We start from the raw sequence: 60,948 nt of genomic DNA, 5'->3' as shown, positions 1-60,948 counted from the left end.
AGAGCCTCAGTCACCGGAAAATGAAATCATTCTCACAAATGATTATAGACTGGATGATGATGATATGTTTTGTACACCTAACAACACGAAGATCACCAGCATCGGGGGTACTCAAGATTTTGAGGCACAGGTGTTAGAGACAGCTCCAGAACTAGTGGAGAATCGGAGGAAGAGAAAGCGGTCTAGGTTATTCAATGAGTACACTGAAATGAAGAAGAAGTCCAGGGCATCGAAGACACTTGTGAATATGGACCCACTTAGAGTCTTTGATCGAAAACTTCTCTTGACTTTTCACAGTTGGGTTCTCGGCCAAATTAGGAACAAGTCCCGAGAGAGTGTTTTTCTGATAGAAACGATTTAGCTTGGTTCCTCCAACTACATACTCAAAAGACATGGTTTGGAGACGATGTAAGTTTTTAAGACTTTTTTACATCTTTGGTTTTTAAAGAATTTATCTAATTTTTTTTATTTAATCTCTGACATATTTAATTTTCATGTTTTAGCATTTGGATGCGGCATTTCATTTGATGAGGAGGCGACAACACTTTTATCCGGAGGTGTACCCAAATAGATGTGTCATCATGCCTCATATTTTCCCATTAGGAGTTATTGGTCGGTGGCAAGCTGCAGGTGATGACCACACTAACTTTCAGTAGGATGATGGCATATTGGATTTTATTCGAGGGGATAATGCCCAATACTTGGACAGTTGGAAGAATAAGGAGAGAATATATATGGCCCTCTTCTTCGATAGTGCAAAGCATTGGGTGACATTAGAGGTAGACCTTGATCGTTGGATGTTGAGCATATTTGACTCGAGCCTTGGATCGATTTTCTCGGATGAATTGAAGAGTCACTTGACATTGTGGAAAGAGTTATTCCCAACATTGATGTTGCAGTCTGACCTATTTGAGAATCATGAAATGATTGTCATGCTTCAACTAACCGTCTTAGAGAGCCAGGTTAGAACTTTTAGTTCAAAAGTCATCAACGGGAGCATTGTATGACAGACGAAATCAATGTAACTTAATTACAATTGATTTTTTATTATTTAACTTGAATTTATGCATACTTTTATTTATTTACTTTTTATTGTCTCATACAGCGGTGATTGATGGATGTTTGTGATAGAACACATCGAGCATAGTATGCTAGATCTTACGTTTGATAATGTGAACGATGCAGTATGAAGAAATTTAGAGAGCGGTAGTGTGTATATTTTACCAGAATTTAGCATGAACAATTATGTTTTTTTTTAATTGGTATTTATTAAGATAACAATGTAACTAGTTTCTTTTATTGGTATGTTTATGTTCTTTTATTAGTTCATAACAATTTTAGGTCTTCCTTTCATGCCACAAATTATAATAATTATCTAAACATAAAATATCACAAATTTTAATGTTTAAAAAAGTCCAACATGAATTCAATAACAATACATAACAGTACAACACATAACAATACGACTAAATTAAAAATTCATTTTTAACCTCGGTAGGTGCAAGTGCTTCTGTTGTGCCCCTTGGCACTGCACTTGCCACAATTTCGTGGTATGATAATCTTTTCACCATTACAAGCAGTTCAGTTTGAGTTAATTCTTCCAACATTTTGCTTCTTGGGTTGCCCTACTGGTTGCTTCTCAACAGGCATTCCAATTGTCATGTTCTTTATGTCATCAGGCAATTCCCAATCATCCTCGTCACCAACTGGAATAATTGTAACTTCATATGCTCTCCTCCAATACTCTGTTGTGTAATATGGCGAGCATAGTGCGTACATTCTAATACTTCGTTGCTGAGCTACAACACATGCATGAGGACAAGGAAACTTCATGCACTAGAATAAGTCTCAAGTGCAAGTCTGTTCCTCGAAGTCCACTATGCCACCGGTCTCAACTGTTCTTCCAGGGTGAACCTGCAACGTGTAAGGTCCACATGTGTCAACGTTCAAATACTGAGATTTTTCAAATAGCAATGCCAAGTCCTCCTTCATTTCTGGTGCTAGGGTCTTCGTCCACTTGTCAGCTTTTTCTTTTCGTGTAGCAAATCACTGTTCGACTTTGGACCTCAAGAATGCTATAGCAGCAGTGATCGGGAAGCCTCTTGCGTCCTTAGTTATGTTGTTGAAGCTTAGCCCAGTTGCTCGACATTACATTGTAACGTACCCCTAGAAAGTACAACCAAACCCATTTTTCAAATCTAATTTCCTTAAGATATTGTGCAACCGCAACATTCATTGCCTTAATGCTCTTAAATTCTCTGTGAAACTGATTTTGAATACGTGTTGGCACACGTGTAAATTTGATTCGTGAAGACGTTAGTCTTAAACTTGTGGTTGACGTTTATAATAATATGGTGGTAGCATGCACCGTGGTGTGCATCATGGAACACGATCTCTAAAGCATGAACAATGTTTTGATGCCTATCCGACACAAAGGCTAAGTTCTCAACATCACCAATCGTTTCTTTCAATTTTCTCATAAAATAGGTCCAAGAATTGTGTTTCATTGTCAACTATAGCGAAAGCTATCGGAAAGATATGGCTCCCTGCATCCAGTGCCACTGCACACAACATTTGCCCACCATATTTAGTCTTCAAGAAAGACCCATCAACGCATACAACAGGTTGGCAAAACCTAAACCCCGGGATACAAGGACCCAGAGAGAAGAAACAATACTTGAAGCTACCATCCTCAACCACAAAATCCGTGATGGTACCTGGATTTCTGAACTTTAGCATGTGCAAGTAACTAGGTAATTTTGAGTATGAATCTTCAGGTGTACCCCGAGCTAGGTGTAGTGTCTTCTCTCTGCACCTCCATGCCTTTTCATAACTCATTTGGATCCCGTAATCCTTGTACATACTTTTCCTTATATCAGAGGCCAAATGATTCGAACCATTAGTTGTGAACTTATCCTTAATTAGATGGGCAACTATCAAAGGTGATGCTTGACGGTTATCTTTTCCTCTAAGATCAAGGGAACATGTATGTACATTATGAAATGTACTCACCTCAAACATGTTAGAAAGTACGTTATTCTTCGCTCTTAATCTCCACCCACAATCTGCATCCTTACATGTGACGTACCAAATAGAAGTACCGGACTTCCTAACGGAGTAGTCAAATCCTTCCTTCATTGCATACAAGCCAACAACAATCTTTAAATGCTCTTTGTCTCTAAAAAACATTCTTACACATAACTGTTGGAAATATTTTACCAGGATCTAGATTTACTACCATGTATGTTTCATTAACATCCTAATATGAATTCTAAAACAATGAAATAAACACATATAAAGTTTAGGAAACCTTACAATGGGTGCAGCGGAATATAATGACTCCTTCCATTCAGATCTCTAGCCCTTGATTCCTTTCTGTAGCAGAACATAATCAAGATCTGAACCTGGATCTCTTTCTCTCCTTCCTTTGATGTTGATTCTCCTTCTTGATTGGATTCTACACAATCTTCCACACTATGATTGAGATACCACTTGATGTGTTTGGGCACTACTCTATCACTAGGGTATTTCGAAATTGAAGAGAAGAAAAAAAAAAGAAGAGTGGCGGCTTGGAGGCTCAGGTTTTTCTATAAGAGAAAATAAGATGCATTGCCTTGTTTCCTGAAGCCATCACTTTCTATTTATAGAATGCCATCTAGGTTTAGGTTAGAATTGTATGGCATTAAAATAATGACAAATATAAATGGTAAACCCTATACAAAGTGGCCGGCCATATTAGTGGATAATGGGCCTCACTTTGCAATTTTGCCATTTTGTCATTTCTTAATCGCATTTTCTCAAAAATGCCAATTTTCCAATTCAACCATTTAAATGCCAATTCTAATTATTTAATAACTAAAAATTAATTATTAAATAATATTGTCATTTAATATATTTATTAATTAGACATATAAAGTCTCTTAATTAACAAATAAAACCTAGAATCTCTTTTCTTTACAATTTCGCCATTGCTTAGTGAAAATTCATAAAGTAGACATAGTCTAACTTTAGAATTATAATTGATTAATTAAAATCAATTAACTGAGTCTTACAAGCAATATGGTCTCAACTAGTATGGGGACTATGGGCCTATATAACCGAGCTTCCAATAAGTCGAACCGAATTTACGAAGTAAATTCCCTAACTTATTAATTCCTTATTGAATCCACACTTAGAACTTGGAATTGCACTCTCAGTCATATAGAACGCTCTATATGTTCCACGATATAGACACGCTATTAATTATCCATTGTTATAATCCTAATTTGATCAATGACCCTCTAATAGATGATCTACATTGAATAGGAACTAAATTACCGTTACACCTTCAATGTATTTTATCTTTAAAACACTTAGCTCCGTATAAATGATATTTCAGCGAAGTGAAATGAGATCTCAACCATTTATCTCTGTTTAGCCCAGCTCGAAGGATATCATCGTTTCACTTCTAAATTCCTATAGAAGTTATAGACTCCATTTTTATGTTAGCGCTCCCACTCAATTATACTATCATGTTCCCAAAATATACGTATCACCCTGACCCAAAAGTAGGCTTAACTAACAAATCAAAGAACATGTATAATACTCTTGAGATCGAACCTAACCATATCAGGATTAAGATTATTTGATCTAGGATCAACAGGTGATATTGAATTGAATAGAAATTATGGTAAATTTTAATATATTTAATCAAAGTTCAATATCGGTCCCTTCCAATGTATACTCCATACATCCGATACTGGTAAACTTTGCCAATGCCTTGGAAAGGACATAACACTTATCCAAGGTGTAAGAATACCTATCGCTGATTATCATGTCAGTACAAGTCCAGTGAACTGACAAATCAGGGAATAAACTTTCGAACATATAATCAAGATTATATTCCACTGTGCTTGTTGGAAATTATTTTACCAGGATCTTAGATCTACTCACAAGTATCTTGATTAACACCCTAAATATGAACTTTCTAAAACGATGAAATAAACACATATAAAGTTTAGTAAACCTTACATTGGGTGCAGCGGAATAATATGACTCCTTCCGTTCAGATATCTAGCCCTTGATTCCTTTCTGTAGCAGAGCATTATCAATATCTGAACCTGGATCTCTTTCTCTGATTCTTTAGTGCTGAAATTCCTTCTTGCTGAAAATCTTTCTTCACGATCTTCCTCACTATGATTGAGGTATCACTTGCTGTGTGTGGGCACTACTCTAACACTAAGAATTTCAAAATCTCAAGGAGGAAGAGAGAGAGGGAGTGGTCGGCCAAAGATAGGGAGAGAGAGAGGCTCAGTTTTTTTCTGAATGAAAAAGTAGAAAATTTAAGTGTGTAATTTTCCTGAAGCCTTCACTATCTATTTATAGCATTCCACTAGGGTTAGGTTTGAATTATTTGGCATTAAAATAATGAAAATATCATAGGAAAAACCCAACAAAAGTGGCCGGCCCTAGGAATATGGATTTGGGCCTCACTTTTTGTAATTTTGCAGTTTTATCTTTTCTGCATCTGATTTTCTCAAAAACGCCAATTTTCTAATTCAACCATTTAAATGTCAATTCTAACTATTTAATAACTATAAATAATTATTAAATAACATTGTCATTTATCATATATATTAATTGAACCATACAAAGTATCATAATTAACAAATATGCCCCTAAAACTCTTTCTTTACAATTTCGCCCTTACTTAGTGAAAAATTCACAAATAGAAATAGTCTAATTTGAGAATTATAATTGATTAATCAAAACAAATTATATGAGTTTTACAAGCAATATTATCTCAACTAGTGCGGGGACCATGGGTCTATATAGCCGAGCTTCCAATAAGCAGATCAAGAATTTATAACCTAAATTCACTGACTTATTAATTCTTCGTTGAATCCACGCATAGAACTTAGAATTGCACTCGCAGTATATAGAATGCTCTATATGTTCCACCATATAGACACATCATTAGTTATCCATTGTTATAATCCTAATTTGATCAAGGATCCTCTATATAAATGATCTACACTGTAAAGGGATTAGATTACCGTTACACCCTACAATGTATTTAATCCTTAAAACACTTAACCCCGTATAAATGATATTTCAGCTTATGTGAAATGAGATCTCCACCATTTATTTTCGTTTGGTCAAGCTCGAAGGAGATCATCCTTTACTTACTATTCGCCAGATAGAAGCTATAGATTCCATGTTTATGTTAGCGCTCCCACTCAATTGCACTACCGTGTTCCCAAAATGTACGTATTACCCTGACCCAAAAGTAGGCTTAACTAACAAATCAAAGAACACAAATAGCCTCTCGAGATCGAGCCTAATCATAACAGGATTAAGATCATTTGATCTAGGATCAACTAGGCGATATTGACTTGAATAGATATTACGGTAAGTTTAATAAATCTAAGTCAAAGTTCAATATCGGTCCCTTCCGATGCATACTCCATGCATCCAATCTGAGCTTTACTTTAACCAATGCTCTGGAAAGAACATAGCATTTCTCCAAATGCAAGTAAACTCTGTTGTAGATTATCATATCAGTAAAACCATGTGTCTGATAAATCTAGGAAACTTTATTCACATAGTCATGTTTACTTTCCAATGTGTTGACAGCATAATAAACAGGATCAAGTATGTGAAAAGGGTTTCAGGTGAATTCATACATTATGTACATATAATCATGAAATAAATCATGTGAGCCATGCAACATTAAATGTTATTTCTGATCTATATTAATAAGTAAATTTGATTATATTAAAATGAGTTTTATTTAGGGCATAAAACCCAACAGTGCTGACAACACTATAATAATTAACAAATTCATATGTTCTGGACTTAAATAGAATTCATACATTATATATATATAATCATGAAATAAATCATGTGAACCATGCAACATAAAATGTTATTTCTGATCTTTATTAATAAGTAAATCTGATTATATTGAAATGGGTTTTATTTAGGGCACAAAACCCAACAAACTCCCACTTGCACTAATATAAAACAAAATGTGCATTTCAAATAATCTCAACACCTTGATATACAAATCAAGTGTAGTAGTAGTATATTCCTTGTAATAGGATCTGACAGATTGTATTAAACACAACCTTTTCTCCACCATTACTCTTCCTTAATCACAAAATCCTTGATATTGTGAAATTCCTCTCTATATGTCTACTCTCTTGGGATACTGGATTCTATACTTTTGGCAACTACATTTTGGTTAATCAGGAAATAACACAAATGTATAGAACTTTCCTTAGACTGAATAAGTACCTTTCCTGCAACTTTAACATTCAGTCTCTCTCTGGTAGACCTAGAGACTTCAGATGGGTTTTTACCCTTCTCCAAAATCACTACTCCACCCCCAGAGTAATCACCATCTTATCAGCAGACTTTCTAGCACAAAGGCAAGTCTCGATATCTGATGTGGTGTAGTCTAAGAGTTTTAAACACACCCTTATCGACTAACATATAGTTCCTCTTCTTAATCTTAAGATTTACTTGATTGTCTTCCAATGTTCCTCTCCTGGATTAATCTGATACCTATGTTGGGTTTTATGCCCTAAATAAAAATCTTTACAATCTGATTAGTTATCAATATAAGAAATTTGAAGTGATTAATGTTTGCATGAATTTTACATGCTAATGGTTTAATATGTTTATTACATTCACACACACAAAATCAGTTAAATCCAGATCATATGTTTATTCACAATTACAGTATCGTCAACACAGTGGAATGTGATTGTGATCATATGAATCAAAAGAATAGGTCCCTGTTTCATCATTGTTTTGGATTTACACTAATGTTATAATCAGCGATGATGTGTACTTACACTTGGAGTAAGTGTTATGTTCTTTCCAGGACATTAGTAAAGTATACTAGTTTCGAATGTATGGAGTATACATTGGACTGGACCGATATTGCAACTAAGTTAAGATATTACAAACTTACCGTTATATATCTTTCCAAGTCAATATCAGTAGTTGATCTTAAGATTAAAAGAATCTAAATCCTGATATGCTTAGGCTCAACTCAGGAGTACTATTCATGTTCTTTGATTTATTAGTTAAGCCTACTTTTAGGTCAGGGTGATACGTATATATTGGGAACATGATAATATGATTGAGTGGGAGTGTTGAACATAAATATGGAATCTGTAGCTTCTACTGGTGTATAGAAGTCAAGTGATGATTCCCTTCGAGCTTAGCAAATAGAAGTAAATGGATGAGCTCTTGTTTAACTGACTAATTATTAGATCACTAAACACTATTTACAGGTAGCTAAGTATTTTAAGGGGCAAAATACATTGAGGGGTGAGAACGGTAAAGAAATCCCATCTCGATGTAGATCATCTATATAGAGGATCTTTAAATCACAATAAGATTATAACAATGGTTAAATGAGATAGCATATCTATATCGTGGAACATATAATATGCTCTATATAAGTCTGAGAGTGCAATTCTAAGTTCTAAGAGTGGATTCAACGAAGAATTAATAAGTAGGAATTTACTTGGTAAATTTGGTTCACTTATTGGAAGCTCAGCATATAGATCCATGGTCCCCATTCTAGTTGAGAACATTCTGCTTGTAAGACTCAATAATTGATTAGTGATTAGTCAATTATAATTCTAAAGTTAGACTATGTCTAATTTATGAATTTTTTCACTAAGCAGGGGTGAAATTGTAAAGAAAAGAGATTCTAGGTTTATTTATTTAGTAATGGACTTTATATGTCTGGTTAATAATTAAATTAAATGACAATATTATTTAATAATCTATTTTAGTTATTAAATAATTAGTTTTGGCATTTAAAAGGTTAGAATTAGAAAATTGGCATTTTTGAGAAAGTAGAAATAAAATTTGTGAAAACTGCAAAATCAAGTGGGGCCCATTATAACACCATGGCCGGCCACTATTTGTGGAAATTCAAATTGATATTTTCATTATTTTAATGCCAAATAATTCCTAACCTAAACCTAGTAGTTGCCTATAAATAGAAAGTGATGGCTCAGTCAAATCACAAGTTTTCAAACACATTCATTAGTTATCTGACAGAAATTTCTCTCTTCAGAAAAACTGAGCCTTCCCTATTTTCTATACCTTGGCCGAAATCCCTCTTCTCTTTTCCCTTCATAAAATTTCGACCCTAGTGAGAGAGTAAGTGCCCACACACAGCAAGCAGTAACTCAATCATAGATTGGAAGACTATGAAGGATCAAACTCAAAGAAGAAGGACATTCGGGCTCAGATCTTGATTATACTTTGCTACAGAAAGGATACAAGGGTTAGAGATCTGAGTGGAAGGAGACATTAATTCCGCTGCATCAATGTAAGGTTTTCTTAACTTTATATGTGTTTAATTTATCGTTTTAGAAAGTTCATATTTAGGGTGTTTAAACAACATACTTGTGAGTAGATCTAGGATCCTGGTAAAATAATTTCCAACAACCTACTCATTACTCCCACTCAACAGCAGGTGTCTGGTCTAAGGCATACTAAAGCATATTTGAGACCTCTCACTGTTGATTTAAGAAATTCTTTCATGGCTTTATCTTTTCTGGAATAGTTGAGACTTTTCCTTAGATAAATAAAATCTATGTCTAGAAGTTTTGAAGCTTCTGTAGATTGCCATTAAAAAGAAAATGCTTCAGCATCTTACTAAAGTAAGTTGCTTGCATTAGAGTAAGTAATTATCAGGTATACCACAAGCCATAGGTTTAGATAAACTCAAACCTATAATACTAGGAACATGAAGTCTTGTTAAGTCCATTGAATAGACTTATAAACTAAAATTTCCTTTCATGTCCTTGTAATAGAAAACTTTAGGTTACTCCATGTGAATGGATTAAACCATAGTTTTCTTGGCTTTTCTTCTTAGTTTCTTATTTTGACAATCCATTACTTGTTTAAACTCACAATGGATTTTAATCACTAGTGTCTTCCAAGTCATAAGAAGAGTGAGTTCCTTGAAACCTTCCCACTACGACAAGGTACCGTGAATTATGTCTAAGAAAACTAAATGGTATTAACCTCTTCAGTTGTGTCAAGACAACAGAGGCAGTGGGATCATCATGTAAAGAATAAGATGATAGAACACTTTTGGAATCAAAAAAATATCTCCTTTATTTGCTACTTTATTTTCAGACTTAGTCATTTTCTTAGAAAATTAGTATTTGTTTAAACAAACACTTTCTTATCTATTGACTATGGGACGTTCCACCCCTAATCACTTAGAATAGCTAACAAACATGCAAACCATGGTTAACAGTTCTAGCTTTTCTTAAGATTTCGATTAGGTCATCCATGAATCTAGTAATGGTTTACACTAAGTACCCAACCATTGCATCATTCTGAAATTGTATTACCATAGAAGGATTTAGGCAACGACTAGTAACTAATCATCAATATGCAAATCGAATTTTTGGGGAGGTAAGTTTGGATATAATTCAAAAATCAATTTAATGATCTTTGAACTGCATATCTACTAACTATTTCTCCACCCCTATCAGTTCGCAAGATCTTTAATCACTTACCTTAATGGTTTTCACCATTGCTAGAAATTCATGAAATTTTTCAAACATTTCAAATTTCTTTGCATAAGGTAAAATCTAGAGTGATCGTTTTAAGAATATAACGAAAAACTCATATCCACCCCTGAATGTACATCCATCTGCGAATGAGATGAACTTATTTTCAGTGGATATAGGCATATTAACTCTTTGCAAAGATTGATCTTGTCAAAACCACTATGAACAAGATACAAATGCCATAGATTTAAAAAATATGTGGTTGTATCTTTTGATGCCTTAGGTTCAGTTACATTAAAGAGTTCTTAGAATAGTGCAAGTGGATCCTGGTCACAGAATACTAAACTCATATTCCATACAGTTTGAATCCATTGATAGAAAATGGTTATTAAACACTTGTGAAAGTGAAACTGTATTGTATTAAAAAAATTATTTGGAATCTAAAATTTAAATTCAAAGACTTAAATTTACACCAAATATAATGAGTAATTCTTTCTTGGACCATCACTACTAATTTAACTCTAAGTCTGAATTTTCCCATATAAATAGGAGATTTTTAAGATTGAGGATTTATATCATTTTGGGATAGAATTTCAGGAATATAATCATATGCGTCATTTAATTTCTTAAGAGAAAATATAGAATGACATGAAATGATTTATAGACCATTCATCCAATGATATGTTATTGAGCTAAATCGAAATGAATAAGCTAAGAGGAATTAGGATAATTTCGTTTTTAAATAAGAATCCAACGATGCTTCGATTAGCGAGAGTCAAAGTAATCTTATTTATACAATCTTCTTGTTTCATATTGTAGATACTAGTCTAAGGTGTCATCAATTGATGAACAGCTAGATGTTGCATTTACAATATTTATCTTTCGAGATCTAACACTATTATGTTTTTCTAATGGTTGACAATCCATTAGGGATTTGTCCCATTAGAACAACAAACCGAGTTAAACCAACAATGAAGATATTAAACTACAATTTTATAACAGAAAATAACATGGTTTAATATAAATTCACACACAATTCAGAAATTATTAAACATATAGCAAGTAGGAATGACAAGTGAAAATACTAAAACATACAATCCTAAATAATTTCCAAGGTCTTCAACAAACTGATATCAGTGTCCCGTTTAGGCGAAAGTCAGTGATACCACCCATTGAATAGAGTTGTCAGTTCATCTAAAATGATAAACACTCTAGCAACTTTTTATTCGATCAAGATTGGAATCCAGCGTTGTCCCGTTTAGGCGAGAGTCAAGGCTATTCTATCTTATGAGCTTCCACCATTGTTTCATACTTTTGTAAGTCAAATACAGTCGCCACCATTAGGGTGATCAATACTAATATAAAACACTTCCAAATAATACTTATCTTTCGAGATTCTACAGCGTTAAATTGCTAATGAACGTTCCTCCATTAGGGAGGATTACTCACTAAAACAAGAACTATGTAGAACCAACAATGGAGATCGAATGTCCTAATAATAAAGCTCATTATTTAAAGTGTATTTTCTTCTAATATTTATTTTAATCAATTTATTTTAAATATATATTTATTTAATTGAAATTTCCAATTTAGAATAAAAAATTCTAAATATAAATTTTAATTTAATATTTATAAAATTATACTTAGATGGATATGAAAATAACATGAATTATTTCCATCTTAGTAATAATTTCTAATAAATATTTAGAAAATTATTCAATTTAAGTTCTTTCAAAATTAATTTAAATTAATTTACAACTCAAATTTAATTTTCTATAAATATATATTGCATTTCGAAAAATTGAAGTATATATAAGAATACAATTTTCGAAAATGCTTGTTAAAATAAAATAAAAATAAATCCTGGAAAAAATTATTCTAATTTTAAATTGGCCCAAAATTAATTAATAAAATTAATTTACAACAAAAAATATAATTTTCCTATTTAATTAAATAGTTAAGAAAAATTTCAAATATTTAAGTATCATGATGAATATCAACTTAAATATTCATTTTCTATTTAATTAAATATCACTAGAAAAATACTTCAAGCAAAAAAAATATCCATCTAGACTTTCATTGACTAATTAATTCATTTTCTAATTATAATATATTTTAGTTCATTTATTTTAATTAATCATTAAATGAAAAAATCATTGATTTAAGTTGGTCCAAAATTAAAATAAATAATTTTCAACTTTAATCTATTTTTCAAATAAAATTCAAAATTTCTGCATCAAAGTGATGCGATTTCGAAATTGTGGGAAAAAGATTAATAAAATAAAATAAAATATGTTTTGAAAATTATTCAAATTTAAGTTATTCTGAAATAAGATTTCAAACTTAAAATAATTTTTAATTTTTAATTAAATAACATGAAAATAAGAATATTTAAGTATCATGATAAAAATCAACTTAGATATTTAAATTTTCAATTTAATTAAATGTATTAAATTCAAGAAATAAATAATTAAGTATAGAGGAAACTTAATTATTAATTCTTGTTTAATACTAGAAAAATATACTTAACTTAGATTGTACCAAAATTAATTATTAAACAATTAATTTCACAATCAATGATATTTTCCTATTTTAATATCAGAAATAATAACTAGAACAGAAATAACTATCTAGAAAATATCTCAATTTAACTAAGTATCTTTTCAAAAATTGGAAAATATCTAATTTAAGTTGTTATAGAAAGAATCTAAACTAACCAATTTAAAAATTTCCAAATAAAATTTAATTAAATATCAAAATTAAGTTGTAACTACCTAATTTAAGAATATTCTATTTTAAGTTTAACAACTTAAAAAAAAATATCTCTAGAATCTTCAATAACCAACTCCTAGAATTCCTCAACTTAATTTTAAATTCAAAAGATATTCAAATTTAAGTTGATAAGAAAAATTAGTTAGAAATAACTAATTTACAACTTAAATAGGAATATTTAATGAAATAATTAAAAATAAGCTTCAGAAAGAATCTAGTTAGTTATAATTCTTTATTTAATTAAATACAAGAAAAATACATATAGTTTATCTAGAAAAAGATTCATTAAACTAAGTGTGTTTTTCTTAAATTAATTTCAAAAAAAAAATTGAAATTAATTATGTTGCTAATCAATTTTATTAGGTTAAACTAATTTAATTAATCTATCACAGTTATCCAAATCAGGCAAATGTGCCTTCACAATTGGGGTAGTTCCTGTGAGGGGGAGCTGGGTTTAGTATGTCGTACCCACTTCTATTGGCCCCCAACTCTCACACAAGGCCCAAAAGAGAGGAATTTAACCTTAAAATAAATAACTTTTATTAATTGAATAGGCCCAAAAACTGAATGGGCCTAAATAAAATTTATCATGGTGTGACATTTTATTTAGCAACAACCTATATGCATCTAAACATAAAGTAAACAGATAGGCTCACACAGGCACACAGATTTGGATGGATCCTATCATGTTACTAGGTCATACACAGATGAAAGAAGAATGTAAAATTTACCTGTTACAAATGATTTACTTGACCTATTGACAATTGAATCATGGGTTAAAATCATATCATTGGATCTGTCAACAAGTTAACCATGGCAATTTAGATCAAGCAATAATAGGTTTTAGAAAACTTACAAAAAAACTAAAACACATAATCCTGCAACAAGTTGACTTTGGATAGTTGGATGTAGGATTTATTTAATTTTAAATTAATTAATAAAAAAATAAAAAAAAAATCGGTTTTTTAAAAAAAAATTAAAATTAAACCTACAATTTTGAAAAATTAGGTTTCAACTAACCTAAATATCATTTCAAAAATTTTGCTAACCATCTTTTAAATTGTCATGTTATTTTATAAATTAAATATTCAATAAAATAGAATGATAATAAATATCTTTTCTGATTTTATAATTTAATTAAAAAAAATAACAAAATTTAAAAGTTAGCAAAAATTTCTTATTTCTATTTAAAATATCATGATTATAGTAATCTTATTTTAAATTTAAATAAGGCCAAATAATTTAAACATAGAATAATTTAAAAAATGTAATATCTGACCTTAAATTTAAAAATAAGATAAAATAATCAAATTTAAAAATAAGATAGATAATTAAGCAAAAAAAATAGATATTTACTATTTTCAAGTTCAAATTACACTAATATCATAAATTAATTTTAAAAAAATTCAATTAATTTAATTCTGATAATTAGAATTGAAATAGGAATAGTAAATATCTAAATACAAAACTACACTAAAAATCGGAAGTTAATTCCATGAAATAGCAGGAAAGATCGAAGAAAAACGAAAACATTGTGAGTTGTACGGATGGTCTGCAAAGCACACCATCCTGGTGCACATTCTTGGGCGCAAGGGGCTGCTTGCGCACACAAAGGGTGCTGCCAGCAGCCACCCGCGCGCACAAGGGTGTGTCATTACCCCCGATTTTTTCAAAACTTCAAAAAATCATAACTAATTCAAATAAAATCGAAATTGAGTTCTGTAAAAAAGGAAATCGCTTAATTTTTTCCAAACTATCCAATAAAAATAATTCGAGAAACGAAAATTTAATTATTTTTCATAAAATTTCACAAGCATAAATCAATCATCATATAACACAGATCAACATGAAACCATCCAAATCAATACATATCATCGTTTTAATTCATATTTCATGAAAGTAAATCATTACCATGGCTCTGGTGCCAGTTGTTGGAAATATTTTAGCAGGATCTAGATTTACTACCATGTATGTTTCATTGACATCCTAATATGAATTCTAAAACAATGAAATAAACACATATAAAGTTTAGGAAACCTTACATTGGGTGCAGCGGAATATAATGACTCCTTCCGTTCAGATCTCTAGCCCTTGATTCCTTACTGTAGCAGAACATAATCAAGATCTGAACCTGGATCTCTTTCTCTCCTTCCTTTTATGTTGATTCTCCTTCTTGATTGGATTCTACACAATCTTCCACACTATGATTGAGATACCACTTGATGTGTGTGGGCACTACTCTATCACTAGGGTATTTCGAAATTGAAGAGAAGAAAAGAGAAGAAGAGTGGCGGCTTGGAGGCTCAGGTTTTTCTCTAAGAGAAAATAAGATGCATTACATTGTTTCCTGAAGCCATCATTTTCTATTTATAGAATGCCATCCAGGTTTAGGTTAGAATTGTATGGCGTTAAAATAATGAAAAATATAAATGGTTACCCTATACAAAGTGGCCGGCCATATTAGTGGATAATGGGCCTCACTTTGCAATTTTGCCATTTTGTCATTTCTTAATCCCATTTTTTCAAAAATGCCTATTTTCCAATTCAACCATTTAAATGCCAATTCTAATTATTTAATAAATAAAAATTAATTATTAAATAATATTATCATTTAATATATTTATTAATTAGACATATAAAGTCTCTTAATTAACAAATAAAACCTAGAATCTCTTTTCTTTACAATTTTGCCATTGCTTAGTGAAAATTCATAAAGTAGACATAGTCTAACTTTAGAATTATAATTGATTAATTAAAATCAATTAACTGAGTCTTACAAGCAATATGGTCTCAACTAGTATGGGGACCATGGGCCTATATAACCGAGCTTCCAATAAGTCGAACCGAATTTTCGAAGTAAATTCCCTAACTTATTAATTCCTTATTGAATCCACACTTAGAACTTGGAATTACACTCTTAGTCATATAGAACGCTCTATATGTTCCACGATATTGATACGCTATTAATTATCCATTGTTATAATCCTAATTTGATCACTGACCCTCTAATAGATGATCTACATTGAATAGGAACTAAATTACCGTTACACCTTCAATGTATTTTATCCTTAAAACACTTAGCTCCGTATAAATGATATTTCAGCGAAGTGAAATGAGATCTCAACCATTTATCTCTGTTTAGCCAAGCTCGAAGGATATCATCGTTTCACTTCTAAATTCCTATAGAAGTTATAGACTCCATATTTATGTTAGCGCTCCCACTCAATTATACTATCATGTTCCCAAAATGTACGTATCACCCTGACCCAAAAGTAGGCTTAACTAACAAATAAAAGAACATGTATAATACTCTTGAGATCGAACCTAACCATATCAGGATTAAGATCATTTGATCTAGGATCAACAGGTGATATTGAATTGAATAGATATTACGGTAAATTTTAATATATCTAATCAAAATTCAATATCGGTCCCTTCCGATGTATACTCCATACATCCGATACTGGTAAACTTTGCCAATGCCTTGGAAAGGACATAACACTTATCCAAGATTTAAGAATACCTATCGCTGATTATCATGTCAGTCTAAATCCAATGAATTGACAAATCAGGGAATAAACTTTCGAACATATAATTGAGATTATATTCCACTGTGCTGACAACACTATAATCATTAACAAATTCATATGTTCTGGACTTAAATAGAATTCATACATTATATATATAATCATGAAATAAATCATGTGAACCATGCAACATAAAATTTTATTTCTGATCTTTATTAATAAGTAAATCTGATTATATTGAAATGGGTTTTATTTAGGGCACAAAACCCAACAGTAACTCCCCGCTTGGTGTGCCACCCATAGATATATAATGAGTATGATCCTCGATGTCTTCTCTTGTATACATTTTCTCCTTGAATTTACCGTAACTAATCGAAGAAAAAAAAAAGGATCGCTACATCCAGTCACATTGGTCTCTGTAGCATCACTAGGACCACTAGCACCATTGGTCTCTCTAGCATTATTAGGACCTAAACTGTCAGTGGTTCCTCTAGCATTACTGGTTTCGTCTAGACGACTACTACTAGTACCAAGTGTTTGGTGATTTTATCTACGGGGCATTCTTTTCTATGTCGGTGGCCTGGGTGGTATTTGGTACGATAGTGGAGTCAAGTTCAAAGCTACAGCAGTAGGGACCTATGTACCTTGGTCGTCTCTTATGTCATCATTGCCCTCAACATAACATTCAAGGTCTGGACCGTAAAAAAAAAAACCATCAATGAAGGGCATTTGTTCTACAATATCAGCACTCGGCATCTTAGTGTTTAATTCAGGTAATACGTCGGCAACCAACAGCTTTGGATTTGTTTCTAGAACAAAACTCCCAACCTCACTACGATTGTCCTTAATAGATTTTGGTGTGGGACTAGGATCGACACAAATATTCTTCTTTAACAAAGTCACAAACAAATGAGTAAATTCATTTGGCTTCTTCGCAAGTGTAGACAAAAAGTACCTTGCACGCTTTTCATTTCCAATAACTTCAGGGTGATACATTAAGCCTTTTAATGCACTTGTAAATTACTTTCAATTTCAAGTCATACTCCACTTTGTCAACATCGAGTTCTTCATACAAAAGATCAACCAAGCCTGAGTAGCTTACGTTTGGATCAATGTCAAATGTCAAATTTTCGGCCCGGTTATTAATCCAATCTATACCCTCAAGCTCCCAAACACCATTATACATAACAAACGCATTAACATTTGAACCTGTCACATACATTTAAAAAAATACAATTACAATTTAGAACAAAAATCTCACAGAAAAGTTATCCAAAATCTTGAAAATGTAATAAATATGTAAACCATCGGAGACCAATCAGACCCGATCCCACAAATTAAACAAAAATACCAATTTTTGGGCCCCTCATCGGGCTTTCATCCCTGTCAACCAACTTTGACAGGGAATCGGACCACCATCGGACCCTATTGGACCAAACGAAAAAAAATAAATTGCAAAAACCAGGAAAAATGCAGTATTCATAGACAGCAAGCATTTTAACACACAAAAACACCAAAATAACAGCAACAATCCACAGATCAAGCATCAAAACAACATTCTAAACTAAATATAACAACAACAAATAAGATTACACAAACAAATAAAATCACCCATTGCTTGCATATGTTGCTCCGTGTATGATGTTCTGTCCAAAAATGAGAGAAAATATGTAGTATAGTTTGTAGTGTAGTAGATTATAGTGTAGTGAAGTAAAGAGAAAAAAAAATATGTTGATTTTGTGGTAGGGGAGCTCGGGAGTAGTGAAGAAGAAAGAGAGAAGAAGAGAGAGGGGGTAATGTAAATGGGGGGTATTTTAGGGATATTATAAATGTGTCATATCCCACAAATATTAAACATTATGAGTTTAGGGGGAAAATTTTAAGTATATGTAAGCATAAAGAATCAAATTTCCCTTTTAGCTATTGTGCGGATTAGATTGGATCCAAAAAATAAAATCTGCACTTAGTGCGGATCGGATACACTATGAGCAAAATAGTACGAATTGGATTGGATAAACTCTCCTAGTTGTATAGTTACAAAATGTGTTTTCTTAAGACGATGAAGAATGAGTCTTCTATCTCTCCCAAAAATGGGTCTCTCCCCTTGTGTTTTTTTAGGAGTACTTATAGGCCAAATTCTTTGCATGTGCTGCCTTAGATGGATCACACAGTTGGGGCAAAATCCGACCGTTCGATTAATATGTGGCATTTTTCTCATATGGCATTTAAGGGCGTCAAGTCGTACAAGCTGGCCTTGGATGCATGTCATCCCAGGGCTTCTCCTTTTTGAATTTCCCTAATCCCTAGCTGCTGGATCATTTGGTCAGGTACACAAGGACACGCATGCATAGTACGATAACGTGTCGTGGAAGACAACCTCTGACGTCATACCTAAAAAATTCTGGTCAGTAGGTCCGTAGGCTGACACGTATAGGCACAGTTTCTGCATGCTAAAGGCATGGCCTGGATTAATGTGTCTCAAAATGCCATGGCCCTTCTGGGAAAATCCTTACTCTTCTTGGGAGTCGATGGCTTTGGTTCCAGGAACGGTGGGAAACTTTGGTTCACGGATACTCTCCGTGTTGCTAGTACTTAGGGAATTCCTTATCACGATAACTCTTCCTATGAAGTTATGGCATTTATCTTCCTAGAGCATCAAATGAGGAGGTTGGTCAGCTAATGACTTCTTAGCCTTTTTTTATTAAAACCCATGTGTCGTGTTCACGAAAACGCGGATAACAATTAATAATTAGAATTGTCTTTACAGACTTTTTAGGACATAAAATCCTAAATTAAACACCATATCCATTGTAATCGAAGGATGTGCATTTACACATTGAAGAGCAATAAAAGTCCAAGCAATTATTGGTTGATTTCCGCTGAAGAGTAGACTATGAACTAAACATATTCATGGATCAAACCTTGTAAAAGCTATGTGTATTTACTTGTTCTTTTTTGCATTTTATTTCTTGCTGCGTTATTGTTTCTACTATTTGGTGATTTGTGTGTTTTTGTTCTATTTATTGGTTTAGATAAATTATATTAGATTAGTTCTTGTTTTATAGTGCAACTATATTTAATATTAGTTGCCACACAAAAATAAGTAAAATAAGAATGCTGTAAAGTGTAGAAAGGATTGCTTATTGTTGTTGAAAAATATATATTTATTGTTTATAAATGGTTTTAAAAATTATTATTATTGTTAAAAAAATTATATTTAAAAAAAAATCGATCATCAAAAAAATATAAAAAAAAAAAGTTGAGAGCACCAATTTTATTTTTCGAAACATGACTTAGTGGATAATAGATATGTCATAGCAATTTTATATGATTAGGACACAGAATGGTACAGTATTAGATGTTTATTGAATCACATCCAATAAATCTTGATCAATCCAATTTAATCCAGTTATTTATTAAACGTTAGATTTTGTCAATCGATCCAATCAATTTGAATGAGTCAACTAATCCAATGAAAGCATTGGATTGAATTGGTTCCAACCTTAGATGCATTAACTAATTTTAATAAGACTAAATTAGATCTATCCAATTTTTTTAGCCATCATTTAGGCTTAATTTTATTATATAAATATAATAATTCAAAATTTAATTGTCCTAGTAATAAGACATATATATAAAATTAAAAAATATATTTTAGAAGCATATAAATATATAAAATTAATAAATATTTATATGTTTTTAAAATATATTTATAAATGCTATAAATATGTGATTTGTGAAATTTTATATTTAGTTTTATGTAATCTCATGGGCGCATAATACAATTAGTTAATATTTTTAAAATAAAATAAATAAACAAATTTTAAAGACATTTAAATATAATTGAATGAGAACTTGATGATAATTGGAATTATTGGATCAAATATCTCATTCAATAACCAATATCTAATTAGATATTTAAAATTTACATCCAATTTAATTATAATTTAATATCCAATTCTCTTGAATCGATTAGTTGTAACTGGATGAGATAGAGAATTTAGATCCGCTTGTTAGGAAAGAATCACCCTCACCTATTAGGTGGATCGAGTATATTTTAATATACTCCATCCCGCACAACATGAACTATGCCAAACAGCTGCAAACAAATCGATATTAGGAGCACTCAACATTACAAAATTGGACCACCTCTAATACTATATTAAGAAAGTTATTAAAACTAACTCAATCTACAAAACTGCTTGTTAGGGCAGGATTGCCCTTACCTTATTAGGTGGATCAAGTACATATTGTGTCTTTAATAACTGTTCTTCCAAAATTTACTGCCAACTGAAATTTTTGTAATATTTGTATGTCAAATTCAGTGTTTATTGAGTGCCGATTTGTGTTTTAACTAAACTACTTTTAACTTCTTGTATTGATGGAGGATTATGTACCGAGTCACTCGGTTAGGAAAATAAGCAGGTATCTCCATTTACAAGAAGCTAGAAACTTTAAAGAACTGTAATTGTAAATTTTTTAAAGCATAAAACATGTAGGAAGTGTTAAAAATGAACACAACTTCAGCTATTGGTTAAGTAAATCATCTCAAGAAAAGTGAGGAGCTTCTACTACTCAGAATCGGAATCCGAAAATGGCATTTGGTAAGCATTTTTAGGTTCTTCATCGGTGATGGAAGGAGAAGGACGTTCATTTGATGCTGTTCTCACTCGTTCTCTCCTTCTAGCTTTCCTTTTTTCCTGGAACTAAACAGATTCCAAAAATTAATCTACTAGTAGTGTCGACCCCACTGTGCACAAAGCCCCGAATATATGTGCAGACAAGTCTGCAACTAATAAGTTTTAAAATAATGCAATGTTGGTATTCCTGAAATTGGTTTGTTAGGTGACAGTTTAAAATTGCAAAAGATACTTCTTCATTAGGTGAGTGTATAAATAGATGCATCACATACCTTAGCATTAGGTTGACTTGGTTGGTTTGAATCTGGTTGATTAGGCTGTTGAGGTGGCTGACTTCTTTGCAGCCAGATGGTACCAAAAGATATTAAGGCTGCCAGAAGAAGGATGGGACCAATCCTTGGATCTTGAATAAGATCATAAATTTTGGTTATAAAGCCACGAATATGCTGCTTGATTCTGGATGTTGAAGGTAAGCTTTGAACACCTTTTGACCAGATAGGTTGCTCATCGTCGGGAACCAGTTCAGGAGTCTTTGTTCTCTGCATTTGAAGCACACAGAAAACTTGAGTATAAATCCCAGAACACATGAAGTAATGAAAGTTCTTATAGTCCCTAAATGGTTTGAGGTGATGGAAGTAGAAGAGAACATAGTTTCCATCTCAAAAATGTGAGGTTCTTTTCTTTTATTTACATCAATATATCACAAATTGGTAGCATACTTGCCCTAAATATAATCATAAATATTATTCCAGCAAATTAATAAAGGATATTCGTAGAAATATGGATGGATGGACCAAGAAGCTTTTACACAAATTACTCGAAGGAGTGAAAAGAAAAATAGTTGATAATTTTTACATAATGAGGCAGATCCCTGGAGTCGCCATCCTTGATTATTTGTGAAACCCATTTAATGATCTGCATGAGAAAGAAAAGAAGCATATTAAAAACGGAATATTAACAGACCAAAGCCTGTGACTGGGAGACTATAAACCACCTGCTTAGTGATGTACATTAATCCTCTTGATGACTACATGTATATTAAATGGTTCTCAGTTTTATAGGTCACACGATCTTTCTAGTTTCTTATCATAGAAATTTTTACGCCAATTGTATATCATCTATTGAAACTTATTATTAAACAACTTTACTGCTAACATCTAAAGCTGCAATTTTCATCTGTAAACCAACACCAACAAAAAAATTAAAGTTCTCTATGGAAGTGGCTTATATCATACTTCATACAATATGCGATGTCTCTCATAACCAACTTCTTATACAAAGCATTTAATTGCTTTTGAATGTCAAAAACCAACTTGAGGAAAATTACAAAATTGTTATAGAAGGCATCTAATAGTGTATTGAAACACAGTAAAATGCCTGAAATTTCAAATTCAAACCTCTGAAGTTTCATCTGAACCATTGTACTTTGCCACAAGTTGTGATGCAGGATCCAATTCCTGTTCTTGTAATGAGTCCCATATGCTTCCTTTCTTTCTCTTAGGCTTTGTGTCCTCCTCGCTAGCGTTTCTTTTGTAGCGCACTATAAATAACTGGGGTACATCTGCTAGATCTCTCCTTGGTCCACAAGTATCATAGCTATTTTCAGAATTGAGGTAAAAGAAACAATATCTCTGGACATAGAAATAAATGATCACCATTATAAATCCCGAATTCATAAATAATGTTAAAGAACTCAACCAGAAACCTACAATTAAAAAGAAAACACACTACCAATAGTACTTGGGGAAAGTTGGCTTTTTAACAAGAACAATTAGAACTGTCTCTGGCATTTTACCCTCTTCATCTGTTACTGAAAACAGACTCAAGCATAAACTAATACCAGGCCTTTCCCAAAATGGGTTCCTCATTGGCACGAAAAAAAATTAGGGATAAAGCATTAAGCAACAAACAATCAGAATTTAGAATTTATTCAGGATAATGAACGGAGCGTCTAAAACTCAAGCTAAGGAGCATACAATCGTTCTCCACAGGAATTCTTAATACTCAAAAGTAAAAGGAAATGAAAGTTATTTTACCTTTTGAGTTTCCCCTTCAAGCCAAGTAAAGGTCAATCGTTTGCTTCTAATCGCACCCAATGCTGGTGCCGTGGTTTGATCCTCGCTAGACTCAATATCACTGGATAGTAATTCTTGAACCCTGCGTATGGTCTATCACCTTAATGTGAATCATTCGCATAGCTCAAGATGTAAATGAGTCTATTACCAACCCAAAACAAACTATTTGCTTAACTCGTACTATATAAATATATAGTTGAATACAAATGAGAAAAATATCTAAAATAGTATATTTCATGTGACCCTTTAGAAACCTTTTGATAAATTTTGCGACCATATGGTTGCCAAAATTATGTCCGGCAAATACTTGCCTGAATTTATAAAAATACAAGCATAGGAAAGACACTTACTTCACGCATTTTATTGAGTTCTGGGCCATGCCTTCCTGCAAGAATGGCGCAATACCAAGTAGAGGTATCATATCCAGCACGAGAATGGCCTCTGGCATCACAGCCCAATTCAATTGATGTTTCACTTCTCAACTGAGGAAGCTCTGAAAACACAAGCTAGACAAATAAATAGGGTCTCTACACAAATACTTCGTGTAATCACGAAAACATGTTCAATTGTTTTTGTGTTTCCTTGGTCAAATAAAAGAATGATCTGTAGAACTCACTACAAGAAACCAAAATGGAAAGCAAAAAATCATCCAGATAAGCATTTTAGATGGACGACCAAGCATCAATAACACACCATCACTAGTTTATAAACTGGTTGAACTATCATATCAACATCCATGACACTCGGTCAACAAACCAAGTAATTCAATTGAAATCAATTCTTTTTATCTCCAATTTCTTACACAACATTCATTGACCATCATTATACCTAGAGTATAATGCATCCTTTGATTATTATATCAGAGAATAAAGCAAACATGCTACGGGATTTGCATACTAGAATCCAAAATCATCACTTTTACTACCTAAAATCTATATAAAGGCTCAAAAAGTACAAATTAACAGAAAAATGAAACTTGAATACATTCAAAAAAAATAGACACATTTATAACATATATTACACAATAAAACTTTTAGATTAGAAAAAAAAAATAAAAAAATAAAGGCACCAACCATGGGAGTGTTGATAATGTATAGTAGAGGCAAGAAAAAAGTAGAGGCGTAAATGGCATAAAAGGAAGCATCATAAGATGCTTGGACTAGGGTAGACGATCAACAACTAAGTAGACCTAAGTAATGATGATAAGCATAATGCACCCTTTGATTATTTGACATGACCACACAGACTTATAAAAATATATAAGAAGACCTAAGTAATGATGATAAGATCAATTCTTCACCTAGCATTTTGTTCTGTTCCATGATAGTTGAGAACCATGTGTTGTTAACAGCTCCTGCAACATAAATCATCAAATGTGATTATTCCACAAAGCAAAGAACTCAAATCAAATTCTTAGAGGCACTGAGTTATATCTATCTATATAATAGAAGCATGAATAACCTCGTCGATGATTTTTTGTCTTCTTGTAATTAGTTATATGCATATATATATATTATGTATGTTATTGTAGAAAACAGTTATTCGAATTGTGTATCGATTTCATAGAATAATACATATTTATATACAAAGTTAGGAGACTAAATATTTACTAAATATCTAATTCTTTTACAGCTAATATACATCTAATATCTAACACTCCCCCTCAAGCTGGAGCATAGATATTAATCATGCCCAGCTTGTTACAAAGATAATCAACCCGCACCCCATTCAAAGCCTTTGTAAAAATATCTCCTAGTTATTCTCCGGTCTTCACATATCCTGTGGAGATCAGACCTTGTTGAATTTTCTCACGAACAAAATGACAATCAATCTCAATGTGCTTAGTTCGCTCGTGGAATACGGGATTTGAGGCAATATGAAGAGCAGCTTGATTATCACACCATAATTTTGCTGGAATAGAAGTCTTAAACCCGAATTCAGTCAAAAGCTGATAAATCCATATTACCTCACACACAAACTGATCTGACTTACTTTTCAACAAACCAAACTTCTCAACAGCCTGACTAAATTTACCAAACCAAGCACGAGGACTTTGTTTCAATCCATATAAAGATTTGCGAAGATGACAAACTCGCCCTAACTCCCCCTGAGCAACAAACCCAGGAGGTTGCTCCATATATACTTCTTCCTCAAGATCTCCATGAAGAAAAGCATTTTTAATATCAAGCTGATGCAAAGGCCAATAATGAGTAGCTGCCATGGAAATGAACAGTCGAACAGATGTGAGTTTAGCAACAGGAGAAAAAGTATCACAATAGTCCACTCCATAGGTTTGAGCATAACCCTTGGCAACAAAGACGGGCCTTTAAGCGAGCAACTGTGCCGTCTGGATTGAATTTAACCGTGAACACCCATTTACACCCGATGGCCTGTTTTCCGGAAGGTAAATCAACCAAGACCCAAGTACCTTCGCAACCAAAGCATTCATCTCTTCTATCATTGCAGCAAGCCAACCAGGATGAGACATCGCTTCTCGAACAGTTTTAGGAATAGTGATAGAATCAAGAGAAGCAATAAAAGAACAAGAAGAAGAGGAGAGATGATTATAAGACACAAAAGAAGTAATAGGAAAAGTACATTGGCGTTTACCTTTACGTAGTGCAATGGGAAGATCATCTGAGATTTCCGGATCTGATGACGAAGATGCAGGTGCAGGACATGAAACAGGAGGTAGAGGAGGGGGGCACCTGGTGTACACTATAGGAGGCCGAGGGAGTGGTGGAGGTGGTAGAGGTGGTGGAGGTGGTGAAGGTGTAGACATTGTGGGGGTGACGACCGAGGCAGGTGAAGGAACAAGAGACCCACCAGAACATGTATCAGGCGCATAGGATGTGACAGAATAAACCAACAAATCATCATCCTCCCCCTGACTAGTAGAAGTAGTGGAAGATGAAAAATAATGTGTATTTTCTACAAAGGTAACATCAATAGAAACAAGATATTTGTTGAGATCAGGACAATAACACCTATACCCTTTCTGAAGACGAGAATAACCAAGAAAGACACACTTTAGTGCCTTAGGGTCTAATTTGGTGACAGATGGACGGACATCGCGAGCAAAACAAACACTGTCAAATACTCGCGGAGCAACTGGAAACAATGACTTATTAGGAAAAAGAATTTTAAATGGAATTTCACCATTAAGAACAGAGGATGGCATGCAATTAATAAGAAAGCATGTCGTGGAAACTGCATCGGCCCAAAAAGGTTTAGGAACTTTCATTTGAAACAAGAGAGCACGTGCAGTTTCAAGAAGATGTCTGTTTTTACGTTCTGCAACACCATTCTGAGGTGCCGTATCAACACAAGAAGTTTCATGAATCATGTCATTAGAGGTCATATAAGATTGAAATTGAGCAGACGTGTACTCTTTGGCATTATCACTTCTCAAAGTACTAATAGATACATTAAATTGAGTTTGAATCTCAACACAAAAAGCACAGAATATAGAAAACAACTCAGAACGGTTTTTCATTAAATATAACCAAGTTACACGAGAATAATCATCCACAAAAGTAACAAAATACCTGAATCCAGGTTGAGACAAAATAGGAGAAGGACTCCAAACATCAGAATGAACTAACTCAAAAGGAACACTAGCACGTTTATTGACACGAGGACTCAAACTAACACGATGATGTTTGGCAAACTGACATGACTCACAATCTAACGAAGATAAACTACTATATTGGGGACACAGTTTCTTGAGCAAAGGAAGGGATGGATGACCTAAACGACAATGAGCCTCAAAAGCGGAAGCAACACTCGAACAAGCAATAGAGGTTGGCGGAAGTGGGTCAAGAACATACAAGCCACCAGATTCATGTCCTTTACCAATAATCTTCTTCGTCATAAGATCCTAAAACAAACAATGATCAGGAAAGAATGAGATGCAACAATTTAAATTACGAGTGAGTTGACTAACAGAAAGCAAATTAAAGGACAAATCAGGTAAATGTAAGACTGATGACAAAGATAGCATAGGTGTAGGAACAATAGTGCCAGATCCAATAACGAAGTGTCGTTGACCCATCAGCTAAGGTGACAACAGAAGTGGGACTGTGAGACTGAAAAGTGGAAAAGAGACGGGAATTACCTGTCATATGATCTGTGGCACCAGAATCAATGACCCATTTTGAGGATTTGGAAAGAAAGCATGCATTAGAGTTACCTGAATCAGCAATCGACAGAAGAAGATGAAGACTTAAGTGTTTCCTGATACCTTGAGAACTTGGCAAATTCATCAGCAGAAATAAGGACCGATTTGTCAGATGCATCACTAGTGCTTGCAATATTGGCAGAGTGTTGTTGTCGATTCTTAAACTGTAACTTCCTACACTCAAACTTGGTGTGGCCTGGTTTCTTACAATAATTGCACATGATGCTCCCAGAATTTGGTGTGCGGTTATCAGGTCCTTGTGAATTACCTCCTTTAAATCCACTTGGAGTAGAGTTTCTTTCCGTTATTACGACTCACCAAGGCGCTATTAAGAGGAGTTGAAGAGGTAGTCTCTGTGCGAAGAACACGAGTAAACACATCTTGTAAAGAGGAGACATCAGAACCAGAGAGAACTTGTGACTTTGCAGAGTCAAATTCAGATGAGAGTCCTGCAAGAAAACTCATAATAGCCATATGTTCTCGTTGGCGCTGTTGAACTTTTACATCAGCACTAAAGGGTAATAGCACATTAAGTTCTTCATACGTTTTCTTGAAAGCCATAAAATAATTCATAAGAGACTTATCTTGTTTCTCCGCGCGATAAAAAGCTTTGCAAACATCATATATGCAAGATATGTTGTCTTTGCCAGAATACAAAAACTCCAAGTAACCCATTAGTTCTTTAACCAATTCACAATGATTAATCAAACTAATTACCTCAGTATCGATAGAATTTCGAATTTGAAGGAACAAGCGAGCATCCTCACGGAGCCATATTTTCCTTGAATCGTTTGTTTCTTCAGGAGGATCGTCAGTCAAGTGATCATCTTTGTCAATACTCCTCAAATACAGTCGAATCGTCTTACTCCATTCCAAATAATTCGAACCAATCAACTTATGGTCCGTGATTTTAGACATCACGGGAACAACATCAGAAACAACAACTGATTTTGAATCTGATCTTATCTCTGCCATAATCTCAAAAGCAAACACAAAGGACAGAGAGAAAGAACAAAAGAACACCAAAAAATGAACACCCAAACACGAAGAAGACAAACAAATACCGAATTACAACCTAGAACAGATGCGAGTGGGCTTAGGAGAACCCAGTAAAGAATCGGGAAAAGAATGCCGTCGAAGGCGCCGTCACACGCGCCTCCACGCGCCGGCGCGTGGGAAGACGTGCAGAAACTTTAGGCGGCGCGTGAGCCCCACGCGCGAGGAATCCAGCGACCGGACTTCGGGGTTTCGTAGATCGGCGGCTGGGCAACACGGCTGAGTGGGCGGTGAGAATAAATTCGCACTCCAAATCGGGTTTCCGAAAAACAACCCTAAACTCAAACCCTAATTTTTGCTTTTTTTTTTTTTAAGAACCCTAATTTCGATTTTCGAATTTTGAATCACAATGCTCTGATACCATATAGAAAATAGTGATTCGAATTGTGTATCGATTTCATAGAATAATACATATTTATATACAAAGCTAGGAGACTAAATATCTAATTCTTTTACAGCTAATATACATCTAATATCTAACAGTTATAATGAGGCCTAATTATCTCACACCTCGACCCAGCATAATAGTGTCACCCAGATTCTCTCCATCAATAAAGTTTGGCCCAATTCATTTCGTTACTTTTTTGAGCAATTTTTCCCACTATATATCTCATGCACAAAAATACCATATTAACTTAAAGAATGTGGTTAGCCCTAACATGTAAAGTTCATCGCCACGAGACGAGCTCGACTCTGTAAGTTTTAGTTAATACGTTCATGTTAATTTTACATATTTTATGTTGCGTTACATCTTGTGTGTACGAATTTAGTTTGACTAGAAATTTTCTTGTGCTTAGAAGAATATGTCTTAGAATTTTATGGGTAGGATTCGATCAATGGAATATTTTCGAAAAAAAAAAATTGAGGAAATATTTCAAGGTATTGCTATATTACGTAATTTAAGTTTGTTTTTGATAAGTTGTACTTACTTTTATAAAAAAAAAAAGAGTATAAGAAGAGTGTTTGTCAAAAGGAATTGTGTTATAAGCAGATTGGAATAAAGTATGTTATGACAAAAAAAAAAGTTTAGTTGTTATATTTGTATTTCTGACGAGAGTATATGTTTCAAGTTTAATAAATTAGGCATATATAGCTATTGGTACGTTCTTAAGTTTGATTTTTTTCATTGAAGTGTTAATGGATAGATAATTTTAAGCTCTACTCTTTTGTTAGAAATAATTAAGTTGAATTTTGGTTAAGAGTGAAATCTAATCATTAAGGTTATAAAAGAAGAACAAACTGTGACAGTCAGTAGTCTCGTGATCCTTAAAGGGATATACCGGGTAAGCTGTGCAATCCCACACCTCCTGGGAAAGGTCAAGTGAGATGATTCTGAGACTGTGTAAGTATGGGACTACACAGTTGAAGAGGGCTTAAATGGATTGATTGGTACTACCTATATCAACAAGGTGCATCTTGTTTTTCGGTAGTCCATTACGAAAGAACTCCACAGTTAAGCGTACTTGACCTGGGGTAATTTCAGTATGGGTGACTTCCTGGGAAGTTTTCCCAGGAAGCGTGCGAGTGAGGACAAAGCATGCTGGAAACACTTGTGTTGGTCTGTAGGATCAGTCGTCAGTCCAAGAAGCAGCCGTAGTGACGTACTCGTGTATAAGAGTCATCATTCCGTAGATGTAAGGGCCCAATAGAGTTTTGAAGTAGGGACGTTACAAATGGTATATGGATAATTGTTCTTTAAGTTAATATGGTATTTTTGTGCATGAGATATATTCACCATAAATATATAAAATTCACGTAATATAAAGACATTCGATTTTGATAATAGCAAGATAATAGTTCATTTATTTCTTGTTTAATTTTTAGTTAGTTTTACTGATTTTTATATGATAAAAATAAAATATTAAAAACATGAGCATTGCAGCCCAAGCCTAACCCATTAATATGGGGATTATTTAATAAATACAAAAAAAAAACAAAAAAAAAATTACAAAAATACAGTTTCACGAAATTTTTAATATTTTTACGATTTTTTTTAATTATATTTACTGAAAATACAGTCTTTTTATGTTGTACTCTTGTTAATTTGTTGTTAATTTTTTGTTATCTGTACATTATTTTTTGTTGTTGTTTTGATGTTATTTAGATGTTATTTTCATGTTACTTTTATATAGTTTTCTTGTTGTTTTTGTGTTGTTTTTATAAAAAATCGTGAAAATGTATAAAAAATTCTTTAAACATAAAAATGTAATTTTTTTACAAAAAATAATGCCTTATGTAATTATCCTTTTAATATGAGCATAAAACGATCGCAACTTAAAAGAAAATTCAAATCATTCACTTAAACCCTATTTCTTTCAGCGAAGCCTAACCCATTTAATGTTATTTCAGATACGGCCCACATGTGTAAAATCCTAGGGCAATTTTCATTTTTATGGGTTTTAAGGTATAAGTTTACAAAAATATGGTTTATTATCAAAAGTGTTAGTATGAGAGTATAAGATAACTGGTAACCTTTACTTGGATTTCTCATATTTTTCAGCGTTTTCTTGAATTTTTACCATAAAATAACTCCTTTTGAAAAGAGCAATATTATTGCACATGTAGTGTAAAATCCAATAAAATTTATAATTTCCTCAAACCCTAAACTTGGTATCTCCACTTAATGGGTTGGTCCATCGGACCCTGGTAAAGCCCAATTAACCTTCTCTTCTTCTGCATCGAGAGGACTGTCCTCTTGCATCGGGAACCAAAGACGGCAGGGGGACTGTCCTCTTGCATCGGGAACCAAAGACGGCAGGGGGAGCAGTGGTCGCCAGGCCAGTTTTACCTTCACCACCACACACTCGGGAAGGTGAGTTGGCTACGTCAGTACCATGGGATCTGGGTCGTACAACCTTGAAAGGATAACATATTTCCAACACTCTTCCTGCTCTTCTCAATCTTCACATCAACATAGGTTATTTTCTTGAGAATGGAGGTGAAACTTTCTCTTTCTTTGTAATTTCTATGATTTCAAAATGTGTTCTCACTCTCTGAATTACAGTTGTTCCTTCTTGGAAGACCCATGAGCTCTCATCATGGGGTCAGTCAAATCATATTGTCAGAATATATTAGCTAATTAGTTATTTTTCTATTTAGTCTCTAATTTAGGTAGTTTCCTATTTACTCCCTCTAATTTCTTATATAAATATATTCTATTGAATAGAACATATAAATCACTCACCATTTTCTACCTGGTATCAGAGCAAAATTCGGAATTTAAAATTAGAAATTAGGATTTATCCCAAAATTGAGGTTTGTAATTAGGATTTGTTCTTCATCTATTCTAAGGTTCATTTTTCGAAAAACACATTTAGAGAGCATGTGAGCTTTCACTGCCAGCACCAATGGACAGCCCAACTGCCGATTTGCAGAACAGATTCCCGAAATTTGGTGGTCGGAATCGTCACGCGTGAGCTAGACGTGCCCCTTGAAGCTTCGCCGATGTTAGAATATTAGTTGTAGAAAATTAGGGTAACTTGTATTTAATAGTTTCCTATTTGTATTTAGTAGTTTTCTATTTAGTCTCCTAACTTTGTATATAAATATAAACTATTCCATGGAATACAACATACAATTCTATTCACTGTTCTCTATAGGCGACAACACACACGCACTAGTGTGTGAGCACGTATGAAGTTTTTTTCGCAACCGTTTCTCTGCCGGTTGCCTTTTTCGATGTTTCTAACCTTTTGGTGCATCTATTTCGACCATTATTTTCTTCTTTTGTGATCGTTGAGGTTTGTTCATCATCCTTTGGTGTGATTCTTTATCTCCAGGGCTCTTCTCTGTTTGTGGTTTGGTTTAGGCTTTCCTAATTTGGTTGTGAGATTTTGATTGTCGATTTGTTCTCATTTTGTTTGCTCATTTATCGAATTTGTTAGTTGGTTTGTTGTTTGAGTTAGTTTGGTTGGACGAACATAATATTTGTAATGGCTTCTAGAAGACCAGTTCTTGTTCTGCAATTGAATATGCCGAATTCTTACATTATCTGAGTCTCTCTTAAGTATTCATATTCTTCTATCACTACTATAGTTGATTCAGGTAAATCAAATTCGTGTCTTTCTTTCCTCGTCTTCCAAATGATCATTAATTCTAGTGTTACAGACCATATGACAGGTAATTCTAGATTCTTTTTTAATCTTCAAGCTCATGCTTCCTCTTCTACTATTACCTTAGTCCATGGGTCACCTAATTTTCTTTTAATTTCATCTTTGTCGATAACTTACTCGTGATCTTAACTGTTGTATCTCTTTTTTTCCTAATCATTGCTTGTTTATGGATCTTATGAAGAAGCAAATAATTGGTAAAGGATATGAATCTGGAAGCATCTACATTCTTAATACACCAATACCTAAATCAGTTGCTTGTTCTAGTGTACAATCCCCCTTCGAGGCACATTGTAGGTTGGATCACCCATCTCTTCCTCTGCTTTAAACATTTTATCCACAATATAGTAAGTTGTCTTCGTTAGATTGTATTACACTATTGAGAATAATTAATAGGTTGGGCCAAGTTTTGAATTCACCCTTGGATTGCACTCATTTGAGACAAGAGATGAGTAAGACCATTGTCTTCGTTAGATTGTATTACACTATAATAAGTTGTCTACAATGTAGAAATAAAATACACTTGAGATGTATTATTACTATTGGAAAAAGCCTTTAAATAGGCTGAGTACAAACTTTAGACATTAATTACCCTTCAACTAACAACTACTAACAACTCAACTAATCTAATAAATATCGATTAGTTTTGGTTTTGTTTATGTCTCGTTGTTTTTGTTTTGTTTCAAATGTTTAAAATGTTTTTGATATAGCACTTGTAATCATGGTATTCCTCCGCCACAAGTGAGGCTATCTATATATAACGGGGGAGGGGTCAGTCTTAAACAAAGGCCTCTTTCAAAAAAAAATAATAAATATCAATTATTTCAATACCCTCCCTTAAGCTAGCGCACATACAAGTCTCACATGTTCAGCTTGCATACTTGATCATCAAAGCTTTCTTTTGATAGTCCTTTTGTCAACAAATCAGCAAGTTCTTGTTATTACTTGCTGAGTCCTTTTGTCATCGAAGCTTTCTGTTGATAGTCCTTTTGTCAACAAATCAGCAACTTATTGTTATTACTTTTCTTGCTGAGTCCTTGTGACTCACAGGTGCTATGTGGTGCAGGTAAAGGTAAAGAAAAGCTAGATCAACCATGAGATGACAATCTTCTCCACAATGTACATATTGATCCCACCAGTCTGTGTGCCGAGTTGCCAAGAATTGTTTTGGCCTAGCTGTATCTATTGTGTATTTTGATTTTGTGTTTTGAATTGTTGTCGTATATAGTCTTTTGTAAACCTTTTATAACAAGGATCTCTGGAACACGTTTTTAATGCTGTTATGATGCCCGTTTTTAGTGTTTCATTTTAGTAAAGTTTTTAATGTCATCACTGTTTTTAATAATTAATTAATCTATCAGTATTAAACTAGTTTATAAAATCACACACGCGACTGTAAATTATGGTGTTACATAAACCCCGAAAGCAGTGCAAATGGTTAGCTTAGGCAGAATATTGGTACAACACATCCTTCCACTCGGCTACCAAATGCACCCCCTTTAAGGCTTTGTATGATCGAGACTCTCCCCCTTTGCTCCGTTACACTTCCAATACAACAACTATGTCTTTCATGGACCAGTTACTAGAAGACCGAAAAGCTATTTTGGATGACTTGCAAATGCAACTGCTCCAAGCCAACAACAGATAAAAAGGTACGCTGATGCTAAGCGCCACCATGAAGAGTACAACATCGGAGACTCAATCAATCTCAAGTTATGACCTTATCTGCAGCAAACCCTTGCTAGAAAACGTTTTGAGAAGTTGGCCCGCATTGGCAAAGTGGCTTACAAGCTCCGATTGCCACCTACAACTGGCAGGCATACATTCAGTTTTTCATGTGTTACAACTCAAGCATGCTCATGGACCAAACTCGACTTCTCTATCCATTCCCAAGCAGCTATCGCACGACTTGGAGATGGCCATGGAACCAGCATTATGATTGGATGTGCGTCAAAAAGCCCCAGACAGCAACCAAGTTAAGGTTCATATCAAATGGACTACCTTACTAGATTTTGAAGCAACTTGGGAAGATTTTGACACAATTAGCAACCAATTTCCACAGTTTCACCTTGAGGACAAGGTGAATATTTGGCATTGGGGTAATGTTAGGCCTACAATTCAATTTACTTATGTTAGGAGACCAAGGATAACTTAGTCCTAAGATGTAACTGTATGGGCTGGGCTTAGTGTGTATTTTACATTTTAATGAGCTATCATTATCTTAGTCCTAGCTGTCATGTTGAGTCTTACACTAAACCTGTAACTACTAAATCTTATTCATTTGAAAAATATGAAATTTTTATGTGAAGATTGAGTCAAGTATTCTAGGGAGACCCCAAGCATCTCGAATAGCCATTATTCTTCTATCCACCTGTTCTATATCAATATAGAAACTATTTTTAGATTCATTCAAGAACTGAGTTTGGATTATTGGCTATGAGAGAGTTACCATGGTGCACTACAGGTTTGGCACCTGGATCTTTCAAAAATACTATTGCGGGTGCACTTTCCACTTCAAACCTGTCACGTTGTCATTGTCAAAACTTCCCAAAGTTAGACACTGAAGTTATTATCCATTCTAGAACAAGAAAAAAGTTTATAGCAATCCACTCTAACTAAAACAGAAAGTAGATCCACTCACGCATTGAACCAAACAGAAGATTCCTCTTCTCGCCATAGCACAAATGCAAAAGAGGCATGAGACCAATACTTTTTAGCAGCTTGACGTACAACAGGAACTGCTCGCTCCCCTGTTCTTGAGAAGATAATGACTTTTACCTACAAGTCAAGAGCATCAATACCATCAAGGGTTACAAAGTTTTATAAGAGTGTCTCCCTACGTACTGTAGGAGTGTTTCAGGTTTGTAAATGAGAAGTTTACCTTATGAGGACTAACTTTTGCCAGGAAATTTTGTCCCTGGGAAATGAAAAAAGAAAACAAAAATCCCACGGGATAATTTCAATTAATGATTACATGTTTCATAAAAGAACAAAAGAATAGGAAAGAATAGAGGCCAACATGAGTTGTGAGAGACGTAAACTATAGTAAGTGCTATTTTTTTTTTGAAAAAAGAGTGGAGGGACCAATCAATAAGATTGGCCCCCACCCTCGAGATAAATAAAAACCCTCGCTTATGGCGGAGGAAAACCGTAGTTACAAAGTGCACCATTTTCTAAGACTTAAACAAGGTCTCAAGGATGAGATTACAGCGAGCACTCCCCTAGGATACACCTAAAGAGCTGGAAACTTCACAAGGGAAGAGACTATAAGGCATAAGCGAAAATCTTACAACAACACTCTCCATTCTCTCATTAAATCTGAGAAAGAAACATTTTCAAATAGCTTAGTCTTGTACACCCAAGAAGCAGTCCAAAATTTAATTTTATCCCATAGGGCCTCTGCTGAGTTCTCCGAACCTTCAAAGATTCTATTATTACGTTCTAACCAAACTACCCATAGAACTGCCATGACTGCCGTTCTCCATAAACATGTGCTTCTTTTACTGCCCCCCGCCTTGCTCACTATCATTTGAGAGACCACACAGGGCATAACCCATTGGGTGTCAAATTCGTTAAATAGGTTTGTCCAAAGATTACACGCAAGGCGACACCTTAAAAACAAATGCGTCACGTCTTCCCCACTTGACTTACAACAAACACACCACCCCGGTGACAAGCACATAAATGGGCGCTTTTTTTGCAATCTGTCATGTACGTTCAATTTATCTAGGGACACCAACCACCCGAACACCTTAACTTTATAGTAAGTGCTATTTAACATAACAATCGATAAAAAGTTAGATCAGTTCATGATTTTAATTTGATACGACATAAGCATGCTTCAGATGAATCTTCCTTTAGAAAGTTGTAAATAAATGAAAATTAAATAAACTTAAAATATTACCAGCGTCTCTTTTGAGTAGTAAAAAATCCGAGGTAAACCGACTATATTTGTTGTGAACCACTCTGTAACTGCATCAACGGACAGCTCTCCATCATACCTGATAAAATGGACCCAGTGACAAAATCAATATCATATTTACTAAAGAAATGTGAATTGTCACGTCACTAAAAAATTCCACAACATAAAAGTAAATAAAAGGCTCACCTACTAAGACAATCAGCAGTTCTACACCCTTCGGGAAAAGCAACAAGAGAAGGAAAGCCTACACACATTACTGTCTAATTAGAGGAAGAAACAGCTAGAGTGCACTGAACTAACTAGATGAATGCATTTATAGACAAAATCAACTACTTGGTTCACTTGAAAATCTACTGATTCGCATATCTATTACATTATAAATATACATATTTTATATATAAAAGAAGTTACTCAGTAATACCGATAAGAACTATAACATATATGAAAACAGCACATTTTATATTATCAACAAAGAAACAAATCACAGGTTGGGTCTGAACCTCAAATTCCTTAGCAACACACACTTGCCCTACCACTTTAGCTAGACTCAAGTAGCAGTACTTCTGAAACCCCTCTGTGTCTTACAAGCAAGCAAGATGGCTGTAATGGTCACATGTGAAGTGGCTAATCATAAAATTGAACAAGTAAAATCATTTGAAAAGCATAGGCTAGAGAATGTATGATCCTCTTAGTTGCAAATTACATCAAATAAAATCTACAAAGCAACGAGAAAGAATAAAAAAAACTTACAATATAGTTGCACAAAAGAATTTTGCCTTCTCAGGTTTTGCTTTAGTTTAAAAAGTAGAATGTACGCAAGTGTTTATGATAGATAAGGTAAAGCAAAGGGCATGTATTTCAAAGAGAAGGGCAATCATAATCAGCAAGGATCTTGTCACGCATGAAGGAAACCATGATATTTTAATTATATTAAAACAGAATCTTTTATATAAATACAACAGACATTAGAACCCCTTCCCCCTCCCATACACACTCACACACTGAACTATCAAGTGGATATTATATAAAACATAATAACATTGTCAAATTATTACACTTTTAGGTGTGAAGCGTGAAAGCAATATCCCTATACTTACATCATTTGAACAATTTTTATACAGATGAATGTCCATGGTTATTATTTTCAGAGACGTTACTACTGAGAAGTAAAGAATGCAGCTTTGACTAATATCAGACTAAAAAGATGGTAACCGCGTACCATTTCTAAAAAAAGGCCATCCTGTTGCTTTCTTTTCAGAAAGATATGCCACAAGATGAAGGTTCCCAAGTTCCACAGAAGCAGTAGTAGCAACCCCATCCAGCAAAACAGCTTATACGAGAAAGTGAAAATAATGACAAAGTGAGCGAAGAAGCAATCATTATTCATACAAGAATTCTCTCATACTCAATTCAAACAATGTTCCACAAAGAAGACAGGGAAAAATAAAACAGATGCAGAAACCATTATAAAAAAGGCGGGATACTTCCAAAGGGGAAAAGAAAAATATACCAATTCTTTTCCAAGCATCAGAAAACTGAAAAGAGCTCTTGCTTCCAAATGAAAACAACTGAACAAAATTTCAGTCAACATATAGTCAATAGATATAAAATTGGATCAAATAAAAACTCTACAATAGCAAATTCAACAATGAGAGCATAAGGTTTTCTTTCAATAGGAATAGATCTTTGAAAACAAAAGGTTCGTGAACAGTGGCTCATACCCAAATAACCACATTTAATTTATATTTTAGTATTTTTACAAACATCAAACATGAGGACCTAACAGGACTAAGACTACAGATTTCCAAACTTCAACCAGTAAACCATAGATAATTAATTTAATGATGTAAATAAGTAGCACATTACAAAAAAAAAAATTGTAATACTTGTATAATGAAATCATTCTTGTAAAGCCTACAAAACAAATTACCCATGTGTGTTGTACATCACTCAGGAATGTCACCATTATTGCATTAGAAAAATATGATATTACTCAGCCATTTATTATCTAAATAAGATTACACATCAGTTGATACTATATGTTATATCATCGTAAGCCATAATGTGTGTACATGCTGAAGGATTTCTCTTCATTTATATATCTTTTCCCTCCATCCCTAATTTAAGAGGAGCCTTTCTTAAACTGACATCCTCTACCAATCAAAAAGCTAAAGAAGGTGAATCACCAATCTCTTAAACATCTTTAAATTAGTTAGATGTTTCTAAAAGCCAAAGAAGCATACATTCTATCCTTGGACAAATATCAACCACTTTTTCTAAGACTGATTAGTAGATTGCTAATCTTCTTTTTCTTTCTGTTATCTCTATTAAATTTCAAATTTTATAAACACCAATAGAAAAGTAAAGTGGGATACATAATGTAGTATAGATTATAGAGAGTATGTTGGTAACTGTAATGAGGGGTTGCGAATGAGATGAAATAAAGTAGTATAAATATGAGACTATGAGAGTAGAAAGAATGGATGGTAATTCAGCTTTAGCTCAAGGGAGAGTTGACGTTTCTCAAATACCTCTAGTGAGAGTTGAGGTGTCTCGAATATCTCGTGGTTTTAAGGTGATATAATTTTTTCGTTCAATATCAAATATCAGATCTTCCCAGTCTTTTCAAATTTCCAGTTCTCTTTATCATTGCCTATTAACACTGCTATTCGTTGAAGAACCTAGTTGGGGGAGTATATCAAAATTCTTCTAAACACTACCTTAATAAAAGTAGGCATAGCTTCAAAGCTTTTACACCGAATTGTGATAAATCGACTAACACTCCAAGTTTTGATAAATGTTTGAAGTCATGTTATATAAACAATTTACTGAATTAAGATCATTGATCACCTGATAGGGGTAAATCACATTTTAAATGAATAACTTAGGAACTGATTAAATTTTAAATACTAATGGCCTGTTCACTAAGGATAAATGAATTCTTTTTCACTTTTCTCCTAAAGAATGACATTACCTTCAATAACATTTTTTTACTTAACCTAGTCCACGAAGAATAGCCCTAGTTAGGATCTTTGTCCCCTTCTTAAAGTATGCATGCCTCCTCTTCTACTGCAGGGGATTCTCGAACAAAGGAAAGCCCGTATTTTTTTCCTACCCTCTTCTTTTCTTTCAAAAGGCAAGGTAGTTTACTTGCTTACTTGTTAGAGGAAGGTCTTGAAGAGCCTTATCTTATCCTTATTGGAGCCTCTTCGTGCCTGAAATCTCTATTGATCTGACCGGCTCGAAACAAAATGAAAAAACAATTTTGTCCTTTAAAAATCTATCTCGCCAAAATATTATTCTCTTATTGAAAAGAACAATTTGGTTGGAAAGAAACAAGAGAATTTTTTATGGAAAACTCTGTCAATTAGAGAGGTTATGGGAAAAAAATCAAATTTTGGACTGCAACGTGGGTTTACAGGACTAAACATTTTGAAGATTTCTCTTTTCTAGACTTGTGTCATGAGTGGAAATCTTTGATGTACTAGATATGAATATGATGTGTTTGTTGTGCTTGTTTTAGTATGTTTTTATGCTAAAACTCATGTACCCACGGTTTTCCTCCGCCACAAGTGAGGGTTTTCAATATATAATGAGTAGGGGCCAGTCTAAGACAATGGCCTTTGTCTCTTTTTCAAAAAAAAAAAGAACAATTTAGTAAATTTAAAATATTCCATTATGTTTCCTAGTTATATAAACAACATGAAGTAATTTTGTTTTCGTTTCTAGTGAGTTCAAGTATACAAAATAATACAAAATTAGAATTTCCATTTCCCTCTACTTTATTCCCATTCATTTCTATACTGAATTATTCTAATTCCGATTACACGAGTTAGTTAACATGCCACAAAGCTAGTAGCTGACATACAGGAGAAAAGAAATCACTGATTAATTCAAAGAAATTCTGATGTAAGATAAGAGGGAGAGGAACAAAAGAAAGACCAAAAAAAGGGACTTCTGCTTACACTAGAAATGGGAACTGTTGCCTGTTCTAGGATGTGAGTGTACCTGGATTAGTAATGGCCGGGCATCCTGAATAATAGACTGAAAGCCCTCGGAAGTTATGACATTAAGACTATCATCTCCAGTATCTAAAGGACAACAGTACACTTGTAATTTTTCCAAATAAATGCATGCAAGAGTAGATCAATTGCAATAAATGACTGAGACCATAACTAACCTGGAATTGCAGAATCTAACAACGGAAGGTCTATGGTTGAAATACTTTTCCCTGCATACTGTTCTTTGGCCTTCTCAAGAACATCCTACCAAGTATAAACAAGAATCCAGAAATTTTTCGAACAATAAAGGACCTGGCAAGGATTAAAAGAGAAGACAAACAGAGCTTCTTCCAACTGAAAGTGTAATTTTCTCATATTCATTAGCTGGAGATTGGGAACTTACTAATTGTTCTTCAATACCAAATATATCATAATTTTTCTTCCATGTCGGGTTTGTCAGCAACTCATAAGCATAGCGAATCTGCAACTTAAATAGTCAGTCCCAAATTTAAAGCAGCAGTATCAGGAATGACCTGACGAGCGGCAAGGAAGAGTAATTCCACTTGAAAATACAATTAAAACAATGATACTGGAAATCGTCAACCTCGAAAGATCACACGCAGAGGATGTATTTGAATGAAATGCTTGAGAGGATGTAAGGTTGTATTGTTCCACCATGAAATGTGTACATGCACTTGTAAGCTACTTAAGAACATGATATTTCTTAATGCAGAAAACATAAAAATGGTTTAAAACCAACTCATATCAGCATGTACCAAAACTAAGGAACTTAGACCAACTCCCATATACTTAGATCTAGAACGAAATCCGTTGCCTTATTCCTAACATGTTAGTTTTTTAACTATTCTTAACATGTTAGCAGATAAACAACATAAGATAAAGCAAGAAATTGCTGACCTTGATAAAATCAGAAGTAAGAGGAACCTCAACGGCTGAATTCCTGTAGTGGATAACTTTTTTTGGTTATATTAAATTTAAGAATACTTATGAAAGCATTCTCCAAACAGTCAAAACACATAACACTATGCTTCCTAATGGCCACTGCCATCGACTCCAAAGCTTAAATATATATATATATATAATATTAATAAAATAGAGGACATTACACCGTAGTGGCCAAAAATGAAAAGGAAAGGAGACTGCTATGTTTTTACAAATAAAGTTATGAACTATATTTAATTAGAGACAAGCAAAAAAAAAAAATCAGACACTAGGGCAATAGAAATTGCAGAAATTACCATTTGGATGAAAGTTTCTCGTAGGCTTCCTTCACTTCTTCAATTGAACTGTACTTATTGATTAGCAGAGCTTCAAATTGACCAGCCAAATGCGTTCAGTCAGTATAGATAAATACATATACACTATAATAAAATTCCCTATACATACAATTCGCATACGACATACATATATACATGTATGCGGGATGTGTATAATGTATGATTTAGAGTGCAAAAGAGAGAAACTGAGAAACTACCGTCGTAATGAGAAGGAGGAAATGATTTAGGAATTAGAACGACTTGATAGAACATAGCCACTAAGAAGAGAGCTAAAGGCACCGAGTAAGCTTTGATCGTCGACACCGACGTCGCCATTGACGAACTCGATGCCGAAGTAGAAGAAGCCTTGGTCATGGTGGCGAATGGCGATTCCTACTGAGTCCACACTCTACTCCACTGGAGACTGAGTTATAGAATCTTCAAATCTCGGACTGGAAAAAGGAATAAATAAAATATTTATTATATTTTAAAAATAATATACAGAAGACTAGACGAATCTGATTGCGGAGCGTACAAGTCTCCGGACCAAAAGCGGTCTTCAATGGCAAATTTGTTAATTTCTATTTAAGCATTATGACCTAATCCTTGCTTTTAGGATTAGTTAGTGATATTATTAAAATTAGGTAATATAGCCGTTCTTCGGCTAATTTAATTTCTTTTAGTATTATAATAAAAAATAACTATTTATTAATTTAATAAATAGTTACTTAAAAATATAATTTTTATATATAATAAAATTAAAAATATATTATTTAATTCTATATTATTATTATTAATATACTGTAAAAAAAATGCTTTTTTTAGTGACAATTTTTTAATCATAACATAAATTTTTTGTGACTAAATGTGACTTTTAGTCACACCAAAAAGTTACTTATGACTAAAACATAATATTTAGTTATAAGTTGTCACTAATTTAGTTTAGTCACAACTAATTGTAATTTTTGTGACTATTATACTTTTAGCCACGGACATTTTAGTCACAACACAATAATGATAATTATAATTAGCAACAACTTTTTTATTTTTAGTTACAAATTTTATTGTGACTAAAAGTAAGATTTTTTGTAGTGATAATTTTATTTATTAAAAAATAAATTTAATTTTATTAATTATTATTTGGATTATTTATTAAGTTGTTTAAAATTTATTATATGCATTATTTTAAATTACTTTGTTAAAAAAACTTGTCATAAAAATAAATAAATAGGGTGGTGTAGGAAAAAATTAGAGTGTTCCCATAATGCATTATTTTTATATCCTAATCATTTAAAGTCGTTGTCATTATTGTATCTCATCTATTTTCATCACCGTATCTCACCCGTAGTCATCATCGTATCTCATCCCCTTGTCATCAACGCAGCTCACTTATTGTAGTCGTTACCACTGTCTTTCTTAAATCTATATCTTAATCTTAAATTTCATCTAGAATTTTAAACATTTTTGTAATGTTTTTAAGACATTGGACAAAAATCTTCATGTAAAATTTTGAAAATAATATCTATACTATGTATATAACTAACTAATATTTATGTTTTGAAAATATATATTTTTTATGTTTCAATTTGATAGAGATTGTTGAAATTACATTTTTTATATATATTTATCTTAAATTAAATTTAAATTTATCATATTGAACTTTTTTATTTTTTATTATATTAAATTTTCAGAAATATTAATTAATTAAAAAAAAATCTTCATCTACAATTTTGAAAATAATATATATCATGTATATAATTAATTAATATTTATATTTTGAAAATATATATTTTTTTAATTATGTTTCAATTTAATAGTGATTGTTGAAATGATATTTCAAATTTTACCACCTTTAAATATTTAAGTTTAATTTTTAAAAATTTATAACTGTTGCCCCTGATTTCGCCCAATATACGTGGACCAACCGGACGGGGACACGTGGATCAGATAATTTATAAATATTCGCTAAGTCTTTGTATGCCACCAGGAAACATCCTGGGCATAGGTCCCGGAGGAGGCACCCGGAGTGCGAGGTGCTCCCGGAAGCTCGCATAGCATAAAGCCTCTCCGTGAGGTGTCAGGCTTCTCCTGAGCCATCAAGTCGCATTTAATGCCGCATGGGAGGAAGCGTGTTGGGACTGCAACACGCAATAAAGTCTGACGGCACAACCTCCAACCAGCAGCGCCACAGTAATGATCATTTAAGTCTAGCGACGGCTACACTGCGAAGAGTCACATCAATCACAAGGCAAAAATGACATTTTTCATAAAAACCCTACATCACCTAGGGATTTGACCATGCATTACTCATGGTATATTCATTGGGAACACCCAACTTTATGGATACTTACAGATACACTTGTAAGAGCAATTCTAGGGATTACCCCACTAAAACACTATAAATACCCCCTCAAAGCTCATTAAAAGGGGATCGAGAATCTTGGGCTGCATATGAGCAAGAAGAGTAAATACTCACCAAGAACATTCTCTGTATTTATAAGGGTGACATTCTCCCAAGTATAAAATCTGTATTAAATACATCCATTAATAACAAAGACTCGTGGACTAAGGCTCATTAACGCCCCAACCACGTAAAAATCCTTCTCTCACTTTCTTACAGCTCAATAGTATAATCATATTTTATTAGTTGTCGAAAACCTCGGTCAACATTTTGGTGCTTTCATTGAGAGCTGAAGAAGGCTGCTACAAAACAAGCATTTGACTTCACAAAAATGGTGGAGACAAGAAGTACTCGTCAGCCTCGCCCTCTGGAAGACGCTCAAGACCCAAACGAGGAAGATGTAGCCTCAAGAGCAGCAGAGGAGTCCGAGGAAGAAGAAATAGTCCCCGATGATGACTACGAGGGAAACCTCGACGAGTATGCCTATGACGAAGGTAGTTACTCAGAACTGGTGCTTCTTAGACAAAAAGCTATCGATCACGAAGCCGAGATCGAAGCTCAGAAAGCGCAAAACCAGAAAATGCAGGAAGTGATGTTGGCCATGCAAAAAGCCATGGAAGCAGCTGGCATTCACGTGCACCCCAAGGCAATGACCGCTGGACTCAACAAGGAGCTAGCGACATCTTCGCCTAATTCCCAGCAGCAGAAATCTAGGGAGCCTAGCCCTATAAGATATCCTGCTGAGGGGAATCAAACAAAAAACCCTACTTCTACCCCTGGGCGAAAGAAAAAGGTGCAGGATCCGCGAAAGGTCCGCTCAGATTTCCCTAAAGGGAAAGGTCCGCAGAGGGGCAAGCCCCAAAAAGGGAGTCTTGGCCCTCAGGATCGAGGGGACCGAAAAAGCGTTTCTGTACACCAGGAACCCGGGGGTAGAGGGAGAAGAGGACAGAGATGTCCTCCCGTTAATCTGAGAAATCAAATCAATGGGAACCAAGGTGACCTTCGGGATCACCTTGACCAAAAAAGATACGGACCCGTGGTTTCCTCGGGTACGTTGAATGAAGGAATTATGGCGGAACTCGCCATACTCCGAAAAGACATTGCCCGAGTCTCCCGGAGGCAGAAGGGAGACGACTCCGATTCAGACAGCGAGGATCGAGAGCCATGTGCCAAGCACATCCTGGAGGTGGAGCTCCCTAAAAACTTCAAGATGCCCGAAATGGCAGCATATACCGGGAACTCCGATCCCAGCGACCACCTGTCACGGTTCAACCGTGTCATGACGGTCATGAGGGTTAGCAATGACGCCAAGTGTGTGCTTCCCACTCACTCTAAGTGGGTCCGCGAAGGAATGGTTCAAAAAACTGGAACCAGGATCCGTGGGCTGTTGGAACAAGCTACAGACCAACTTCCGGAGACAGTTTGTCGCTGCAAGAAAGGTCAACCTGGAGGTCAGTGCCTTGACTAATATCAAGCAACTGCCCACCGAGACCTTGAAAAATTACATCAAGAGGTTCCGAGAGGAAGCCTCGAAAACCAAGAAGGTTGATGACGGACAACAGCTTGCACTTCTCCAAGCAGAATCCGTGCTTGGGACTCCTTTCCGGAATGAGTTGCGAAGAGGGGGCTCTAGCCTCCGGGACTTCCGAGAAGAGAGTCCAAAAATATATCAACCTCGAAGAAGCCCAAATCGTGGCTTATGGGGGCTACTACCCCACCGAATAGCAGGGTTTATGCCCGAGTATCGCCCCTGCACCGCCCGACCGCGACCCCACAAACAAGTGGTATACGGTTCTCGCTACCCCGGGTATAGCCAGGGCCAAGCTTTGGCACCAGCATCTTCTCATTTTGGCAACCCGTCCGGAGTAAATGGGCAAGCTCCTTCACACTCGCTCCGCCGCTAGCTTAATGTGCCTTTCCTGTGGATCAAGGAGTAAAAGGTCCTCCAAAGGCAGCACCCGGACGGGAGAGAAGCGCCAGAAAAAGGGGTACACCCCCCAATATACTCAATACACGGAACTATCGGACTCCCAAGAACGTGTGTACTTCGCCACTAGGCAAAATACACACTACCGGAGACCACAGCCGTTGTACAAAGACAGCTCCCAGAGAGATCCGAGCAAAAGATGCGAGTACCACAACGACATTGGTCATAGCACCAATGAATGTAAGAATCTCAAGGACGAGATCGAAAATCTAATCCGATTGGGCCACCTCTATGAGTGGATCAAGAATAGGTTGCCCCACCTCAATCCGAGTCAGGTGGCTGGGGGTATACCTCCGGGAACACCAGGGGGTACAGCAGGAGTATTGGCTCCGAGTCGCTCCGCAGTGACGCCCAAAGATATCCCCGGACTGCCGCCCCGGCCTAATGGACGGGTAGCCATGATCTCCGGAGGTCCCCATATCGGAGGGAATACTCGCAAGGAGCGGAAGCGATACGCTGGGGCCGCAAAACACAATGAGATATGGGAAGTTACTCAACTCCCAACTCAAAGGCCTCGGCTGATGGACCAACCCATCACATTCACGGAAGAAGACGCCAAGACGGTGCGCTTCCCTCATCACGACCCGTTGGTCATAGAGACCCCCATCGCGAATAAAGTGGTGGCCAGAGTCTTAATTGACAATGGGAGTTCCGTGAACTTGCTCTTCAAAGAAGCCTTCACAGCGATAGGCTTGACAGATCGTGACCTCTCGCCTAGTGGATCCCAACTCAGAGGGTTTAACGGGACGACACTTATCCCAATGGGAAAAGTGAGGCTCCCGGTCACGCTGTGCCCGGACACTCCCCAGAGCACATTTAAATACTGCACCTTCGTGGTGGTGGACTGTCCGACAGCCTACAATGCGATCCTCGGCCGACCGGCCCTAGTGGACTTTGGCGTAGTCACTTCAATCCGACATCTGTGCCTAAAGTTCCCTACCCAGGAGGCCGAGCTCGGATCGTGAGGGGAAATCAGGGGGAAGCAAGGCAATGTTATAATGTTGCAACCCACCTGCCCGTACTTATGGTCCGGAAGTCCGCTGAGCCAGAAATGGCTGAAGAGGATGAGTTGGACCCTCGTGTAGGGTCCGAAAGAATCGTGGAACCAATGGAGGACGTCGAAGAAATATCAGTGTGCGACGTCGACTCCATCAAAGTACTCCGGTTAGGGAAAAACCTTGACCAGGAGGAAAAAGACAAAATAATAAAAACACTGAAGGGCGCCATCGACATCTTTGCATGGCGCCAAGAAGACATGACTGGCATAAGCCCTCATGTCATCACACATGTACTCAATGTCAACCGGGACATGCCTCCTGTCCAGCAAAAGAGACGCCCGCTCGACTCGGTGAAAGCCGAAGCTCTAGAGAAAGAGGTGGACAAACTTTTGACTAACGGCATGATCCGCGACGTGTACTATCCAGAGTGGCTGGCCAATCCGGTCCTGGTGCCCAAGCCGAACGGAACTTGGCGAGTTTGTATAGACTTCACCGATCTAAACAAAGCTTGTCCAAAGGACTGTTTCGCGCTGCCCAGGATCGACCAAATGGTAGATGCCACTTCCGGATTCAAGCTGTTATCCTTCATGGATGCCTATGCTGGGTACAATTAAATAAAAATGCATACGACAGACCAGGAGTGCACTAGCTTCAGGACCGATAAGGGGGTATACTGCTACCTAGTCATGCCTTTTGGACTGAAAAACGCCGGAGCAACCTATCAAAGAATGGTTAACCGGATGTTTAAAGGCCTCCTGGGCGAAACATGGAGGTGTACGTGGACGACATGCTCGTCAAATCCAAAGCATGCAATAGCCATGCAAGCGACTTAGAAGAATGCTTTGAGGTTGTCCGGAGATACGGCATGAAACACAACCCAAAGAAATGCACCTTCGGGGTCAAATCAGGAAAGTTCCTGGGTTTCATAGTTAGCCAAAGGGGGATTGAAGCAAATCCAGAAAAAATCCAGGCTCTCCTGAATATGCCATCCCCCAAGAAGCATAAAGATGTGCAGAGCTTGACCAGAAAGGTAGCTGCATTGAGCTGTTTTATCTCACGGTCCACGGACAAGTGCATACCCTTCTTCAACGTGCTAAAGAAATGCCAAAAGTTCGAATGGTCGGACGAGTGCGAGGAGGCATTCAGAAAGCTAAAAGACCACATGGCCAAGCCTCCTATCTTATCAGAACCCGTCCTCGGAGAAGACTTGTTTCTTTATTTGGCCGTCTCCGAACACGCAGTCAGCGCTGCCCTGGTCCGGGAAGAAGATCAGCATCCCGTGTACTATGTCAGTAAGCGCATGATAGGGGCCGAAACGAGATACCCGGTCATTGAAAAACTGGTATTTTGCCACCTGATGGCGTCAAGGAAGTTAAGGCCATACTTCCAAGCCCATCCGATCAAGATTCTGACCAATCACCCGCTCCGGCAAGTTCTCTAAAAGCCTGAAGCGTCCGGAAGGCTCCTCAAGTGGGCAATGGAACTAAGTCAATTCGACTTGCACTACGTCCCCCGGATTTCTATAAAAGGCCAAGCCTTGGCAGACTTCATCACTGAATGCAACGAAGCCGAGGCAACAGCAAATACGCCGGTACCGCCAATCCCCACGTGGAGGGTATTTGTAGACGGAGCTTCTAATGAGAACGGTTCTGGAGCCGGAGTGGCTATGATATCACCAACTGGACTGCGACTCCAGGCGGCCCTCCGATTCGACTTCACAGCTTCAAACAATGAGGCCGAATATGAAGCCCTGATAGCAGGGCTGAAATTGGCAAAAGCTGTAGGAGCCAAAAGAGTGGAAGTCTACAGTGACTCCCAACTGGTCGTAAACCAGGTATCTGGAGAATACCAAACCCGCGGCGAGCGGATGGCCGCGTACGTAACAATAGTCCGAGAACTGCTCCACGAGTTCGCGGACTACAAAATAGAAAGAATCCCATGAGAAAAGAACGCTCACGCGGACTGTCTGGCTAAGTTAGCCTCGGATAGCGAAATCGAAGAGCTGGGGGTAGTACCAGTGGAACGCTTGGCAGAGCCAAGCATCAAAATAAAAGAGACCACATTAACGGTTGGGCAAGAACCCAGCTGGATGGTCCCCATCATAAAATGCATAACAACAGGTGAGTTGCCCCAAGAAAGGGCACTGTCTCAGAAGATTCAGTATCAGGCTCATCGTTATGTGATGATGGATCAAATTCTCTACCGGAGAGGACTCAGCATGCCTTATTTAAGGTGTGTATCGGACCCTGAAGCTAGACAAATCATGCTAGAGGTCCACGAAGGGTTCTGTGGAGATCATACGGGAGGACCCAGCCTCTCAAAGAAAATATTGAGGCAAGGGTACTTCTGGCCAACAATGAAAAAAGATTGTATAGACTATGTCCAAAAGTGTGACTCGTGCCAAAGGTACGCGAACATACCGAGAGCCCCTCCAAATGAGATCACCCTGATGACCAGTCCCTGGCCCTTCGCGGTTTGGGGAATAGATCTTATCGGGTCCCTGCCAACAGGAAAAGGAGGGGTAAAGTATGCAATAGTAGCAGTAGACTACTTCACCAAATGGACAGAGGTTGAGCCTATGAAGACAATAACTGCCAAGAAAGCATTGGACTTTGTTATCAAAAACATAGTATGTCGATATGGCTTGCCTCACAAAATAGTCTCTGACAATGGAAAGCAATTTGATTGCGAGGAATTTACTGACTTCTGTAACCAACGCGGAGTAGTGAAAAGCTTCTCCGCAAAGAGCTGTGCCTCAAACAAACGGCCAAAGGAAGCGATAATAAAATCCTAAAGGTCACCTTGAAGAAAAAGCTACTGGCCTGCAAAAACAACTGGCCTGAAGAATTGCCAAGGGTATTATGGGCCTACCGGACGACCCCCAGAACCACGACCGGTCACTCGCCTTTTTCAATGGCGTACGGTTGCGAAGCGATGGTCCCGGTAGAAATATTATTCCCATCCCACAGGAGGACGACTTACGATCCTGCCACGAATCAAGCTCTGCTTCAAGAGGCTTTGGATCAAGTCGAAGAACTCTGGGATGAGTCTCAAATACGGATGGCTGCTTATCAAAAGAAGGTGACCAAGTATTTTAAATCTAAGGTTAAAAACAGAAAATTTGCTATTGGGGATATGGTCTTAAGAAAGGTCTTCCCAGCCACCCAGGAACCCGGAGTGGGGGTACTTGGGCCAAATTGGGAAGGACCATATGAGATCGAGGACGAAATCGGCTCCGGCACTTACAAATTAAAAAGGATGGATGGAACCATCGTGCCAAGAGCCTGGAATGCCGATCACCTCAGAAGATATTACCAGTAGCGAAATAAAACTTAGACTTTGTTCAAAGAGTTTGTACCGTCCAAATGTATACCTCATCTACATGTTAAATAAAACTGAGTGCCTTAAAAACAAAGTTTCTATGCCACTCAGGGGGGTACTAGGGTATACCGCACGGACAGACAGAAAAACAAACTAAGTAAAATATCCTGACCCAAAGGGCAGGTCAAAAAGTATGCACAGAAATAAAAAGCATAAGTATAAAAATCCTGATTCAAAGGACAGATTAAAAAGAGAAATATGTGGCAAAGAAAGATCACATATAAATATCCTGACCCAAAGGGCAGGTCATATACATACAAACGGCCCGGGGATAGGCCTTAAAAAATTGTCTCCCCTTCGAATAAAAACTGCTACCTAAATATATTGTTCCAAGGCAGCAGCAAATATGTACAAAGAAAAAAAAAAGAGATAATAATAAAAGAAGCGGGTGGAATCTTGGTTGTACTGGGTCAATCTCAAAGCAGCTCAGTCAATGCGCGGAGGAAGGCGAGGTCCAATACGCGCCTCTACCATGGCATCAAGCTTCTTCTTCTTCTCCCGAAATTTGGCAATCATTTCCTCAGGTTTGGGATAGAAGGTAAGCTTGATATTTTGTTCGTTGGTAGACCAAGCCATGTAGACTCCATCGTCGAAGCGCTTTGGGCACCGGCCGCAGGAAACAGGAGAAAGAAGCTCGGCTCTTTTTGCCTTCTTGATGGTTTGCTCCTTGAAGTCCCTGAGCTCCTTCAACTCCGCGGCTAGAGCAGCCTTGGACTCTAAATTCGCCCTGTGAGTTTCCTCTAAGGATCTCACCTTGGCAACCATTTCGTCCAAAGCTTCCCTGGCCTCCCGGAGTTCCCGCTTGGCCTTATCAGCAGCCTCGCTTTGTGCCCTCAGCTCCTCCTGATGCTGGGCCTCTAGCCTGTCCCTCCGTTGGGCCTCGTCCCGGATCATGGCCTCCGCTTGGGCCTCCCTCCGTTTGGCCTCCTCCTCATTGGCCTTGCCAGCCGCCTCCCGGCGCTCAGCAGCCTCCTGGTAGAGCTGCCTCTCCGCAGTGAGGTCCTGAAGGACCTTCCTGACGTCGTTCATGTCCCCAAAATCAGACAGACGAAGCCATGATTAATGATGTCCTTGGAGAGGCGGCCAGCCTCAGCAGCAAGCTGAACAATAACACAAGTGTAAGAAAGAATTCCCAAGAAGAAACATGAAGGGAAAAGCAAAACTGTAAAGCACTTACCACAGTGAGGGAATGGCTGAGGTCTTGGACCTGGAAGATAGAGTTCAGGGAGGCGCAAGTTGCGAACCGCTTAGGCGCGCACCGGGTAAGCTGAGAAGCGAACTCGCCAGTCATCTCCGCGGCGAAGGGAGCCAAGGTGGGCCCAAGGAAGCGACGGAACCAGTCCGACAGGGGCTCCAAGTTAAGGTCCCACGGATCCTGGTACTCCGGGTGGTTGATACTTTCCTGTACCTCAACCCGCAAAACCCTCCTAAGGGCTTTCACCTCGGCATACCCCCGGGAGTATTCGTCCATGGCATAGTTATGCTTGGCTATCCGGAGCTCTTGCCTCACTTCATCCCCAGGAACTGGAGTCAGCACAATGTTGGGAGGAGCAGGATGTTCTTCCATGGGGGAGACCCCACCATCGAGACCATGGGCAGGAGTGTCAGCTCTCCGAGGCCGCTTGGGCTCGTCCTGGGCAACCATCTTGCCCTTGCGCTTGAAAATCAGAGCAATCTCAGGCTCTTCTTCACCTTCTTCAGCGTCCCCAGGAAGAGCCCGGAGCTCTCCCGCACCTTCTGCGACTTCCTCAGAAAAGCCCCATTGCTTTTCTTGACCTTCTCCCGGTAGCACCTCCTTGTCATCCACTAAGTCAATAGTGTCAGGGGGAGCGCTGGAAGAGGCCTTTAGGGCAGGGGCTATTGGGGAAGAAGTGAAGGCCGGAGGAGCCTCAGGAGTATGAACTCCGGCTAGCTGATCCAAGATGGCGTCCATGGAGGTACCTGTTTAACAAAAATAGGCGAGTGTTAGACATCCGTGGGAAACCACTTACACAAGGTATGGCAAATAAGCTACTCCTACCCGGACTTCCTAATTCGGCCCTAGCAAAGGCATGAAAAAAAATTACGGCGTTTCTCATAATGCATTATTTTCATATCTCGATCATTCAAAACTATTATTGTTATTATTGTATCTCACTTGTTATCTCATTGTATCTCACTTATTTTTATCACTGTATCTCACCTGTTGTCATCACTAAATCGCATCCCATGTCATTACTTATATAACAGAATTTTTGGTTTATGAGAAATTATTGGGTAACTTTTTTCTTTAAATAAAAAAAAATAACAAATTATTAGATGTTGCCAAAGGTCAGCATCCTACATTTAGAATTAGTTAAATTTTAAATATTATTTTAAATTAAATTTGAATGTTTTGATAGTTTAACCAGATGAGCATTTTCATTAATTCCGAAGATAAATTTAGGACGAATAATAATTTTTTTTTAATTCTTATTACAAAGTATAATAGTAATTTTTATTTTTATTTAAATCACTATTATGCTTTCAAATTTCAATGATTATCACTAAATTGAATATTATTAATTTTAAAATTATGATATTAAAAAAAACTAAAAAACTAAAATAAAAATAACATACGTGACTCTTGGCATGTAACATCTATCTAGTATATATAAATCTATATATCTATCTATCTATATACTAGCAAAAAGTTACGTGCAAGGCACGTATACTAAATTTTATGCTAGTATTTTTCTATGTTATTTGAAAGTAATACAATTAAAAATTAAAGAAAAAATATTATTAGTTATTAGGTGAAATTATTATTATGTGTATCTAAATATTATAGTTTATAAAGTTGTCAATTAAAAGTGAATACTGAATGCAATATATTAGTGTTTAAGAAAGCTTGATGATTTAAATATGTTCTTAAGTTAATCAAAAATAAACTAAAAATTGATGTTTCAATACTTAAAGAAACATTACTTAAATGGGTGTAAGATAAAAAAAAAATTAAAAATCATTCTTTAAATTGTTGATAATTGAAGATAGTATTTGTCTAAAAATTGTAGATAAGAAAACTAATGATAGTCATTGGTGGATTTCAATCTTCATTTGCTTCAATAGAGACAATAGTGTATTTTTGTATTTTGCACTTTTCATTCTAGCCGGGTCCGCATATAACTGGATTGTCCATTGAAAAAGCTTTTCATTTAGGAAGTGAAATTGATAACACTACTATTTTACTCTTATAATATTTTTTCTCCTTTCTTTCTTTTCTTTAGGTCATGTACATTCTGTTGAAGACGATGATATATTAAGCATGAACTTGGCAAAAATTGCTTAATACATACTGGTAAAAATATATCCAATACCGATACATGTTGTATTGATAGATTATGATTTTTATTCTTTAGGTATGATGTACTCATAAGCCAACTTAGTTTAACATTTTATAGTCAGTTTTGTTAATGGGTGAATACCAATTTGGTTCAAATGCTAAGAAGTAAGAATGTTCTGTCATGAATATGAATGATATATTATTAATGCAATATAAATAGAGTGACTTTTTTTTGACAGTTATAAACCGTCATTTAAAGTAACTTTTTCTGTCTTTTACTATTCGATGGAAGTCTTTCCCAACAGTTATAAATAGTCACTTAAAGTGACTTTTTCCAATAGTTGTAAACGGTTATTTAAAGTGACTTTTCACAATAGTTATAAATCGTCATTTAAAGTTCTATATTTTTATGGCACTCACATAGCCAACAATTTTAGAAACCAATAGGAAATAATATAAAAGACAGTTATAAACCGAAAAACCAATTTAATAGTAGTGCTCATTTATAGATCAGATAGTAATATGTGTTTTATAATAAATTAATCACTCTATATTAAAAGATTCATTTAGACCATAATAATAAATTAATATATATATATGATTATTTCTTGTATCATTTTTAATTAAATTGTTTCTTGTATCGTAACAGTAGCAAGCTACGTATATTTAGTTTTTTTTTAGGTTTTAGTTATGATTTTTTTTTTCAAATGTCATATGTAATTTTAAAACAAATAATGTTTAATATAGAGTGATAATTGTAAAATAATAATAATTTGAAGACGAGAAAATATATAATTTTGTAATATATTAAAAAAATAATATATTATGCAAAGTTTTAAGAAATAAAAATTAATGAATAAAATATATTAAAAGCAATAATAATAAATTTATAAAATTAAAAGCTAAATAAAAAGTAAATTGTACATATATATATTTAAAAAAAATCTATACTTAAAGTTTGTTAAATTAAAGAAAATAATGTACCGGACAAACTAAAAAAATAGTCCTATCAAATTTGCATACGAATAAAAAGGTATACTACTCAATCCAAATTAAATTCAGAATCCAAAAATTCTAAACAACGGTAGACATAGAGATTGATGCGTTAGAGAGTAAAGCTATCGGAAATTATTTTACCAGGATCTTAGATCTACTCACAAGTATGTTTATTAACATCCTAAATATGAACTTTCTAAAACGATAAATTAAACACATATAAAGTTTAGGAAACCTTACATTGGGTGCAGCGGAATATAATGACTCCTTCCGTTCAGATATCTAGCCCTTGATTCCTTTACGTAGCGAGCATTATCAATATCTGAACCTGGATCTCTTTCTCTGAATCTTTGATGCTGAAACTCCTTTGCTGATGATCTTTCTTCACGATCTTCCTCACTATGATTGAGGTATTGCTTGATGTGTGTGGGCACTACTCTAATCACTAAGGATTTCGAAATTCAAAGGAAGAAGAAAGAAGAAGTGGTAGCTAAAGATAGGGAGAGAGAAGGCTCAGTTTTTCTGATTCAGAAAGTCTGAACAAAAGTGTGTAATTTTCCAGAAGCCTTCACTATCTATTTATAGCATTCCACTAGGGTTAGATTTGAATTATATGGCATTAAAATAATGAAAAAATCAATTTAAAATAGCTACATAGGTGGCCGGCCATAGCATTAGTGGATTGGGCCTTGGGTTTTGCAATTTTGCAATTTTAACACCTTTTGTATCTGATTTTCTCAAAAATGCCAATTTTCTAATTCAAACATTTAAATGCCAATTCTAACTATTTAATAACTATAAATAATTATTAAATAATATTGTCATTTATCATATTTATTAATTGAACCATACAAAGTATCATAATTAACAAATATGCCCCTATAAACTCTTTCTTTACAATTTCGCCCTTACTTAGTGAAAAATTCACAAATAGGCATAGTCTTATTTGAGAATTATAATTGATTAACCAAAACCAATTACATGAGTCTTACAAGCAATATTATCTCAACTAGTGGGGGGACCATGGGTCTATATAACCGAGCTTCCAATAAGTAGATCAAGAATTTAGCACTAAAATTCACTAACTTATTAATTCTTCGTTGAATCCACGCATAGAACTTAGAATTGTACTCTCAGTATATAGAATGCTCTATATGTTCCACCATATAGACACATCATTAGTTATCCATTGTTATAATCCTAATGTGATCAATGATCCTCTATATGAATGATCTACACTGTAAAGGGATTAAATTACCGTTACACCCTACAATGTATTTATTCCTTAAAACACTTGACCCCGTATAAATGATATTTCAGCTAATGTGAAATGAGTACTACCATTTATGTTCGTTTGGTCAAGCTCGAAGGAGATCATCCTTTGCTTACTATTCGCCAGATAGAAGCTATAGATTCCATGTTTATGCTAGCGCTCCCACTCAATTGCACTACCGTGTTCCCAAAATGTACGTATCACCCTGACCTAAAAGTAGGCTTAACTAACAAATCAAAGAACACGAATAGTCTTTCAAGATTGAGCCTAATCATAACAGGATTAAGAACATTTGATCTAGGATCAACTAGGCGATATTGACTTGAATAGATATTACGGTAAGTTTAATAAATCTAAGTCAAAGTTCAATATCGGTCCCTTCCGATGCATACTCCATGCATCCAACCTGAGATTTACTTTAACCAATGCTCTGGAAAGAACATAGCACTTCTCCAAATGCAAGTAAACTCTGTTGTAGATTATCATATCAGTAAAACCCTGTGTCTGATAAATCTAGGAAACTTTATTCACATAGTCATGTTTACTTTCCAATGTGTTGACGGCACAATAAACAGGATCAAGTATGTGAAAAGGGTTTCAGATGAATCTATACATTATGTACATATAATCATGAAATAAATCATGTGAACCATGCAACATTAAATGTTATTTCTGATCTATATTAATAAGTAAATCTGATTATATTGAAATGAGTTTTATTTAGGGCATAAAACCCAACAAACTCCCACTTGCACTAATATAAAACAAAAGTGCGTTTCAAATAATCTCAACACCTTGATATACAAATCAAGTGTAGTAGTAGTAAACTCCTCGTAATAGGATCTGAAAGGTTGAATTAACCACAACCTTTTCTCCACCATTACTCTTCCTTAATCACAAAATCATTGATAATGTGAAATTCCTCTCTATATGTCTACTCTCTTGGGATACTAGATTCTATATCTTTGGCAACTACTTTTGGTTAATCAGGAAATTAACACTAGTAGTTTAAGGCAATTTGGAATGATGCCAAAGATGTATAGAACTTTCCTTAGACTGAATAAGTACCTTTCCTGCAACTTTAACATTCAGTCCCTTTCTGGTAGACCTAGAGACTTCAGATAGGTTTTTACACTTCTCCAAAATCACTATTCCACCCCCAGAGTAACCACCATCTTATCAGAAATATTTACTAGCACATAGGCAAATTTCGAAATCTGATGTGGTGTAGTCTAAGAGTTTGAAACACACTCTTATAGACTAACATATAGTTCCTCTTCTTAATCTTAGGATTTACTTGATTGTCTTCCAATGTTCTTCTCCTGGATTAATCTGATACTTACTCATTACTCCCACTCAACAGCAGGTGTCTGGTCTAAGGCATACACAAGCATATCTAAGACCTCTCACTGTTGATATAAGAAATTCTTTCATGGCTTTATCTTTTCTGGAATAGTTAAGACTTTTCCTTAGATAAATAAAATCTATACCTAAGAAGTTGTGAAGCTTCTATAGATTGCCATTAGAAAGAAAATGCTTCAGCATCTTACCAAAGTAAGCTGCTTGCATTAGAGTAAGTAATTACCAGGTATACCACAAGCCATAGGTTTAGATAAACTCAAACCTATAATACTAGGAACAGGAAGTTTTGTTAAGTCAATTGAATGGACTTATAAACGAAAATTTCCTTTTATGTCCTTGTAATAGAAAACTTTAGGTTATTCCATGTGAATGGATTAACACAAAGTTCTATTGGCTTTCTTCTTAGTTTCTTATCTTGACAATCCATTACTTGTTTAAACTCACAATGGATTTTAATCACTAGTGTCTCCCAAGTCATAAGAAGGTGAGTTCCTAGAAATTCTCCCACTACGACAAGGTACCGTGAATTATGTCGAAGAAAAGTAAATGGTATTGACCTCTTCGGTTGTGACAAGACAACAGAGGCAGTGGGATCATCATATGTTAAATAAGATGATAGAACACTTTTGGAATCAAGAATTAAATATCTCCTTTATTTGCTACTTGTTTTCAGACTTAGTCATTATCTTAGAAAAGTAGTATTTGTTTGAACAAACATTTTCTTATCTATTGACAATGGGATGGTCCACCCCTAATCACTTAGAATAGCTAACAAACCATGGTTAACAGTTCTAGCTTTTCTTAAGATTTTGATTAGGTCATCCATGAATCTAGTAATGATTTACATTAAGTATACAACCATTACATCATTCTGAATTTGTATTACCATAGAAGGATTTAGGCAACGACTAGTAACTAATCATCAATATGCAACTCGAAATTTCTGGGGAGGTAAGTTTGGATATAATTCAAAAATCAATTTAATGATCTTTGAACTGCATATCTACTAACTATTTCTCCACCCCTATCAGTTCGCAAGATCTTTAACTTACCTTAATGGTTTTAACCATTGCTAGAAATTAATGAAATTTTTCAAACATTTCAAATTTCTTGCTAAAAGGTATAATCTAGAGTTATCGTTTTAAGAATACAACGAAAAACTCATATCCACCCCTGAATGTGTTGGGTTTTATGCCCTAAATAAAACTCATTTCAATATAATCAAATTCGCTTATTAATATAGATCAGAAATAACATTTAATGTTGCATGGTTCACATGATTTATTTCATGATTATATATACATAATGTATAAATTCATCTGAAACCCTTTTCACATACTTGATCCTGTTTATTGTGCCGTCAACACATTGGAAAGTAAACATGACTATGTGAATAAAGTTTCCTAGATTTATCAGACATAGGGTTTTACTGATTTGATAATCTACAACAAGAGTTTACTTGTATTTGGAGAAATACTATGTTCTTTCCAGAGCATTGGTTAAAGTAAAGCTCAGGTTGGATGCATGGAGTATGCATCGGAAGGGACCGATATTGAACTTTGACTTAGATTTATTAAACTTACCGTAATATCTATTCAAGTCAATATCGCCTAGTTGATCCTAGATCAAATGTTCTTAATCCTGTTATGATTAGGCTCAATCTTGAAAGGCTATTCGTGTTCTTTGATTTGTTAGTTAAGCCTACTTTTAGGTCAGGGTGATACGTACATTTTGGGAACACGGTAGTGCAATTGAGTGGGAGCGCTAGCATAAACATGGAATCTATAGCTTCTATCTGGCAAATAGTAAGCAAAGGATGATCTCCTTCGAGCTTGACCAAACGAACATAAATGGTGGAGTACTCATTTCACATAAGCTGAAATATCATTTATACGGGGTCAAGTGTTTTAAGGAATAAATACATTGTAGGGTGTAACGGTAATCTAATCCCTTTACAGTGTAGATCATTCATATAGAGGATCATTGATCACATTAGGATTATAACAATGGATAACTAATGATGTGTCTATATGGTGGAACATATAGAGCATTCTATATACTGAGAGTGCAATTCTAAGTTCTATGCGTGGATTCAACGAAGAATTAATAAGTTAGTGAATTTTAGTGCTAAATTCTTGATCTACTTATTGGAAGCTCGGTTATATAGACCCATGGTCCCCCCACTAGTTGAGATAATATTGCTTGTAAGACTCATGTAATTGGTTTTGATTAATCAATTATAATTCTCAAATTAGACTATGTCTATTTGTGAATTTTTCACTAAGTAAGGGCGAAATTGTAAAGAAAGAGTTTATAGGGGCATATTTGTTAATTATGATACTTTGTATGGTTCAATTAATAAATATGATAAATGACAATATTATTTAATAATTATTTATAGTTATTAAATAGTTAGAATTGGCATTTAAATGGTTGAATTAGGAAATTGGCATTTTTGAGAAAATCGGATACAAAAGGTGTTAGAATTGCAAAGTTGCAAAAAGCAAGGCCCAATCCACTAAGTGTATGGCCTCGCCACTTTTGTAGGAAATTTAAGCGATATTTTCATTATTTTAATGCCAAATAATTCAAACCTAACCCTAGTGGAATGCTATAAATAGATAGTGAAGGCTTCAGGAAAATTACACTTAAATTTTCTATTTTTCCTTCGAGAGAAAAACCTGAGCCTTCTCTCTCCCTATCTTTAGCTGTCACTTCTTCTCTTCCCTCTTGAGAATTTCGAAATCCTTAGTGATTAGAGTAGTGCCCACACACATCAAGTGATACCTCAATCATAGTGAGGAAGATCGTGAAGAAAGATCATCAGCAAAGGAGTTTCAGCATCAAAGATTCAGAGAAAGAGATCCAGGTTCCGATATTGATAATGCTCTGCTACAGAAAGGAATCAAGGGCTAGATATCTGAACGGAAGGAGTCATTATATTCCGCTGCACCCAATGTAAGGTTTCCTAAACTTTATATGTATTTATTTCATCGTTTTAGAAAGTTCATATTTAGGATGTTAATAAACATACTTGTGAGTAGATCTAAGATCCCGGTAAAATAATTTCCAACAATCGGCCTCAGAGCCATGGTAATTGATTTACTTACATTTAATTTGGACTTTAAAACGATTGTTTGTATGTTCTTTGG

General features: G+C 35.3%; 2 protein-coding genes across 2 annotated transcripts; both read right to left on the bottom strand.

Moving 5' to 3' along the window:
* Positions 1-2,451: 2,451 nt before the first annotated feature.
* Positions 2,452-3,189, bottom strand: LOC133036202 (uncharacterized). Its single transcript, XM_061112715.1, has one exon. It carries the CDS (start codon positions 3,187-3,189, stop codon positions 2,452-2,454), a length of 738 nt encoding a protein of 245 aa, XP_060968698.1.
* A 17,944-nt stretch (positions 3,190-21,133) lies between these two features.
* On the bottom strand, positions 21,134-42,706 carry LOC115709423 (uncharacterized). The gene is made up of 21 exons (XM_030637523.2): positions 42,633-42,706; positions 42,316-42,549; positions 42,080-42,149; positions 41,739-41,781; positions 41,224-41,301; positions 41,000-41,084; positions 40,828-40,910; positions 38,330-38,387; positions 38,039-38,149; positions 37,006-37,063; positions 36,802-36,898; positions 35,779-35,814; positions 35,539-35,675; positions 35,347-35,417; positions 24,853-24,906; positions 23,903-24,045; positions 23,514-23,645; positions 22,875-23,108; positions 22,333-22,392; positions 21,750-22,016; positions 21,134-21,543 (listed from the first exon to the last, which is right to left on the bottom strand). Exons 2-21 carry the CDS (start codon positions 42,470-42,472, stop codon positions 21,409-21,411), a joined length of 2,109 nt encoding a protein of 702 aa, XP_030493383.2. The 5' UTR covers positions 42,473-42,549; positions 42,633-42,706; the 3' UTR covers positions 21,134-21,408.
* Positions 42,707-60,948: the final 18,242 nt, after the last annotated feature.

This window comes from Cannabis sativa, chromosome 3 (assembly GCF_029168945.1).
Source record: "Cannabis sativa cultivar Pink pepper isolate KNU-18-1 chromosome 3, ASM2916894v1, whole genome shotgun sequence".
Classification (NCBI taxonomy): Eukaryota; Viridiplantae; Streptophyta; class Magnoliopsida; order Rosales; family Cannabaceae; genus Cannabis; species Cannabis sativa.
Note: the sequence above shows the minus strand (reverse complement) of the source record. Positions and strands in the feature narration are given on the sequence as shown.

What these genes read in the sequence shown, in the direction of transcription:
- LOC133036202 (XM_061112715.1), bottom strand. Translation starts at nt 3,189, where the DNA reads ATGTTTTTTAGAGACAAAGAGCATTTAAAGATTGTTGTTGGCTTGTAT.
- LOC115709423 (XM_030637523.2), bottom strand. Translation starts at nt 42,472, where the DNA reads ATGACCAAGGCTTCTTCTACTTCGGCATCGAGTTCGTCAATGGCGACG. An exon ending in TTACTTCTGATTTTATCAAG is followed by an intron (nt 41,302 to 41,738) that starts GTCAGCAATTTC and finishes TTTAAGTTGCAG; the next exon opens with ATTCGCTATGCTTATGAGTT. An exon ending in CAAACCTGTAGTGCACCATG is followed by an intron (nt 24,907 to 35,346) that starts GTAACTCTCTCA and finishes TTTATGTTGCAG; the next exon opens with GAGCTGTTAACAACACATGG.